The 72,089-nt window shown below is 39.3% G+C and overlaps 3 protein-coding genes across 3 annotated transcripts; 1 reads left to right on the top strand and 2 right to left on the bottom strand.

Moving 5' to 3' along the window:
- Window positions 1–4,564: 4,564 nt before the first annotated feature.
- Window positions 4,565–15,867, bottom strand: LOC120541707 (trypsin-2-like). Its single transcript, XM_039773588.1, has 5 exons — window positions 15,794–15,867; window positions 13,044–13,200; window positions 11,619–11,878; window positions 5,583–5,719; window positions 4,565–4,831 (listed from the first exon to the last, which is right to left on the bottom strand). The coding sequence occupies exons 1-5, from the start codon at window positions 15,831–15,833 to the stop codon at window positions 4,682–4,684; spliced, it is 744 nt and encodes a 247-aa protein (XP_039629522.1). The 5' UTR covers window positions 15,834–15,867; the 3' UTR covers window positions 4,565–4,681.
- A 1,527-nt stretch (window positions 15,868–17,394) lies between these two features.
- Window positions 17,395–29,939, top strand: LOC120541708 (trypsin-like). The gene is made up of 5 exons (XM_039773589.1): window positions 17,395–17,482; window positions 23,314–23,470; window positions 26,508–26,767; window positions 27,395–27,531; window positions 29,683–29,939. Exons 1-5 carry the CDS (start codon window positions 17,443–17,445, stop codon window positions 29,830–29,832), a joined length of 744 nt encoding a protein of 247 aa, XP_039629523.1. The 5' UTR covers window positions 17,395–17,442; the 3' UTR covers window positions 29,833–29,939.
- Window positions 29,940–39,562: 9,623 nt separating this feature from the next.
- On the bottom strand, window positions 39,563–43,364 carry LOC120541709 (trypsin-like). Its single transcript, XM_039773590.1, has 5 exons — window positions 43,191–43,364; window positions 42,148–42,310; window positions 41,515–41,774; window positions 40,998–41,134; window positions 39,563–40,023 (listed from the first exon to the last, which is right to left on the bottom strand). The coding sequence occupies exons 1-5, from the start codon at window positions 43,234–43,236 to the stop codon at window positions 39,874–39,876; spliced, it is 756 nt and encodes a 251-aa protein (XP_039629524.1). The 5' UTR covers window positions 43,237–43,364; the 3' UTR covers window positions 39,563–39,873.
- Between the last annotated feature and the right edge of the window lie 28,725 nt (window positions 43,365–72,089).

A 72,089-nucleotide genomic window follows, 5' to 3' on the forward strand; every position in this document is an offset into this window, starting at 1 on the left:
CTACGAAAATATTTCAGTGTTCCTTAAACGTTTTGAAGAATCGGCGCTCTAGGCTTACAGATGGCTTAACTTCTATTACAGAGCTGATTATGTGGTGATTGGGTATTTGTGGAAAGAAAAGCAAGGACTGCAGTGGCAGCTACACCAATATATATTGAATATTAAACAGAAAGAGAAAATAACAACACAGCTAAAAACGCAGCGACAAATTTCGGCAAAAGTTAAATGCTTGTGTCATGAGCACGAGGCAGCTATGCAGTGTCTGTAACGGACGTGGCCATCCACCATGCATAAGCTACCTTACTGACATTGGCGGGCGAAGGAGCCACCGATTCTTCCTCTGCCCAGTGCCACCACAAGCCTACAGCCGCCCTGACTACTACTGCAATAAATTATTTCATCGAAGGTCGCACACAATCACTGCGCCGTGAAACTCATGTTTAATAACGTGCTTTAACTCCTATCATCATTAAAAAATATCACGTATACATCTCAAAATTTTAGTTATTCAGAGAGCTGTAATATCATGAATCTAATGGATTCTGTGTCCAGTTGGAGGAAGAGAGCCGCTTTAAGAAGCAAATAGTGATTCACACACATAGAGAACATAGAAGATCAAATACAAAACAAAGCATTTAACGTGCTACTTTAATTACAATGTGATTTGAGAAACTGGTTAGTTAAACGATTTTAAGATGAAGTTTATGATGTCCTACTTTAATGACAAAATAAACTACGTGATTAAAGTGGAAATATCGAGATTGAAGTTGACATTTCGTGCTTTTTCCCCACTGTGTGCCTTTTTTTCTCTGTTCCCTAATAAGCTTTCATATGACACTCAGACAGTGGGCTACAACTCGCCTTTTCACAGTGACTTTGATATGTGACTTCTTTTTTATTTCCCGCACTGTGCGATTTTGTGAACGTGAGCTTTCAAGTTTCTCCAGCACGCTATGTCACTCGATCAGCTTCTTTTTGTTGATTATACCACGGTTTATTTGAAGAAATAAATATGTTTTTCCTTTGCCTCCACTTGGTATTCGCTGAAATTCTTATATTTTCCCCCGTGCTTTTCCCATTGTCTTTTCACAGAAGGCTGCGCTTAAGGGCGATTTATATTCATTTGCATATTCAAAGAGGCGTAATTCTGGGAGGAGTTGGGGCATTACATAAAGCGCGTGCACGAGCGTTACTTTTCATGCTGATCGGGATTTATGTAGCGGAAGAACGTGGAAGTTGGAGTATGCACAGATTCCTGCATCTGGATTTTTCTGTGCGTAAGCACATTTCGGCTTTTGTGCTTACGCCATGTTATAGTGTGAGTTCTACGCACAGCGTTATACATGAGGCCCCTGGTGACTTGGGATACTTTTTTCCTCCAGGCCACCATGGCAGATTTTCAAGATTCGATGATGATTGTGTTTTTTGACATTGATGAACTTGTGCATAAAAAGTTTATTCACTTTGGACAGACTACTAATGAGCAACATTACATTGAAATGCTGAGGTGTCCACAGGAAAGCATCAGGGAACAAACATTCGGAGAAGTGAGGCAGCCAAAACTGGACTTTGCACAATGACAATGCATCTGCAGACGCTGTGCTGTCAGCCACAGAGTTTTCATGAAACACAATGTGTTTGTGGCATCACACCCACAGTATTTTCCAGCTCTACCACCTGTGACTTCTTTTTGCTTCCAAAATAAAAATTAAGACTGAAGAGATGAAGACTTGCTACCATGGAAGAAAATCAAGAATAAATACAGGAGGCACGGTAACAAAAGACAAATACAGAAAATGGAAGGAACACAGGGATGAGTGTATTGTATCTCAAGGAGTATATCTTGAAGGTGACTGAAAGGAAATTACTTTACATTTTATAATAAAGTTTTTGTTTTTTTTTAATTCTGAGAATTTTTGTGTCCCTCCTCATATCTTTAATAAATATTTCTGCTATCTCTTTAACATTTTGTTTTAATTAAATCAACTTTAAATAACTTTATATGTTGAACAGCTCTTTTTGCTTGGATTTACTAATATTATATACAGTAATACCCTATTTTCTTCTGTGTTCATCAAGTAACACACATCCTGCGTCCTCCCTGCATGGATACATGTTCTCCATGTATCCGTGCGTGTTTTCCCCAAGTGCTCCAGTTTGCTCTGACAGTCCAAAGACATGCAAGTTAGGTGGATTGGCCCTTGGTGTGTGTGGCTGGGGAGGATGTGCATACATGTGTGCGTGTGTGTTTGCCCTACGATGGACTGGCATCCTCTCCAGGGTTTGTTCTTGCCTTGCACCCTGTGCTAGCTAGGATAGGCTCCAGCACCACCTGAGAACCTGCTCAGGACTAAGTGGGTTAAAAAATGACTGACTGACCGACTAAATGCATGGGTGTGAGTGTACTGTGTATTAGAATTATTTGGGTGAGTGCATCATGTGATACTCATATTATGGACACTTACTGTACACGTCTACCAAAACTCTCATGCTTTCTTTTGTTAATACTGCAATCTTGAACTGCTTGTCAGTTGTAAAAGGCGCTATATAGCGCCTGACCCGGCACAGACCACGCAGAGGCAACGTATACAAAAACACACAGGTTTTATTTTCTTCAGTCGTGGGCACACGCCTTCCCCGTGTCCCACAGGCCCAACACAGTCCCAAAGCACAAACTCACAATTCTCCACCACTCCTCCCAGGCAAGCTTCGTCTCATTCTTCCTCCCAACTCTGGCTCACCGAGTGGTGGTGGCTGGGCCCTTTTATAGCCCACCTGGAAGCGTTCCAGGTGATTAACCACCTGGTCCTGATTGCACTTCCAGGTGGGGCTGAAAGCTCGTCCAGCTGGGCTGTGGGAAGCAAGCAGCTCCCCCTAGCGGCCACGCCGGGCCCCAACCAAGCTGTGGAGGACTCCATCTCCAATGGAGCCCTGCAGGCGGTTGGGGAGTCACCGTCGGCCATGGAGGCTGCCACCAAGTGTCCCGGGGGAGGTATTGGACTGCCCATGGCGGCTCCCCCGGAACATAAGTAGCAGGGGCGTTCCTGCCGGGCATGGGACCTGGCTGTCCTTCACACAGTTTATTGTTGCACAGTAAAGAAGGCCTATTTGGATAGCATTTAACATGAGAAGCAGACTGCAGTACATTGTGATGTGTTGTCCTGCACACACCTTAAGGGTCATGCTGTGGTGTTTTCTTTAGTTCCCATTGTAATAGACCTTAAGGTGCTAACTCATGAATGACTCTGATTGTGGAACTCTCTAGCTTGCATTGCCTGCACTGGTTATATGGAGAGGCCAAGGCACCTTCTAGGGAGTTTGTCATTTCTGTACTTATTTATTTCAGAGGCACCATTTTAGAGTTCTGTCAAAGCTGTTATGCAATAAAACGGAGGCAAGATAACACCAAAGTTCTCAAATACTACAAAAGCCAGCAGCTGAAGTGGGGGATAATAATGTACAGAATGGGCTGACAAGTATACAGAGTTTGTTCCTTTATTTATAGATTCTTTATTAAGTATTATAGTAAATGGTGTAAAGTGCCTTAGGCAGCTTTTTTGAAAATGGAAGCCTTCAGTAATCAATATCAAGGCTTCAGGAGTTCTTACTGCTAGAAATCTCTCAAATAATCACAGTGCTGTTTATTGTATGGCACAGAACAACTAACAAAGGGCCAGGAGTCACAAAGTATTTTATAAAACAATCAAGAAGGGGGTTGAGTCAGACAGATATTAAATGATACAGTGTAAATGATCACAATCTAGGCTGACTGCTGTACAAAACTGCACTAATGCAGAGATTCCAGTGCAGCTCTTTAGGACATTATTACTTTCCATGTCATCTTTAAATGTCTTGCCTTATGCATCATTGATCCAGGGCCTTAATGCCCGAAATGCAATTAATAATAATAATAATAATAATAATATAGAGCTTCTTTCCCATGCTCAGGGTGCTTATAAATATAGAGTCTTTTAGACGGTGGTCACAGGTCTTAATTGTAAGTAATCCCCTGATCTCTTTTTGTATTTGTATTCCATTTTTTATCTCAGAGCAGTATACTTGATTTCATTCATTTTTTATACTTTATATATATGTAGTAGGTATCCTGGCAGTATCTGTCACAAGTTATCAAGCAATCCTGGTTGGAATTCAAATCCATCTCAGAACTCATGAATACACAAATGCACACTAACTGATCCAGGTAAATAATAATATTGTATCTTTAAATGTGTCTTCTTGGAGCTGCTGCCTGTCTGTTTAAATTCCATCCCTGTCTACACATTAATCTCCCATCTGCGTAGCTTTTCCCTCCAGTAATTCTGTCTTTCATTCCACATTCCAAAAATGTGCATGTGTGTTATCAAATCGTAACCTAAATCTTAACCTTTATGAGGACAGAGTGTCCATCTGGCAAGAGGTCGCCTTTCTGCTTCTGGCTCTCTATGGTTCTGTTTAAAATTCAGTGATGGATGGACGCATGTGTTTTCCTTGAAAGACAGTTTCAAAGTTTTAGATAAAAAAATTAAAGGAAATTAAAACAATCAATAGATCAGGACAAATATGGTGTCACAGAAGGCACATGTGAATTTTTAATTATACTTGATAATATGAACATTTAAACTGATGGAAATCTCCGGTCAGTTAACACAGTTTTTAAGTGGTTCTGCTGTGAATGCAGTTCCTAGTTGTAGGCTAAGATGTTTTCAATCCAAGGCAGAAGAGCGCACACCTTAGTGTACACACCAGGGTGGTTGACTTCGGCACAACCGTAACCCCAAGAGACAATCCCATGGAGTTTTCCATTGCAAACAAGAGGACCACCAGAGTCTCCCTGTAAGTATAAAAAGAAGGAAATATTAGAAAAGCTGTCTTCATGAGCTATTGCTTCTGGACTTTTGGGTTACTTCCCCTGCACCTAGAAGATGGTAGAGGCACCATCTGTGGAGGATATCTCAGGTGCATCTGTGTAGGACCCTGGAAGGGCATTCAGAAACTGAATAAGTTAGAGCAGCAGGCTCTGACCCAGGACGTTTGAATTTGTCATGCAATTCGATTAAATTAATTGTTATTAGTAAATCATGTGTTCTAGTATTTAGGTGTAAGTATTTTCAATAAGGAAATTAGATCTTTTCCTTTGCTCAAAAAATTTGAAACAAACTATTATGTAATAGGAATGATCTGGATGAGATACTGGGACAGCGAAAGTATTTCAAAAAAGATTTTCAACATTTTTGTCAGATTGAAGGTCTTAACAGATATTTGTCTTGGGATTCATTTTCATCGAGACAAAAAGTTTACAATAAAAATATTTTAGTGCCACTGTGCACATTTTTAAGACCCTGAGTGGCAGTCCTTTTCTGTTTACCCCTGCATACCCATCAACAGCTGTCTATATTATGCAGTTTCTGTTTCATGGCTGAAGATAATTAAGAAGCAAATGAGGTCAACAATACATATTTTGAAAATCATTTAAGATCTTTCAATCTACAAAGTGTGCAAAATTAAGCTACTAATTTTGAAAGGTTACTGCAGGTGCAATATATGGAATGGTTCATGAAACATTGAAAGTAACACATGATTACCTGACAGGCATCCTTGCCACCTTCCAGGTACCCAGCACAGACCATGGTGCTGGTGATCATTCCAGGGTAGGAGTTCTCACAGTCCTGCTGGCTCAGAATAGGCACATCCACACACTGCAGATTGAAGGGATTGAAGACTAGAATGGAAGGAATACGTTTATTACTCACAAAATATACTTAATTGTCCAATTTTGATTGTCTATTTGGTGTTCATCAGTTCCTGAGAACCAAAGAAAGGATCTGATAATAACAAACTAGTCAGTCTAAGTTAACTCAACAGTCTCTTTTCCTGGAGAATCAGGACAAGCCAAGGGTTGAGACAACCCTGATTTAGTGGCTGAAATGAAATCAGCAGGAACAAGATGGAATTCTCTTCAAGGAATTGCAGATGCCAGAAGAAGAAGAGGAGGCTGACCAAGGAAAATATGGTGGGATTAAGTTGTGAAGGATTCAAAAGAAAGAGACCAAGGCACCTTCTAGGGCGTTTGTCATTTCTGTACTTATTTATTTCAGAGGCACCATTATGGAGTCCTGTCAAAACTGTTATGCAATAAAACGGAGGCAAGATAACACCAAAGTTCTCAAATACTGCAAAAGCCAGCAGCAGTGGGGGATAATAATTTACAGAATGGGCTGACAAGTATACAGAGTTTGTTCCTTTATTTATAGATTCTTTATTAAGTATTATAATAAATGGTGTAAAGTGCCTTAGGCAGCTTTTGTGAAAATGGAAGCCTACAGTAATCAATATCAAGGCTTCAGGAGGATCTGAAAGAACTCAGGTACCCAGAATTGAAGAAGAACATATGGGACAGAAAAGAATGGACAGCTATAACAAGATAGGCCGAGTTTCTTCATGAGCTGTAGTGCTAAGCGGTAAGGTAAGGTTAGATGTCTTTTAGCCTAAATAATTAAAAAAATAATTTTAGTCGAGATTTGAAGGTCTGCAATTTATTAGTATGTACTGCATTGCCTGGCAGCTTTATCTACTGTATGTATCTATGGCTCTCTGAGTGAAGGAATACTTTCTGACATTTGTGTGAAAACTACCTTAACCATCTTCCATCTGTGCCCTCTGTTCTTGTTGGAGAGCTCATTTTGACTAACAACTGACTTCCACTGTACTAATTCCTTTATACATTTAAACACTTCTATCATGTCAACTCTTAATCTTCAAAGCTTTAACTAAAAGGATTCCACTCCTTCAATCCTTACTTGTTGCTTCTATTCCATGAACCTAGATTAGTTTAGTTTCTATTCTCTGCTCTTTCTCTAGTCCTGATATGCCTGTAACTGGAATATGCACACAATATGGGGCCTTGATTTGTACTCTTAACTTAGTGTTCTTTTAGTCTTCATCATTACCTTTGTATGCTGTGTTCTTATGTCTACTATGAATTCTAGTTCCTTTTCATAAAGTATTCTTTTATGCTACATAGGCCATTTGTGTATCCAAACATACCTTTTTATTTGTTATGTTAAAATTTTACCTCCAGTTGTATGAAACTTCATGTGTCACATATCTGTCTAATTTTGAATTGAATTCTATGATTTTGCTGATTGTAGGTCATGTGTAAATCTACCTTCTGGAAGTGGTATTGGTGAGGTCTGTATATGGATCGCAATGCCCAAGAGCAGTAATGGGGGCCCTGTGCTGTACAAATTGTCATTGCCTGTCAGATGACATCTGAAACCAAGGTCCTGAGACTGATTTTGGCATCTTTCAGAGAGAACAGCATGTTCCCCAGTGTCCTTTTAAACTGTTCATCATGGCCTCCCTAATCATCCCCTGTCTCTAACTGGGTTTCTCTCTCTCTCTCTCTCTCTCAATCCTTCACCACCTAACTACTAATGTGTGGTGAGCATACTGGTGCAAAATGACTGCTGTTTCATTAATCTATCTATCTATCTATCTATCTATCTATCTATCTATCTATCTATCTATCTATCTATCTATCTATCTATCTATCTATCTATCTATCTATCTATCTATCTATCCAGTAAAGTGTTATACTTAAAAAAATGAGAACTTAGAAGTAGATTTCGACAAAATTTTGTCTCAGTTAAAGTCAGAAAGGAAAGATCAGACAGGAGTAACAGTCATAGAAGTATGTATATGGATCATTTTGGATGCTTCTTTAATTTCATTTTTTGGCTTTGAAAAATTAACAAGACATAATATTCTATCCTGTTCAAATCTGCTTACAAGTCCAGACACCCTGATAGTATGAAAGACTTAATGAATCTGCAAACGCCCTCCTGATGCCCATTTATTATATTAATCTAATATTAATCTATTAATTCAATTCATCCTATTCATACAATGTAAAGCATCATTCATGTTTCATCTAGAAAGTTTAATCAGAAATGAAGAGTGAACAACAATTGTCTGTAGTTCTCTTGTTGTTATCATGTTAATAGCTCTGTAATGGAGGGCACAGGTATGGTCGGTGGTACTTTCCTAGGTGTAAAGAACAAAATAATGGAAGGACTACCTCTTAGAGACATACATTCCCTTGTACCCTGGATGGCAGCATCCTTAGGGCAGTGCTTCTCAGGGCTGCATGGGATATGTAGTCTTAACAGGCAGTTCTGTTTGGGTCTTTTAGAGTTGCTATAGGGGAAGGACACTTCTATTGTATTTTGGAGCATTGTCTGATCTAGAAGTACTTCTAAGCTGCACCATCTGATGTGCCAGAAGTACACCTGGTCTGACTTTAAAAGGAGTCTCCCCATCTCAGTCAGATGCATGATGGCCAGGAGTGTATCTGGGCTCACCTGGAGAGGAGAAGGAGGAAGAGGAGGAGAAGAAAGGAAGAATTTTATTGTGATTATTGTTCTGACATGGACTGTGGGGTGATTATTTTGTCTTGTTAAGATATTTTAATAGTTATAAAGTTTGAATTTTATATCTTAAAGCAATTAAGCACATTTACCATAGTTTACTATGTAATGTAAAAGTGTTTCCAAGTAATCTAGGGCAACGGGAAGCAGCCAATGATGATAAAAAACTTTGTATGATGTAAGTAATCTAATTTTGTAACTTTTACTTGTTTATAAAAAGACCTCAACTAGCAGAAAAGGAATGTGCATCTTGTTACAGAATGCTTTGAGTGTCTAGTCACAGTGTCCAGTAATAGCAGTTCTCCCTCTTCAAAAAGAATAAATGGTTTATGATTTAAACTTCCTTCTGCCTGTTTCCTCTTAGAGGTTTGGAGTCTCCCAGTGGGTGATGGTTATTACTACCACAACTGGATCCCTAATCAAAAATTGTGATGAACAGAAGAGTCTTTTTGGACCTAAAATTCATGTTTATAGCAGTTTTGTTCTGGGTTGGTAATTAAGGGAGTTTAAAAGACTTGTGATACAGATAAAAAAAGTATAAACCCTGTCTTGCTTCTCTATATGAAGAAAACAAAGATTGTACCAGTTGAGTTTACCAACAAAGTGTTCACAGATGATGAAAAACTAATTGGATATTGATGGGTAATTTGTTTTGTAAAATGCTCTGAAACTGGCTTTACTATTAATGGTACTATATAAAATCAGCACAGGTGGACTTATATAAATGCCATCTGGAAGGCCTGGTTACCACTATAGGCTTCAGCAGACCTGAATCTCAAGAGATTTTTAAGAATTAGTGGGTAAATGAATTACAGATGGAAAGATAAAGGTTAATTTTCTCTTATCTGCAAAATCCTGTAGAAATCCCTTTTATCACCATTACTGAAAATGGTAGATTTAAGCAAATCTGTAAAGAGTTGTGCATAGTGAAATGTTGACCACTAGCTTTTTAGCTAAGTGGCTTTTAAGGATGTTAGATGCACTGGCTATATAAATAATGAACATTTAATTGATTAGAAATCTCAACCACGTAGGTAGGAATTCACAACTTGGAAGAAGTGACAGCAGAGTGCCAATTCAGAGAACTTGTAATTAGGCAGGTAAACGTAAAAGCTGAAGTGAGCAAATTTACTGAAGCTGTAGCAGGACCTTTGAGAGCTGGTGGGATTAAGCATTGTGTAAATTTGCCTTTTATTTTTTCATAGAGCTGTTGAGTGGAAGTAACTCCTTACTTCTACTTCTCCAGCACTGGTGTGATAGGAAGTGTGCCCAGGAAAGTATTATGAGTTGGTTGTTAAGATTTAACCATCAGTCTTGTGCATTACCGCCGCCAGGATTTAATTCAGGGGGGTGCATAAAGAGATTTTTTTCTTTCTACGCTCCCCCCCGCAACAAAAACTTTTTTTGTATATGTATGTGCCCATTAAATACCTGCCAATACAGTCGCTATCTCTGAACAGTACAGAGCAGTCAGTTTTTGCATAGATAGATTAACCACTTAAGGCATGACCTAATTTTTAATTTTCTGACAAAAAATCATCGACTTTTTTTTGTTATCATATGATCACTGGAATATAGTTAAAAATGTTATTGATGTATTCAGTGGCATAGGTAGTGCTTTTTCCTTAAGTTTTAATGTAATTTTGTAAGCACTTACATACAGCTAGACCTCTTTTACGCGGTTAATAGTTCGATTTCTGGGAGAACAGTACACTTTAGAGAAAAATATTTCAAATAAAAATTGTAGACATTGATAAGTTCTACAACTTTTATGATAAATATTTTCTCTAAAGCATACTGTTCTCCCATAAATCGGAACTATACACCGGCGTAAAAAGAGATCTAGCTGTACACTATATACTTGTATGTTGGTAAAATAGATATAATTATTTTTCGGGGTTTTAAAGTATTAGTGGCGTAGAAAGAAGGGGTTGGGGGAATTATAAATTTTAAAAAAAGTTTACATTTTTTTTCGCATTTGCATAATTATTTTGAAAATACATTTTGTAGCTATACACCTATACATATAATAACAATACACAAATAATAGCACGCTCTGAATGCAAAATATTATTATTTACGTAATAATTACAAAATAATGAATGCAAATTACAAAAATATACCACTATCGAAGCTTCAAATTATAATTAGATACTACCTTTTGCTTAAGACACGCCCAGTTGTCTTAAGCAAGTTGAGATGCTCTTTTAGAAACAAAGTGAATGATTGTTTATGTATAGTTGTAAAATGTAAACGTCTAATTGTAATTTAAAAATTTAAAATAAAAACTATTTTGTCGCGTTTTTTCTTATTATTGAAAGATTTATTTTTTTTCTCCATTTCCTTTTTTTTCAAAAGCTAGGGGGGTGCACGTGCACCTACTTGCACCCCCTGCCGGCGCCCATGGTCTTGTGCATTACAGTCCTGTGCCTTAAGCCGATGCCACATTATGTGAATACTAGTCATGGGGTTTGTCAGATTAGCCAACTGCTGTTGCTGATCCTGTCGCTGGACCATGTACAATTTAAAAAACTGAAAATGGCTGTCCATGTCACATTTACCAATCATTTGTTGACTTTGTAGCATGCCTTCCCCTTTTTCTGACAGCCAATAGCACGTTGCCTGTAAGAGCCAGTGCTGTATGAAGGGCTAATAGCTGTGGTGAGTTCAGCAGCAATCTCAGTCCTTTATTTCTTTTATTCCATTCTGTTTTAGTATAAAAAACATGAGACATCAGACAGACAAGTCTCTTATCTGTTTGTGAGGTCCAAAACACCCTCTGTCTTTATTCCTCAAGGCTACATCCTATACATTAAATTTCCGGATGAGCATTCATTGGTTTGCTCTCATGCACATTGAGCCTACCTCTTCCACTAAATACAAATCGACCCTGTTTGATTTTATTGTAGCATGTCACGGACTAGTTGGAGTGAGTTGCTGGGAAACATTAGGTGATCAGCTTCATGGGAGCACAATGTCAACTGCCTCCGACTCACTAAGATTATGTAAATGAACACTTTGACTTGAAGAGTCTGAGAAAAGACTGTTATAAGAAGTAGTCAAGTCAAAGCATTGATGTTTAGCTTATTGTTATTATAGTCTGAATTAAAAACCAACAGGGATCAAGAGTTAAGCTTCTCATTGATGTCACAAATTTCCACAATGTGTTTTTTGCTATGTGGAGGTACTTACCACTATCAGTTCTGATGTTGCCCCATCCGGAAACAACGCACATCTCCCCAGGGGTCGGACAGCTTGTAGGCAAGGGGACAGGCTGCACGTACGCAGTGAATGTTACAGGGTGGGCTAACTTCATCAGCATTATGTCATGGTCCATGGTCTGGTAATCATAACTTTGGTGCCAGAAGATCTGATCCACAGCCATCAACTGCTCTGTTCCTTCATGCTGCCAGATGTGATGGTCTCCCAAAATCACTATCTGAGAATAGGGGCTGGGAAAAAGGGATATATTATGAAAATTTTGCCTTTCAAAATTAAAAGCAACTTCTGTGATTTAGTGGCGTGATGCATTAATAGCAACAAATACATGTTTGAAATCTAAGGTGGGTTAGCATTTTTGAGACCCCTGAACTTTTCTTAAAATGCCTTATTTTGAATTTTTGCTGAAAAGTACCCAAGAGTGTTAGCCAGAGAAAGTCCACCCAATAAGCTGACCTATAAAGATACTGTGTCATATTTTCATAGAGACCTATATAACCGCAGAGAAAGACAGCAGATTTCATTGTTAGCTGGAAAGGAGTAACAGCACAAGTTAATGCCATGATCAAGACCTATTGGTCACTTTTCATGTATTAGTAATTGTTCTCTACATCTGGGGTTCTCAAACTCGGTCCTGGGGGACCCCTGTGGCTGCAGGTTTTTGTTCCAACCAGCCTGGTGTTTTTAACTGGACTCCTGGGCTAATTAAGTGAACTGTTGTTCCCCAGATTACCTGTTTTGGGAACAATATACAAATTAGAAAACTAAGTTTGGTAAAGAAAAAAAGAAAAGTATTAAAATGTACTAAGCGGTTATATGTATTTTTTTGTTTTTAACAGTACAATATTTTCATCTTGATTGTCATTCTACTTTTCTAGGTGTTCTAATTGTTTAATTAATCCATTATTTACTACTTTGTGGGGCTGACGCTAAAGTAGGTGCAGCCTTATACGACTGAGTGTTGTTTGCTTGGATTTCTCCTCTGCTTGTTTTTAATTGTCATTATTAAGATTTAATGAATGGAGCAAACTGCACAGAGAAAGGGCAAAATATAATAAAAAGAGAGTTAAGTATTTAAATCCATAGCAAAAACAGAAATATTTCTAAGTTTCTTATACAGTAAATGTAAAAATCATGCTGCTGTGCTTTTCTGAATGTAGAATAAAAGATAAATAATACCAGCTAATTAAATGACATCAGTGCTATCAGGTGTTGTCACTGATTAGGAATCTGGTTGAAACAAAAACCTGCAGCCACAGGGGTCCCCCAGGACCGACTTTGAGAACCCCTGCTCTACATTGTACCAAATTAGTAGTAAGAGGCCTTGTTTTTCTAGACTATATTGTGTTCAAATCACGTACTATAAGCAAGCTGATTTGAAACTGTTCTCATACTCACTTGTACCAGCAGTGGGCAGCAGAGATCACCCACTGGTCGTTTATGAGGGAACCTCCACAGAAATGGTATCCGGCATTAAGTGAAACCTGCCAAGGCTGTGAATGAGGATAGCACTCGTATCCACCAATGATTCTGTCATCATTAATGGAGGCAGCAGCTAAAGCAGAAACAGGGTGGAATTAACATGTCAAGCTTGATTAGCAGTTGCTTGCATCTCCAGCTTTGGTTTCTCAAATCAAATGAAGGTCAAGCATGCCAACATACAATTCCCACATCTATACTTGATGGTGTAATTTCACCCCTTGTTAGACATCTCTTAAGTGTAAAAGAACTTGATTTCACTCGATGCCATTGTCACTGCCTTCTTGTTAACGCTCTGTCCCATTTTTCAGCACTAGGCCCCATTTTCTTCCTTGTGCTTTAGTCTCTTCCAGCTTGTGGCATCCCTGCACCATTTCTACTATGCCAGGCTGCCTGAGGCACTACATTGTTTCTCAGTTTGAATTTAAATATTAAAAGGATTAATGACTTTCAGCCAGCTTAAGACTCTTACTACATTTACCAAATTAGCGGTAACTGAATAGGCTATAGAGCACTGCATCTGCATTTATTAGCAGAAGCACACCCACCTATCACCACCCATGAGATGCTCAACTGCAAAACCAGCAGAATCCCTTAATCTCTGCCACTGTCTGAAACAAGTCCTCACTGTGGTTCATTGCTCAGCTTGCCATCACACTTCTGTTTTCACATCACCTCCTTCTATGGCCTAACATGTATTATGCTTATGTCCTCACACGTCTCTACTTTGTCAAACTCAGGTCTGTGTGCCTTCATAAAATATCCTTTATTTCCATCATTTTGCCTGTTTTACTGCTCTCTGTGCCCTGACACCATGGTCTGTATGGTGTTACATTTTTTTCTCCTCTATTGCCATATATATATATACTCATATGCCAGGATTATGTAAGCCATCACACTTAGTTGCCTTTGCTGCTCTGTGTACAGTCGTAGCTTTGGTACATCTATGCCCTCACCCTATATGTCTTCTATTTCTTTCCTATACCTTTATATTTTCTATTCTGTCTCAACATGGCCGTTTTGTCCTAACACTCACTACCCAGTTTGTCTTTGCAGTTAAGCATCTACCCCCTCTGCCCTTTCTTCCCTATCCTTTCTGTATCCTCAAGTCATTATCTGTATACTTTGATGTTCATTGCTCATTGCTTCCTCTCACTCAATGCCCTCTTATGTACTTACACTTTATTCATATGTATTCCATCCTGTCCATTCGTATATACCCTCAGCACTGACACCATGGTCTGTATGTTCTTCCATTCAATGGTCTCCATGCCCTCAAACTCAACACCTTGTATATAAACTTTCACAGTCAACTCTCGGTGTTCTCTTTATGTGTCCACATTCACTTATCTCACAATTTTTGGATTCTGTACTCTCTGAACTCTTATAATCAATTCCAAGTAGGCCCTCATGGTCTTGCCTCTAAGAACTTTTACACCATCCATTCATGCATACATCAACCTATCCATCCATTCATCCTTTTTTCTAAATTTGATTATCCAGAGGATGATTGGGAAGCTGGAGGCTATTCCAATTTAGCATTAACAATCCACTAAACCATCATAGTCAAATGCCCTGTATGCCCACTTTGTCTTCCCCTTGAGCTCTCATTCTCAATACCCTGAATTCTCTCAATGCCTTGCTCCCAAGTATTTAATCTCAATGCCCATATCCCTTTGCTACTTTGCCACTTAGCCCTCATACACAAAGCTTTCTATGCCCTCAATGACTGTCTCTCAATTCTAATACTCAGATATACTGTTTACCTGTGATACTTTACCTCTAGGTTTTCATAGTAAATGCTCTGTTTTCCCTCACCACCTTGTCTCTAAGCCCTCATATTCAATGCTCCATACATCCTCCATTTTTTGCCTCTAAGCTCCCATACCCATATTAACTGTCCTCCCTAATTTCATTGACTTTAAACCCTCATACTTAACACCTCTGTATGGCCACACATCCTTTCTTTCATCCATCTATTCATCCTTTTTGTAAACCTGCTTATCCAGAGCAGGGTCACAGGATAGCTGGAGCTTCTTCTTGCAAGCACTGAGCATAAGGCAGGAACAATCCCTGGACAAGATGCCAGACTATTAAATGGTGAACACACACACATCAACACAGAGCTGAGGGCCAGTTTAGCATCAAGAGTCTGCCTAACCAGCATGTCTCTTAGCCTTCATAATCAAATGCCCTGCATCCCTCACTGCCTTACCACTTAGCTCTCATGTTCAATGCCCTTTATGTCCTCACTTCCTTGCTTCTAAGCTCTTAATCTGAACCCGTTATTCATTTGTTGCTTTACCAGTGAGACTTCATATTTAACGCCTCCTACACCCTCAGTGGCTTTTCTCTCAACTCTCATCCTCTAATATCCTGGATGTCCTTAATGCCTTACCTCTATGCTTTAATATTTGATGGCCTGTTTGCCGTAATGTCCTTAACTCTAAGCTCTAACACTCACTGCTCTGTATGCCACCACTGAGTACCCTGTAAGCCCTCACACACTAATCCTGAATGCTATCACATCCTTGCCCTTACACTAAATACTCTCGATTCCTTCTTATTCTTGTTTCTGTGTGAACGATTACTTTCTAATTTCTATTTTTCTCATTTCATAAAGTCTTCTTTTATTTAGAACATGTTGGCCTCTATTCCCAATTAATTACCTGCCACGCCAAGCAGCAGAAGCAGAACAAATGCTTGCATGTTTCAGGTAGATGAGCTCACCCCAAGTCTGTCGTCCATGGCCCTAAAGAATTTTATACTCAAGTGGCATGTCTTATCAGTAACCCAATTTGAGGCCAAAATGACAAAAGTTAATCAGTAAGCGTAGTACAGAAGTTCAATCCAGAAATGTATGTTTGACATAGATATAGTTACTAGAAGAAGCAGGTGCTTGTGTCCCAACAATAGTCAGCCATGTGATGTCCTGGGTTTAATTCATGCTCTGTTTTAAGTGAAGCCTAACCTCTCCGGTGTCCCTACATAGCACAGCACAACATGACCTAAATAGCCACTCATAAAAAGTGACTCAAAGCAGTCTGATGACATCCCAGAAAAGGCAGTAGAGGGGATAGGGAAGGAGATGTTAGTTAATGGAAGGTGACCATAGCATGTTAGATTGATTGGAGGCTCTAAAGTGGCCTATGCAATTGACTGGAGTTTTACCCTATAATGGACAGTCATCTCTTCCAGGATTTGTTACTGTTCTGTGACAACTGCTGCCCAGATAAGACCATAATATCTCCAACTCTGTAAAAGAATAAACATTTTCAAAAAATGAATAGGTCAACAGATGGGAGGTATGTAAAAAAGAAAAAAAAACTGATACAGTAAAAAAGAAGGCATGGAAAAGAAAAATTGGCAGTGGTCTCCCCTAGAGTTTCTCATATACTCACATATGGGGATGGGTAATTGAGGAGTAAACCACAAGACAATGATTATATTTTTATATTATGTACATTAAAGAACCATCAACAACAAATCAAATCAAATTAATAATATATTGAACAATTATTATAAAAGTAAATTTGAATAAATCGGACTATGCAGCTGCATGAATAAAAGGTAAAGTACCACATACGGTTAGCAGAAATAGCCCAAAAGTTGATAGAAATCTGGTTTTTGTACCTAATACTTGTATACAAAATTTGGTTGACCTAAGTAAAAGCATACTCAGGTTATCATGTTTACATACACAGAGACAGGCACACTGACATAATACCAAAAATGGTATTCTCAGACTCAGGGAAGTCTGAAACATCAACATTCATCACAATTTCGAAATGGAATTTTTGGAGGATTTCAATACTTTCCCTATACTTCAAATACGAGAAAGTCAGGGAGGTCTAAAATGTTGAGATTCATCAAAATCTCAATATCAAAATATTGAATGGTTACAATATTTTCCCAATACTTCATATACGAGAAAGTAAAAAGTAATAGATGATAAGAAAAAAAAAACCCAGTGATTTTCAAAAGACCCTCAAATGAAAAGCACTTGATTTATAATCTTGTTTTCTTTCCCACATGGAATATTCATGGATTTTTTTTTTTATTTATAATGTTTGATTACACAGTTTAATTGTTTGAATTAGTTCAATGAAAGATAGGCTGTGTGATGGCACCATTTGGTGAAATTTACTTTAGATTGCTGTTTTGACCCAAAGTACAGCTTGAGGACAAGCTACCATGGCCAAAGAATTAAAGATTAACTTAAGGAGGAGCGGCTCTCCAAAAATCATGATGTGGGCGCTATAAAATTCTCAGGAGACCCTGCCATGTCCAAGGTGGGTGTCTGAGTTGATTAGAGAAGATGCAGCTGTTAGCAGCCGTGGTGCTCTTTGGAGCTGCAGGTATAGTAATCATTGAACACTGCTTTCTAATGGTGTGCACTATGAAAGGCACTATAGAAAATCATCTGGTGTTGATTGGTTGATTCAGTGAGTGTTTTGTGCACTGGGGAGCTCTTACTTGCCTATTTATGTTGTTATTTTTCTGCTCCATCATCTAGCAATCACATAAACTTCAGTAGAAATAGCACTCATATTCCATCAAGCTTAACAAGTTTTCTTGTGTTAATTTCTTCTTACATTTATTTATCTAAAAGTTAAGTTACCCTGCACAAAAGGAAATTTCACAAATGTTTTGCTGAAATTTTGCAAAACACACATTTACATTAGTGGGTTAATATTTAAAAGTTATGTGACATTGTTGGTTTACTTGGGGGCTGGCAAAGTTGAGATTTTTTTTAAATGCTGAACATATATAGCACACACATGGATAAATAAAGCAGGAATGCCCACATTCTTTTTATTAGGATCACTGAAACGATAGAGAAGACAAAAGGGTGAAGTTCTCACCCAAATGGAGAACCATCTGCTAAATGGCAAAACATTGATGGTTTTTGAGGTGCCTAGTTACGTGAAGTTGGGTCAAGGCTATAAGATGCATCTTCTAAACTCTCAAATTATATTACCTGGAAAGTTTCAAGAGGGTGAGCAGAGGTGTAGGAAGCGCATTAACACATAAAAGCTAAGTACATGATTAGTGCCCACTAAAAAAAGCAGACTTAGTCTTTTTAATCAGGTGGGATCTCCAATATGGTGATGTCTCCATGTATAGTCAGTGTTGTAAAGTTACAGGCAGTGGAAGGGACCTTGGATTGAGACACAAGTGCTGGAGGACTGACCTTATGTATGTAGGTTAAGTGACTGCACACTAAGATTAGACAAGCTGGTTTATTGGACATTGTCATGTAGGCTACATGTCCATAGATGTTGTCAAAGGTGACAAAGGAGCAGTTGCCTTGCTAATCCTAAAGCTGTGAGTCACATCCTGATGCTAGAGAAAAGTAGCACTGGTAAAAAAAGAGATGTAAAGTTTATACCGGCTGTGCTTGAATCTTTATATTAGTCCGGGCTATTAAGGCTACATTCAGAGTGCAAGTAAATGTGACTCCATTCTGATTTTTGGCTCATATTTAATTTATTATGTTTGACTGTTCAAATTAATTTTGCCAGCGATTCAAATCCAAAAAAATATATGATATTTATTCCGCTCTTGCAATATTAATAAAAAACTATGTAGATTATATTCAGCCAAATAGAAAACCAAAAATACCAGCAACATTCTAACTGCTGGCATGCTGGCATGAGATTGTTTATGGTGCAGGATGTCAGTGAATTCACTAGCTCACAATCGCAAATGATCAAGAAGATGCTTTGAGCGGAATCATCACTGCTGGATGTTCATGTAGAAACCTTTGGACACAAGAGAGGAGCCAGTGGAAGGGTCTGATACAAAACAGCAGTTTGACAATTTTACAATGATAGGAGGCATTCGATTATGGCAACTACTCTAGGTGTGACATTTCACAAAACACAAAATAACTGGGCTGCGTTGGAAGGCTTTCTTGTTTTTTGTGTCCTGTGCCACAGGAATAAATAAACCAATTACCCTTGAATGGCCCTATACACAAATTTTTTCAAGGGTACTGTCTATTTAACCTGTCTGACCTAACAGGTAGGGTGATGGAGACAGCACAATTATAATCTTAATATTCAGCTCCAGAAATCAAAAACATAAATTAAATTTTCTACCTTAAAATAAACGGATCAGTTAAATCAAAATATATTGGTTATTGTTAAACATTTACCCATGATTCCTGTATCCTCTCATAACATATTCATCGAAGAAAGCAAAATCACTATCTAATCAATGCACAATGTCAGGGAGTGTTTCAATACGACTATAGAGAACTTTTTAGCATGACAGAAGCGACCATGAACTGTGTAATTGATCAAGTCTTAAGTGGTGGTGAACAATGAAGGATGATAGTTTTAAATCAAGTTTTGTAAGACCATTTGATAGGTGCTTATATGTTGAATTACATCAGCCTTTAGTCAGTCAGTCACCCAAGAGTTGCGGTCTTGATGCTACGTTGATTGTCTTATTTTATTTTGAGACCTCTGTGTCTCCTGTGCTACACTAGTTTAAAAATTATTATTATTATTATCCCCGTGACCCTTTATTCGGATTCAGCGGGTTATAAAATGGATGGATGGATGGATATTATTATTATTATTATTATTGTTGTTGTCGTTGTTGTTGTCATTGCTATTGCTGGATTTTAACCTATATTGTAGCCTATGATTTTCTGAGTTGTTAAGTACAGTTCTTTTCCTCCACCTTTAATATACCACCTGTCTCTGACTAAGCTTAACTGGTAATATTGCTGGGTGACATAAAGTATTTAATTTGTAAAAGGGATGAGTAATAAAAGAAGTGAAAAGTGAGTCTGCCTGTGCTTGATCATTGTGCTTTTCAGTATTTGCCATGTTCATCCTATTTAATGTTTACAGATTAAGGCATTGAGGAATCTTTGAGGCTTTTGGAAGGTGAAGAAGTTCAGAAGTTTCCAAGGGTATCTGATTAATATAATTGCTGTTATAGCAGGTAGACTGTAGCAAAGCCAGTTCTCAGGAAGGTGACTCGGAAGAGGAGTTTCAGCAGGCCGGAAATCAGAAGTGACATCATAGGTAGAATGTCTGTAAATCATCCATTCTGCAGAGGGAGGAAGACAAAAAAGGCAATAAGTCAAAGTCCCACCCCCTGGCTTTGGAGTGCAGTTACCTGTAGATGAGCCCCAAGGTTGTCTCCCATACGTACAAGTGTGACGGTGTTTATAATGTAGTGATTTGCTGTTTCTGTTTCATGTCTATTGTCAGAATTGTCTCTCCTATTATATAAAGGCTTTTACTCTAATCTAATTAAAGTGTGCTTTATTCTTCTTCTAGCCTTAAGTTTTCTTGTTCCTTATTTTAGAATTATTTTTATTGTTGATTCAATTTCTCATATGGAATTTGAATTTTTGATATTGATTAGCTAATGAGTAAAGTGCTTTGAGGATTGGAAAGGTGTTATATACTTTAACCAAAATGTATTATTATTATTCATGATTAGTCACAAGTGTTTCTTAAAAAATTGATTTGCTTTATCTTATCAGTTATCTCTTGTTAATTAAAAATTATGCTTAGTAAATATAACTTAATTATCAAATATTCTCATTTAACCCTTGCATACATGGGACACTCAGAAAACACTACTACATACCTTAGGTCTTTAGTGACCTAACATATACTTATATACTATATATACAGTATATATAAATCAAGTCACAAATAACCATAATTGTGAAAACTTTTATTAAATAACTCTTCCCTGAACATTATCCATCCTTTTAAACTAATTCTTAATATTTTGATATTTCATACAAAACCTAAATAATAACATATTAAGCAGTCATAATGTATTACTTGGCACAATAATCATACACCAGAGATACATAACATGGCTCCTGGGACACACTGCAGCGGTCAACTGTTTTGCAGTTCAGTGACAATAAATATACCGTATGTGGCACCTTCTGTGCTTTTTGTCCATTTTTGCTTCTATAAGAAGCTGTTTCAGATGATGTGACCTGTGCTGTTTCACTGTGCAGCTGCTGCAACTGCTTTCCCTCCTTCTCCTTCATTCTCCCCCTTGTCTAAGCTCTGCCTCTCTGCAGTTTCCTGCCTAGAACATTCATGATCTGAGAGCATCAAAAGTTATCATTCTGCATGGCCTCATTTTGTGTTGTTCATCATTTGTCTCCTCGCTGCCTGCTTCTGACTCGTCATCTGTCATCAGTGATTGAACTCTTTCAAGGCTTGCCGTGTTGATAAGCATTGACGTATTTCTTTTTTTATTTCTTATCTCTCTAAATGTGTAAACGCCTAATTAATAAGCAACAAGACAGAAACACTGCTATAAAGAACATATATGTGTTCAAACTTTGATTATAAATGCAGCACTTGAAATGTGCAGGTAAAAATACTGACACTTTACCATATTTAGTATCAATAGTGACCCTATATATTTTAGGAAAATAAATGATCATGATAAAATAATTTTAAAATATTTTGCCAGATTTTGGGAAGTAAATTGTTTGTTTCATGTCTTTGGAACTGTGTCTGCACTGTATCATTTGATGAGAGCTGTAAACATGAGTTTGCGGGTCACTAGTGACCCAAGGTATGTATACAAGTGTTAAAACTAAGTTGTGGAATGAATTAAAACAAAGCTTAGACCTTCAGAATGAAAAAATCAAAAAAGATAGATAGATAGATAGATAGATAGATAGATAGATAGATAGATAGATAGATAGATAGATAGATAGATAGATAGATAGATAGATAGATAGATAGATAGATACTTTATTAATCCCAAGGGGAAATTCACATAATAAAGCATGAAGTATACTGATACAAAGAAACAATATTAAATTAAATAGTAATAAAAATGAAAAAAATTAAAATAAAATTAATGTTCGCATTTACTCCCCCGGGTGGAATTGAAGAGTCGCATAGTGTGGGGGAGGAACGATCTCCTCAGTCTGTCACTGAAGCTACTCCTCTGTCTGGAGATGACACTGTTAAGTGGATGCAGTGGATTCTCCATGATTGACAGGAGTTTGCTTAGTGCTCGTCGCTCTGCCACAGATGTTAAACTGTCCAACTTTACTCCTACCATAGAGCCTGCCTTCTTAACAAGTTTCTCCAGGCGTGAGGCATCTTTCATCTTTATGCTGCCACCCCAGCACACCACCGCGTAGAAGAGGGCACTCGCCACAACTGTCTGGTAGAACATCTGCAGCATCTTACTGCAGATGTTGAAGGATGCCAACCTTCTCAGAAAGTATAGTCTGCTTTGACTTTTCTTACACAGAGCATCAGTATTGGCAGTCCAGTCCAATTTGTCATCCAGCTGCACTCCCAGATATTTAAAGGTCTGCACCCTCTGCACACAGTCACCTCTGATGATCACAGGGTCCATGAGGGGCCTAGGCCTCCTAAAATCCACCACCAGCTCCTTGGTGTAAAAAGAGATTTCCTTAATATCATTTTCATTTCCACTTGATCAGTGATTCCCAAACTCTGTCCTGGGGACCCCTGTGGCTTCATTTTTTTGTTCTAAAACAGATTCACAATCAGTGATAATAACTGAAAACAACTGATCTCATTTGATTAGCAGCTCTTTTTTCTTTTCTCTTATTCTGCATTCAGAAAAGCACAGTGGTGTGCTTTTTACATTTATAAGACATTTAGAGATATTTCTATATTTTCTAAAACATTAAATGCTTAACTTTCCTGTTGTTTTCCTATTATTTTCCCATTTATCTGTGTAGTTTGCTCACTTCATTTAACTCTAATAGTAACTTAGTAACAAGCAGACCTGACACCCAGAATGATGAAACCTACAACTACTTCAGAGTCAGACCCACTAATTGGTAAATGATGAATTAAATAATCAGAACACCTGGAAAAGCAGACATCACAAAATATAACATGTTTTACAAACCAGAATCTCAAGTTTGACTACTTCTACTTTAGTTGTATTTAATGTCTCTTTTTTGTCTAAAGTTACAGTATTTCTCCTAAGGAATTATAGGAGAAATATCTGTGACAAACTTAATTTTTAAATGAAACATAAATGAGAACCTCTTTTAAGTGTCATGAGTCATCAAAGATCAACATTTAATCAGTAACATTTTCCTAAGTGAGGTGTCTGTCATGGTGTCTGTTTCTAAACTGCTCGACCTTTCTGGGTTTGCTGCTTGAATATGATGTTCATGTCTTTCCCGCAGTGGCCAGTGTATGTGGAGATGACAAAATCATTGGAGGACGCGAGTGCAGGAGGAACTCTCAACCCTGGCAAGCTTCCCTCAATTACGGCTACCATTACTGTGGAGGGTCCCTCATCAATGATCAGTGGGTGGTCTCTGCTGCCCACTGTTGGTACAAGTGAGTCGAATATTTTTTTATTTTCAGTAATTCACAGATTCTTTATATTTAACATATGGATCAAAAAGTAACCATTGTAACCAATTAGAAATGTAAAAGATACATTCAAAACTCAACTTTTTGAGTGAACTGCAAGAGTCCTGACATGAACCTCCAACAGCGAGCACATCACAGCCATCCTGCTTCACCTTCACTGCTCACTGTGTCTTACCGGATTGAGTATCAAATTCTGTTATTGACCTGCCCACTAAGGTCTTCTCATTCTGTGCCCCACACTAACTTGCACTCTGTGGGTGACAGCAGGGCCTTCAGCTGTATAGCGCCCAGACTTTGGAATGACCTCCCAAAATTAATGACATTAGCTGACTCCATTCATTTTTTTTAACTCATTAGTTTAGGAAGACATTATGAGATTTTGCCCTTCTATCTGTCCAGGTACTCAGGGTTTGCATTTTTATCACAATTTATGTTGTTTGTTCAAGATTTTTTGTAGTATTATATGTTGTATTTTAGTCTGCATTATTGCCTTTTATTCTATTTGAATGTTTTAAAAAATCCTGTATTTATCTTAATTTAGTGAAAATATTATTTGTAGCCAATGTTATATAGGTCCTGTTGTTTTTTCTGAATTTTGGGCAGTGTGCTATACAAATATTAATATTCTTATTAGTATTATTATTATTAGTAGTAGTATTTTTTTTTTCTTTTGAATGCCCATCATTTTTAATAATAAGTGACAAAAACTAGAGCAGTTCTATATAAGGCAATTAGTATATAGCATAATTCAGTGTAGAATATGTATTGCCGTATTCTTTACATACATGTTTAAAAATATTAGATTGGCTTAAATGTTCATTCTAAATTGGTTTAGAATAATATTGCACACATGCATAGTACATTTTAAAAAACACAATCTCTTTTATTATTAACGTTTTACTAAATTCTAAACATTATAATTATATTGAATACTTTGTTTCATGAATTTAAACGAAAAACTGTTTTTAATTAACACAGATCTTGATGATTTTAATTTTGTCGACATGTTAAATGGCTCTCACAGACCCGAACACAACGTAAGTGTTAAAAATGTATTTCACAGAAACGATCCGTATTGTTTAGTTTGATGTATGACATGACATGATGGCAGAAACCCTATGAACTTCACAATGATACGTATTATTTGGTTTGATGTACTGTTTTCCTTCTCATTTTTATCGCTTAATTTCTGAACTGGTCCTTGGCCCGACGTTACTTTCCGGGCTTTGCCGAGACCTGCAGAAACCTTTCAAAAGTAATTTTACGATATCTGTCCTGAAATGACGGAGACGTCAATTCCAGGTCTGTAACTGCAGGTCTACAACTGTGGTTACGTATGGTGCTGTGGCTCTGCAAGTGGATATTATTGGATGAAATCAGGATGAGGCAGGAGGAGTTGTGTGCAAGGCATTAAAAAGGAACAAAAGTCACTTAATGAAAATTACAAGCAAACACAATACCAAAGACAAATGGTGGACATTACATTCACATGTTAGTAACTTTGCTGCAGTAATTATTTGATTTATATCAGGTTCACATGCCATTTAAAGCTTAAGGCCAATATGGCAGGCATCTTTTGCAGGCTCATTTGCGATGTGTGATGTTAACTCAACTTCCGTAGTTTCATTCTAGATTACAAATTGTGTAGAAAAACAATGACCTGAGAGATATCACTGTCATGTTGCGTAAATAATATCAAATTTGCATTACTTTTCATTTCTGCTCACTATTTATTTGGAAATAATTTATCATTTTACAGTCATACTCTGATCTTTTGGTGTTGCATTTCTGTGACCTCAATGACTTATCTGATTTTTCAGTTGTCATTAGAGACAGGCTGATTGTTGTCAGATGGATGTGCTTTGTGTGCTTAGGTATGCAGGTTCACTTAGGCCACTCTATAAAAAGGCAAGAGCTACAAACAACAGTTATTCTGAACTTTGTTAAAGGAGAAGTTAATAGATAAATGCAAGGATTATAGAAATTTGATAACTACATATACATGTTGACATATAAGACAGGACGCAGACACACTGGACAGACAAACATATAACATGGAGAAGCTGGCTGTTTAGTGGTATTTACAGTTCTGCTTTATCTTGCCAGAGATTAATAGTTTTGTGATACCAGGTCTTTATGATGCGTGATGTTGTGTAGAATTGTTGTTTTGTTGTTGCACTGGGTTCAAGTGGAGGATTCTTCATGTGTTGAAGAGGACTCTTACTTTTTACTTCATGGTTCTTGCCAGTGCTGTGCTGCTGCTTGCCTTCTGCTGTCTTTTCATATTGACAGACATTCAATATTGGAGAGGCTTTGCTCATTCTGGCTCAAGTGTTTAGATGCTGATATTCCCTTCAAGGAATGGCTACTCTTAAGCAGTCAGCTTAGGTTAGCAGACTGGATCTCAGCTCTCAGGCTCACAAAGAGGAGCATTTGTCAGCGTTGGCTCTCCAAGCAAGAGCAGCTCATAGCTTTCTGGTTCAGAGATCAGGATTCAGATGTTTGCAGTCAGTTTGGAGAGTTCCCACTTTCTGAGAGAATGCCAGAGAGGATGCCCAGGGAATTCAGTGAATGTCCATTCTCTGGTATTTTTTGTTTCTTCTCACTTATTTTTAGAGATGAGGTTCATATGATTTTAAAGGAAGATTGAACCTTCTCCTGATTTAATTAAAGTAATTTACGATTACAAAACCAATGTTTTTAAATAGGCGAGATGTTCTGTTCACCTTAGTTGCCATCTCTTGAATTATAGGCAAGAAAGCCTAGCAGAACTGGCAGTGTCCACTTTGTCCTACACCATAAACCCAGGACATTGAGGTGTTAGCAGTGCTAATCAGTCCACCAGTGGATCAGTCCACTAATTGTATAATGCAATCATTTTTTGGTTCAAAATCAGGTAGTGCTATTCAAGTTATGTCCAGTGCTGGTTTTATATCTTGTACAGATTGATGATGAAGGTACAGCAGCTGCTTACTCACTCTTTTCCTGTTCTGTTGTTTAGCCCCTATAGCATGCAGGTGATTCTTGGAGACCATGACCTGCGTGTATTTGAATGGACAGAGCAACTGATGAAGACAGACACTATCATCTGGCACCCATACTATGACTACCAGACTCTTGACCATGATATCATGCTGATCAAACTATTCCACCCTGTTCAGGTCAATGAGTTTGTGCGGCCAGTCAGTCTGCCCACTGGCTGTCCTACAGCTGGGATGTCTTGTGTTGTGTCTGGCTGGGGTAATACCCTCACAGATGGAGGTACTTACATAATTTTACATAGACTTGGTTGAATTGGTGACATTCCAATAACTACATTATTATAGGTAAGCCAGTGTATGCATTGTGTACTGAAGGTTCTTGGAGGTCAAATGTCAATATTCATCATGAAGTAAATTAGGTGTTATGGCTGTCCAGAGTAGGGTCCAAAATGTAACAGATCTTGTCAGCTTAAAGACTTAACCTTCATCTGTCTTAGCTACTTACAGAATTTAAAGAATCATGTGTTGAACTAAAAGCTGAAAATCTGAAACACAAAACTGACTTTCATTCCAAAATGTAGATCTTCATCTGCTCTTAATCTGTACTTACTTAAGACCTTCTTCTGTTATAACAGAGTCTGTAGATCTGAAAACAAATGACACATAGGATCTTGAGCATGTGGTGTGCCAAATAATCACAGTAGAATATAGACCAATGCTAAAATCATATGTTATTATATTTCTTTGCTAAACTTTCAGTAAAAAACAGACCTGATCACATGAAGCCCTGTTTGTAGACCCCCAGTTCATTGTAAAGAGTGAAAAGCAAGATTTGACAGTGGGTCAGCAAGAATGTGCTCAAAGCCAGGATACATTTGGCCTTACTTTTTGGATCCTTTTTTTACAGTGAACATGCCAGACCGATTGCAATGTTTGGACCTACCCATTCTGAGTGATGTGGAATGTAATAATGCTTACCCAGGCATGATCACAAGCACCATGGTCTGTGCTGGTTATCTTGAAGGTGGCAAGGATTCATGCAACGTAAGTGTGTTTTGTTCCAAAATTGTCTGCAAACTTATATAATCTTGTAGGGATCAACCATAAAAAACACTATAGCCTATAGAATCGCCTACTAATCAAACTGATTCATAAACGTTAAAGAAGAAGAAACCTATTTGTTCATTTGGAATATGGCAGTAATTGGTTGGCCTCCTCATTTTTTCAAGCTAGGTTGGTATGCATGGTACAGTGGTGCTTGAAAGTTTGTGAACCCTTTAAAATTTTCTATATTTCTGCAAAAATATGACCTAAAACATCATCAGATTTTCACTCAAGTCCTAAAAGTAGATAAAGAGAAACCAGTTAAACAAATGAGACAAAAATATTATACTTGGTAATTTATTTATTAAGGAAAATGATCAAATGTTACATATTTGTGAGTGGCAAAAGTATGTGAACCTTTGCTTTCAGTATCTGATGTAACCCCCTTTGCAGCAATAACTGCAACTAAACGTTTCCAGTAACTTTTGATCATTCCTGCACACCGGCTTGGAGGAATTTTAGCCCATTCTTCTGGACAGAACAGCTTCAACTCTAGGATGTTGGTGGGTTTCCTCACATTAACTGCTCGCTTCAGGTCCTTCCACAACATTTCGATTGGATTAAGTTCAGGACTTTGACTTGGCCATTCCAAAACATTAACTTTATTCTTTTTTAACCATTCTTTGGTAGAACGACTTGTGTGCTTAGGGTTGTTGTCTTGCTGCATGACCCACCTTCTCTTGAGATTCAGTTCATGGACAGATGTCCTGACATTTTCCTTTTGAATTTTCTGATATAATTCAGAATTCATTGTTCCATCAATGAAGGCAAGCCGTCCTGGCCCAGATGCAGCAAAACAGGCCCAAACCATGATACTACCACCACCATGTTTCACAGATGAGATAAGGTTCTTATGCTGGAATGCACTGTTTTCCTTTCTCCAAACATAACGCTTTTTATTTAAACCAAAAAGTTTTATTTTGGTCTCATCCGTCCTCAAAACATTCTTCCAATAGCCTTCTGGTTTGTCCACGTGATCTTTAGCAAACTGCAGACGAGCAGCAATTTTATTTTGGAGAGCAGTGGCTTTCTCCTTGCAACCCTGCCATGCACACCATTGTTGTTCAGTGTTCTCCTGATGGTGGACTCATGAACATGAACATTAGCCAATGTGAGAGAGGCCTTCAGTTGCTTAGAAATTACCCTGGGGTCCTTTGTGACCTCGCCGACTATTACATACCTTGCTCTTGGAGTGATCTTTGTTGGTCGACCACTCCTGGGGAGGGTAACAATGGTCTTCAATTTCCTCCAATTGTACACAATCTGTCTGACTGTGGATTGGTGGAGTCCAAACTCTTTAGAGATGGTTTTGTAACCTTTTCCAGCCTGATGAGCATCAACAACTCTTTTTCTGAGGTCCTCAGCAATCTCCTTTGTTTGTGCCATGATACACTTCTACAAACATGTGTTGTGAAGAGCAGACTTTGATAGATCCCTGTTCTTTAAATAACACAGGGTGCCCACTCACACCTGATTGTCATCCCATTGATTGAAAACACCGGACTCGAATTTCACCTTCAAACTAACTGCTAATCCTAGAGGTTCACATACTTTTGCCACTCACAAATATGTAATATTCGATCATTTTCCTTAATAAATAAATGCCCAAGTATATTTTTGTCTCATTTGTTTAACTTGCTTCTCTTTATCTACTTTTAGGACTTGAGTGAAAATCTGATGATGTTTTAGGTCATGTTTATGCAGAAATATAGAAAATTCTAAAGGGTTCACAAACTTTCAAGCACCACTGTATATTATAAACTTTGTGCCTGAAAGTGTGCACCATTTAAACTAAGATGACACAATAGTGATGTCTTACACTAAGTTAGTAGAAAACATTGTACCCATCTTTCATACAGTGACCAACAGGTCCCTTCACTCTTACATTCAAACACTTATCTAAATTTCACTACATCACTTCTGCTTATTCCTACAGGTATCTATCTATCTATCTATCTACTGTATCTATCAGCTTCCAATAAATGTAGATATTATGCATGCAAGCCCACTCAATGAGAAGTTTAGATTAGATTAAGAGCTGAAATTGGAGTATGCACATGCTGAAAACTATTATTTTTTTATTATTTTCAGGGAGATTCTGGTGGTCCCCTTGTGTGTAATGGGGAGCTCCAAGGCATTGTTTCATGGGGATATGGCTGTGCTGAGAGATACTACCCAGGTGTGTACACTAAGGTGTGTGTCCTGATGTCCTGGATCCAGAGCACTATAGCTTCAAACTGAGTTACTCAAGATTGCCTCTTCTGAATCACTTCCAGCATATTGGCCTCTACAAGGAGGTGTGTCTCCAGAAGTCTTTTTAAATAAAGATCTTTCTGAACAACTTTTAAGTCATCAGTAGCATCAATAAATGGGTTACAAAAAAACTTCATCTCTCAACTTCTGCCTCTATGCATCTTCTCTCCACTCGTTGCACATGTCAGATTGCAGACTAATTAAGATCAAATCAATTTATTGCTACACTCTAGTGCACTGGTCAACACTGTTGTCCACCTCAAAGCAAGTAGCAAGAGGCTACATTTTTTATCTTTTATTGAATTTATTAAAGCATGTTCATTCCATACAATCAAGTCAAAACTTAATAAAACTAAATTCAAATCAACCCCACCCATGAGAAAGAGAGGAAGGCCAACAGCTGCAATAAAACAATTGAGAGTAGTAAAGAGAGAAAGGAGTTTTTTCTCCCCAATATAAATGCTTATTCCAAAATGTTATTGATTAGGTCCTGCCAGGTTTTAAAAAAGGTTTGAAGAGATCCTCTGAGAGTTTGATTTTTTACATTTTTAAATAGTATATAACCCACTGTTACCCACTGACTTAAAAGAGGAGAGTTTGGATTCTTCCAGTTGAGCAAGATAAGTCTATGTGCCAGTAGTGAAGTAAAGGCAATTACAGTTTGTTTGTCCTCCTCCACTTTAAGCCCACCAAACACAACTGTTAATGGATTAGGAGGGATTGTGACAACAAGACTGTCTAACAGGCATTTAAAAATGTTCATCCAGAATGATGTTAATTTGGTACAGGCCCAAAACATGTGGCCCAGTGAAGCTGGAGCTCGATTGCAACGTTCGTAGGTTGGATCTTGTCCTGGAAATATTTTGGACAATTTTAAGTGAGGTAGATGTGCTTGATAAAAGATTTTAAGTTGAACAATTAAATGTTTTGCCCATATGGAGCTACAGTGAATTCTGTGCATTGCTACCTTCCACTCTGTTTCTGAAATGTTGTGTAAGAGATCCTTTTCCCACTGTACTCTGGGATCTTTAAAAGGAAGGGACTTTAAAATGTTTTATATATTATAGAAATACTGTCTGATTCCCAAAGACTGATCAATATCTCTTCTGGGATAGAAATAGGTAGGAGGTAGGGAAAATTGGGCAGCTTTCGCTTAGCAAACTTTCTAATTTGGAGAGAGTGGAAAAATTGTGTTGATGTGAAACTAAATTTGGAGTGTAATTGTTTATAGGATGCAAAGTTATTATTTTTATACAAATCTCTAAATGACTTAATCCCATATGTTTTCCAAACATTAAAAACTGCAAATTTGAGAGAGTGGAAAAAGATGGTTATCATGTAGAGGTGCTACAGATAAATTATTCTCTAACTTGAAGTGCTTCCTACATTGGTTCTGTATTCTGAGTGAAGGAAGGACAATTGGGTTGTTAGTATATTGGCAATAAGTTGGTTTTACTGGTGTACAAAGCAAAGAATATAAAGAAGTACTGCAGGATTTCATTTCTATTGCAGACCAGGCCTGTGTATGTTCAACTATTTGTATCAATGTCCAAGTTTTTATAGCTTGTATGTTTGCCGCCCAGTAATAAAACTGAAAATTAGGTAGAGCCATGGCGCCTTCTGATTTAGGTTGTTGTAGGGTCGCCTTTTGAATGCGGGGGTTTTTCAAATTCCAAATAAATGAGGTTATGATTGAATCTAATCTCTTAAAAAATTATTATTACTGTATATGGGGATGTTTTAAAATAAGAACAGAAGCTTAGGGAGGATAGATAGTCATCTTGATAATGTTAATTCTCCATGATAAAGTAACATGGAGTGTAGACCATCTATGCATGTCTTATTTAATTTTGTCCAGGCAAACAGCAAAACTTTGTTGGAAAAGAGCTTTATATTTATTTGTGATGTTGACCCCTAGGTATTTAAACTGCTCTGCAATGATAAAAGGAATGTGTCCAATCTAGTGTTGTTTGCTAGAGAATTCAGTAGAAAAAGCACACCTTTGTTCAAATTAATTTTAAGTCCCAATATCTTTTGAAATTCTGTTAGTACATTTACAGCTGAAGGCACAGAATTATATCATCATTATCACAGAACAATAATATCTAGCACAACAGAATCAAGAACACATTGTGTGTGAGTTGGTGGTCTATTGATAGTCTCCATTTAGGTGAACTGGTAGTAGTAATACTTGTAGTAGTCATAAATAGTGCCACTGTTGTCACATTTACATGAAAACAGTGAAATTCTTATTTGCATGTTCTACGGAAATAATCATCCAAATGCTGTGTGAAATTTTATTAAGAGTAATCAACTTTTAAACACAGAGATAGCTCGAAAGATAGCCTAATAAATGATTTAGTTGCTCCAGATGTATTTTTTCTCTCTGTTCCTCTGTCTAACCAGAACATTCAAGGAAGTCTTGGTTATGTAAAAGATCTTCTGCTTGACCTTCAGCTCCATCTTGTTTTTTAGCTGGTCTCTGTACGTTTAGATGTAAATAATCCTTGTAGTTTCTGCACATTTACCTAATACAAGCTAGATTATTATGTGTGAGTATAAATGGAAGCTAAACCTATATGTAAATATATGCAGTTAGGTCCATAAATATTTGGACAGAGACAACTTTTTTCTAATTTTGGTTCTGTACATTACCACAATGAGCCCCTGAAATGAAGGGATGTGTTAAAAAAATGCTTTAGTTGCCTCACATTTTTATGCAATCTTTTTGTTCAACCCACTGAATTAAAGCTGAAAGTCTGCACTTCAACAGCATCTGAGTTGTTTCATTTAAAATTCATTGTGGTAATGTACAGAACCAAAATTAGAAAAAAGTTGTCTCATGAAAGAAAGAACTGCATGAATAGTGTCCATTAAAGCAGCTAATATTGATTTGAGTCCATGACCCTGAAAGAGAAATCCTAAAAGAAAGCAATTAAGCCAAAAAAATATAAATAAATAAATAAGTGCAAAATTAGACACACAAATTTAAAAACACAAGAAATAGACAAAGACCAAAATGTGCAGGCAAAAAATTTCAAAAAGATAAAAATCATTTTTTTAAAAAAAAAAAAAAATCAAAAGCGCAAGCTTTATTTGACACATGATATTTTAAGTTAGCTGACAAATCTTCAATAACCCGCACAACTGCGTTTCTGGAAAAGCGAACGTTGTTGAATTCCTGCATTTTCTCTGGGCACATTATTCCTACGACTTTAGTGAGGCACTGTTTTATGAAGTCACCATCTGAGAAAGGTTTCCCATGATGTAGAGTAAGTTGCACAGATGCCTCCATTCCTTGTGCATCCGCACACTGCTGTGACTGAAGCTCTACTGGCTTTTAAGATAAAAATCTTAAAGGAAAACCTTAGGGTATTAGTGCACTTGTGATGAGAACAGGGCACTCGGCCCAGCTCGTTCATCCATCCTATCCATCTAAAGTCTTCAGGTTAAGATTTGAAGGTTCATAAAGTTCTGCTCTTGGTCATTTTATTCCATGTGTCTATGGTTCTTTCCTTAAGAACAACTTCCTAACAATTTTGTAAAATCTACACCTAATAGGTCACCAACCATGTTTCCTTGTTCTTCACAATAAATTTGTTTTAAAGTAACATCTGGGATTTGCAGTACTAATCCATTTCAAAATTGTAATCACTTTCATCATGCCATGTCTTTATCTCTGTTTGATTAAACTGAAAAGGTTCTACTCCATCGGTCATTTCCTCATAGCTCATACCTCTTCTCTGGATTTTCTCTAGCCTTGATATGCCCTTTTTGTAATATGGAGACCAAAACTTTATGCGATCGAGGCCTCACTGTGTTAGATATAGTAACTTAAACATAACCTCCCTTGACTTACACTTACTTAAAACATAATATCCTATTACAAAACCACACATAAGGCAACAAAGAAATCATTTTTTTCCACCATATCATATAAACCTGAGGATTACTCTACCTGTCTAGGAAAGCAGCAGTCAAAAGGAGCAGCAAGTTCATGGTGCCAGATGGAAATGTATGCCATCAATGCCACTGTTCTGTATGTGTGTGTTTTCTTATCAGCTGTTATTTTCTCATTCCTCTATATTATATGATAAAATTAGATAACGTCTTCCTATGATGGTATGTGTTTCCCCTTCACTTTCCCTTAACACTGAGCAAACACATATTAATAATTTGGCTAACCTGTGTGCCTTTTCTCAGTTTAGTTGATCATTTTATGTCTTTGTTTTAATGAGAAGAATGAGAAAAGTATAAATGATAAAAAATTCTTTGTACAAGATAAGGTAATCTAAGCTTCAAATCTTGGATGAATAGTCTTCTATGTAAGTAAGTAATTCTGATGTGTTCTCATCCTAAGTTTTCTTGAGTTGAGGACTCTGAAGGAAGTGTCTGCTTCATGACATCCCTGCTCACACTTTAGGTTTAAGTCCTGCTGGGGTTGCCTTATATGTGAATTTGCATGTTCTCCATGTTTCTCTCATTGACCTAGCAGTGTCTTCTGGGATGGGAAATAACATTGATGATGGCCAACTAAGAGCTATGTTGCATTTGTATATTGCAAGTCCCACTTAAATGTGTGTCCATTCAAAGTTAAATATGTATAAATCAGAGACCATGGGTCCTTTCTTCTGACTACATTGTGAAGTTCCTGTATATGTGTGGTGAGTGCTTTAGATGTTTGTCCAATGTATAGAGCTGGACATGTTTCACATGGCATGCTGTAACTGTGCTCTTTGTCTCTTCTGCCAATTTCTTACCTTTAGCATTAAAACGGAGTGTGCAGAGTGTATGTAGGCTTGTGCACTCTTTTGATTACTGATCTGGATTTGCACACAAATAAGTTTGACTGGACAAATATGTAAATTGGTCTCAGTGCAAAGTACAATTCAAGGCTAATACTAAGAGTGCCAGAGAACTGGCTGAAATGTGGCTATCCATTTAAAACTACATTAACAAACATTTGGGCATGAACCCAGCATATGCAAGCTTGAAATGAAGAACAGGCATCATTAATAAATAAGACTTAATGGCCAACAGCCTCAGAATCCGACCTCATCAGTCCCCCATCAACATCCATCCAACCCTCACCTCCTTATTTGCTATATATTGGCTTTGGATTCCTGTAAGTCTAATCATTTTCCTCTGATGAAGATTCCTGATAGGAGTCGAAAGCTTAGAAATACAAAAAAAAAAAACAACTGTAAGATATATGATTCATTTTCTCTCTTTGTGGATTTCCAGCTATAAATCTACTAACTACAGCAGCTACTAAATAGTATTAACTGAGTTTCCGTCACTTTATCAGTTTCTAAAAGTCCAAATTGAGAAAGAATTCTAAACAGATCTGTATCTGTATGTAGACGCAAGAAGTTAAAGATCAAAGACAATATACTGTATATACTAAAAAGGCTTCTGGAGCAATCACACTTATACTGTATACACAATATACAGTTATCTACTGTATAATGCAGTGATTCTCAACCTGTGGGGCAGGGAAGTAGTAACAAAAGGCTAAGATGTGAAAAAGAAAACAAGAATCGAAAATATGAAAAAAATCTGTTGAAACCAAAACAAATTAACTAAAACTACATTCTGATACTAGAACAATAAATACAGAGTTAGATAAATGTCGATAAAAGCTAAGTAGGTATAATAAAATATGCATCTACATTTAAAAAAAAATGTTAGGGGGGGGCGCGATTAAAACTGTTATGAAAACTCGGGTCACAAATACTTAAAGGTTGAGAAAACGCTGGTATAATGGACTCAAAGCAGCATTTTAGACATACATTATGCACACATTTAAAATACATTCTCTTCAGGAATGGAGCAAAACTTAAAGAGCTATTGCTCTGCTAATCCCCTAGAAGGCACTCAAAAGTCACTGCAATGGGGAAACCCAAGTTCTGGCAAGGGTCAAAGAGGCAAAGAAATTAAAGGTAATACCATAACGAGCCCCACATTAACTTGTGTACAGTTTTCTGTTTTCGTATCATTGTCACCTATTTAGACATCCATGTATTAGACGGTTTACAATCACACCTGTTTAAAATGTATGAAAACAAACAGTCAAATTCTTGTGAAACTGTGAGAGGTGCACATTTCAGATTGGCATGTCTGCAACTTAGTGCTAGTTTTACTTTGAAAAATGGGAACTTAGAGTGTCCAGGAGCCGGTAAATATGAAAAGGATCTGCCTTCCATTTGACAGAAACCAGAGCAAAGCAACTAATGAGGTGTGCAACTGTTTTGTCTGTCACTGAAGCTACTCCTCTGCATGGAAATGACTCTGTTCAGTGAATGCAGTGGATTCTTCATGATTGACAGGAGTTTGCTTAATGCTCGTCACTCTGCCACAGATGTTAAACTGTCCAGCTTTATTCCTACAATAGAGCCTGCCTTCTTAACAAGTTTGTCCAGGCGTGAGGCGTCTTTCATCTTTATGCTGCCACCCCAGCACACCACCGTGTAGAAGAGGGCACTCGCCACAACCGTCTGGTGGAACATCTGCAGCATCTTACTGCAGATGTTGAAGGATGCCAACCTCCTCAGAAAGTATAGTCTGCTCTGACCTTTCTTACATAGAGCATCAGTATTGGCAGTCCAGTCCAATTTGTCATCCAGCTGCACTCCCAGATATTTAAAGGTCTGCACCCTCTGCACACAGTCACCTCTGATGATCACAGGGTCCATGAGGGGCCTGGGCCTCCTAAAATCCACCACCAGTTCCTTGGTCTTGCTGGTGTTCAGATGTAAATGGTTTGAGTCGCACCATTTAACAAAGTCTTTGATTAGCTTCCTGTACTCCTCCTCCTGCCCACTCCTGATGCAGCCCACCATAGCAGTGTCATCAGCGAACTTTTGCACGTGGCAGGACTCCGAGTCATATTGGAAGTCTGATGTATATAGATTGAACAGGACTGGAGAAAGTACAGTCCCCTGCAGCGCCCCTGTATTGCTGCACACAATGTCAGACCTGCAGTTCCCAAGACGCACATACTGAGGTCTGTCTGTAAGATAGTCCACAATCCATGCCAGCAGGTGGGAGTCTACTCCCATCTCAGACAGCTTGTCTCTAAGGAGCAGAGGTTGGATGGTTTATTTACTTTAGATGAGAATGGAGAAAACAAAATTCCTAAGTTACATGCTTTTTCTATGGGAGAGAAAAATATGAAATTAAACTAAACAAACACTTATGTTTGCGATATTTGTTAATGTCTTTTGTCTGTTTACACTTGCATATATGCATTATCTATTATCCTTGTGTTATAAATTAATTGCATTGCACTGCTAAGAAAAAGTTTGTGAACTATTTCTTTAGCACATTTTCTTACCCATGATGAAGCTCAAAGTGCTTGAGAAGATGTCAAAGAAGTAGTTACATGCAAAAAAACACCAAATTAAAATTAGATAAATATAATAATAAATATATAGTATACAAAAATAAATAATGCATACTTACATAACATTTGAACAAAAAGGATGTTAAGATGAAAGAAAAAAAATCACTTTGCTGATTAGAACAGATTAAAACCTCCTTTCGGGAGTACCATAAATGTAAAATATTGAACTGACATAATATCCATGGCAGAACACGAAGGAGGAAGGTGCTGCCCCCTCCAAAAAAAAATTCCTGAAGTTTGCCAAAGACCACCTTGACACTCCATAATGCTATTTGGAAAATCGTTTCTGGACAAATTAAATTGAATTGTACAGGAAGAATATGCAGTAGTAAATATAGTGTAAAATAAGCACCACATACCAAAATGAAAACTTCAGGCCAGTGATGAAGTATGGTGGAAGGAACAATATGATTTGGGCTGCTTTGCTGCCTCAGGGTACGGACAGCTTCCCGTCATCAAGGGGCAAATGAAGTTTGTCAACGTATCCTGTCAGGGTGGCTGTCTACCAAGTGAAATGCAAGAGAAGTTGGATGATGCAGCAGGACAATGGCCCTAAACAGAGAAGTAAACCTACTACAGAGTGGCTTCAAAATAGTAAAACGTGGCCCAGTGAGAGAGACAAACTTTAACCCAATGGAGATGCTGTGGAATGAGCATACCAGAAATCCTAAGGATATGACTGAGCCGCAACATTCTGTAAGGAGGAATGGTCCAAAATTCATCCTGAACGTTGTTCAGGTCTGATCGGCAGCTACTGGAACTTCTTGTTAAGAAGTTACTGTTACCAAAGGAGGTTCCACCAGTTATTAAATCCAAGGGTTCACTTTTCTTTATCCGCGGCACACTGCAAATGTTTTTTAGGCGTATTCAATAAAGATTTGAAATGTTATTAGCGTAAGCATATTGTGTTCTTCTATAACTGAGACTTCGAGAGGGAGCTCTAGATAGTGTAAAGCAACCGCTTAGCACCTCCAAAGATTTGTAATATTGCCATGTAACATTGTACTGTATCTATGTAATCGTTTTGAAAGGTAAATTAGTGAATTATTTGTAATAAAAAACAGACCCTCATGAAATGTTTTCATTATCAATACTAAATAATGATAGGATCTCATGAGAGGATTTCTTTTGCTGGATGAAACCCCTTATTTGAAAACTGGTAAGAGCATATATCTGCTCAGCATGAGGATCTTCAGATGCACAGAGCAGAGCTAAACCCCCTAATGACATTGGTAACATAAACCAACATCGACCACTTGAAGTTGAGCTGCAAAACTGAGACGAGGAACTGATTCAGTGCCTTAGGAACAAACAAAGTCGCTGGTCACGCTGTGTGCTCTAGTAAGAGATGCTCAACTTCAACAAATCCGGCGTGGACCCCGTGGGGTGGCTGAGTGGTGAACATCTTTGCAAAGCCACCGCTCTCCCTCTTGAGAAGGGTGGGGTAAACACTTTAGCAATGGCAACTCATCCCTCCGGAGGAGGAGTGAATGTGAGGATAATTTTGCAAATCCAGCTTAGCCTCTCTGAAGAGGTTGAGGGTTAAACACTTTTGTAGCTGCAGCTCTTCCACACAGGCACCTGTCCGGCAGACACCAGCTGAAGGACCTCTGTGTCTTCTTAAAACTTACTCTGCATGAGAAATTGGCCTGCAGGCGTGTCTTCTTAATTGCAAATGTTATGAAGACTACCTGCACTTCTGTTAAGGACTGCGTGTTTTGTTTTGTTTGCCGATACTTTTTACACACAGGTGTTATTGAGCATGCAGTGACTGCTTTTACACAGATGAATGGTGAGAACTGGAGGAACACAGCAGTCTCATTTAAAAAAAACACCATGCTAGTGCAGGACACAAGTATTCAATGAATGGATTAGCCAAATTTAACCTTTGAAAAGAAGAGGATTCTAAAATGTGCAATGTTCTGAGTGAAGGACATTCAAAAACTGGTCAAGGACTGTAAAAAGGACTACTGGAGACACAGCAAGCGAGCCAGAGTCGGGATGAGGTAGACAACGCTTGCTGGGAGGTATGGAGGAGAGAATCATATTGTGTTTGTGCTTGATTTATTGCTTATTTACCTGTGTTATTGGGGCTGTGGTACATAAGGCACTGTCACTAAGAAGACAAAGGATTAAAATACTTCTGGGTACTTTTATACAGTGTCCAGAGCGTTAGTCTGTTGGAGTTAACAGGGCAAAAGCGACCCCTAGTGTTTACAGTTCATAATAAGAGTGAGAGTTAGGTGTGGATTTGGAGCAATTTTTAAGGTATATATAATATCTATTGAAGACACACAGGCGTTGATAGTGATTCTTAATATAGTATTTTAATAACTGTAAAAACTGTGTCAGTTTCTCATTAGGTTCTCTCAGTACAAAGAAAAAGACCAGGATGCCTTTTTTTGGGAACTTCCTTTTTCCTTCTAAAATCCCACCCACTAACATTCTACAGGAAGTTACCAACAACAGGAATATCAATCAACATCAATATAAATTGAACTTGTTACTGAACATACAACAGTATACACTTTTGATGGAAACATTTATCTAAGTCAAAAAAGAAAAAGAAAGCCTTAATTGCTTTTCAAATTTTTATTACCAACTTATAACTCTACTGGATACGTTTAGTTTTTTGCAATTATTTCTGCCACCCAGGTGTTATAGTTGCATACTTTGGCATACACCCCAGGTGCATTCTTAGCAGCACAGCCATCTCCCCATGAAACAATGCCTTGCAGCACCCCATCACAGACTAAAGGACCACCAGAGTCACCCTGTTAAAAGAAAAAAAAAAGAAACTGGGTTGACCACCTTTAATTCCGGACTGAATGATTTTTTGATGCAGAAAACTTGCCGCCTCCGCAATCTACACAAACAATGAATCGTTTAAGGTACTTCTTTTAACTCTCCCCTAAGATTAATTTCTTATGTTTAACTCTGCCTCAAATCAAATGCTGCAGAAGTTACTTTGTAGTAGGTGTTAATTTTGTGGAGAATTTTGCACTACATTGATCTTAAAATTCGGCACCACCTTCACACAGATGGACAGACCATTTTACTCTCTTCAATACTGATATCAAGGTTTACAGTAAGCAGTGAAATTTAAACAGGATTAACAAATACGATAGGCACACAGTGGAGTTCTGGTTAGCAAGGCTGAACTGCAGCTCCTTATGTGACTGGGTAGATTTTCTCAAACATTCCAAAAAAGTGCATTTTAGGTTGACTGCCATCATACATTGACCCATCAGCAACAGGGACATAACAGAATCAATCCATCCATCTGTGTATAGGAAACCAGTGCATTGTAGGGCACACTAAAGTGCACAGCAGCTTTCATACATATAGGCTATTTTAGAGCAATTATTCCATTTTACAACATGTTCCTCCATAGGAAAAAAAAAACTGTATTGTTTGGTTAGGAGACTATGCCAAATCCAGAAAATACACTCCAGGGGAGAATCAATCCAGAGCCTAAACCTGGACAGGATGGAGAAACATCAGCCTGAAGCAGACTCTTTGATAAATATTGTAGCACAGTTGGTGGTTCCTAAAGAAGTTCACAAGCGAATCACAGGAAAAACATCCCACACATATTAGAAAGATGTATATTAATGTGAAATCTTCAAAAAAATATAAATGTGACATATATTTTGCATTTATTTACTATGTGTAGTATGTTATATATTTCAATGCAGGGAAAATCTCATCAATACAAAGTGGGAGATCAAAGGTGTCCAGATCTTACCTGACAAGAGTCCTTGCCACCTTCCATAAAGCCAGCACAGAACATGTTGTCTGTGACCCTGTTTCCATAAGCTTTGCGACATGTTGTGTCAGAGAGGATGGGGACATCAAGGCATTGAAGACTTTCAGGGTATTGAACTGAAACACAAATAAGTAGACAGAAAAAAATATGAGAAGTGCACTCTCTCTCTACTACCTATCCAAGATGGGTTGAAATTTAAGCAATCAAACTAGAACTCAGTGTTAACATTTGCAGTACACCATGATAGTAAACTGGTCCTGTACCCATAGGTGTGAAAATATGCATGAGGGTTTCCAAATTATGTCACACAGAGAAAGTCACCCATGACTTGTAAATTCATACATTTACACAGAAATACTTAGAGTTGCTTTTTGGCCTAACCCTCAGATTTCTGTATCCTAGTTCACAGCGGTGGGAGCTTATAAGCATTCAGATGTATGGACATTTGTGGAAGGATCTTCAGATGGTGCAGTCTGGTTAAAAAAAATAAGCTCACCTCCAGATGTTCTTAGGTTTCCCCATCCAGACACCAGGCACTGACTGCCTGCAGGGGCACAGTTGTTTGCCAGTTGGATTGGTTGGATGTACTCATTGAACTGGACTGGACTCTGTAGTTTGATCAGCATGATGTCATTATCAATTGTCCAGGAGCTGTAGCCGGGATGGTTGAAGACTTTAGAGACTTTGATGCGCTGCTCAGTCCCCTCCACTTGAACGAGGTTATGTTCTCCCAGATGTACAATTAAGCTGCTAGCACTGAAATCGAGCAGAATTAGACATCTTAGAATGGCAGGGGCATTCGGAGTAGGTATGAAGTTTAGGCAAAATCTAGCTGGACTCAAGCTGGACTGGAGAATATTGTATCAAAGTCAAAGATAAACTGATGTGGGTCAAAGTCAAAGGTAATTGAACCAGGGCAAACTAAGGGGTACCAAAAATACCCAAGAGACATTATTATTAGGTAGTTGAATCAGTGGCAGAGATGAACAGAATAATCCCTGATGAAAATTGGCAGAAAATTAAAACCAGCACCATAGACAAGATTTGCTCAGTAAAAGGTAAAGCAGATAACTTTGCATTTAGAACTTTCTCACCATAAATCAGGGCAAATTTAGCAAACAGTGCTTACGGTTTATAACAATGGGCAGCAGACACCAGCCACCACTCGTTGATGAGAACGGCTCCGCACCAGCGTTTGTTGTCTGTGGTCAGAAAGGCTTGCCAAGGCTGTGAATGAGCAGGACACTCATAGCCATTGATTATCTTATCATCATCTTCAAGCGGGAATGCCACTAAAAAGGAAGTTTGAGAAAGATCTGCTTTATTGCTGGACAATACTAAGTTGTGCAAAGAACATTTCAAAGTCCACAGGGCATTCTGCGAAACAGCTAACCCAGAGCTGAGCTTAATTTCACTGAACTAGTCCCACCACCCATGTGAGCTCAGGTTTTATGTCATGCAGGAAGCAGTAACACAGGACATTACCTTCCTTTCGAGAAAGAAAGAAAGAAAGATAACGCCATTGCCCTAGTCCCACTACCCATTTGAGCTCAAATTATAGGTTGCGCAGATTTTATTGCTTTAGTTTGCAATGGAGCTCAATTAATTATAAATTTGATAATATGTAATACTGTAAAAGAAAACATAAAAGACAGCCTGCTTGTCCAGACTCTAACCTTACATAAATTTATGATTAAGTAAATTAAGGGTTTTATAGGCTGTTGGATATTTATAAAACTAGTTACTGTTTGTAGCTCGTTAGACACCATGCCATATATTACAGTATTTATCATTAAATTAAATATTGACTCATTTGGATACTTAATTATTCCCCGATTACTATTAATGGCTAACTGGAAATATTAAAAGGCATTTTTATGGTTTCTTTGGCTAATACAGATAGTCCATAATATAAAAAGCAACAGACTGTAGTCTTGCTCTAGCCCAAGATAGTACATTCAGTACATTCAACAAACATGTCTAGGGCCTATAGAAGGAAAATTAAACCTGGTTTAGTAGGAAATGTGGACACAGGAAAAGCAAACATATAAGGGCCCCATACCAGTACTTGAACTTGACACCTACTTTTAAAGTTCACAGCTCAAGACAACTCCAAAAGAAAGAAAGAAAGAAAGTTTACACACATATTAAAAAACTTGTGGTTTACTGTACCTGAAGAGACTATCAAAGCAGCAGTCACAAGAAGTAGTGTGTTCATGGCGCCTGTTGTAAACCGTGTGCTATTAAAGCGGTGGTTCTGTATTTATGTATTCTTCTTATCAGCTATCATTTTCCTATTCCTCACTATTCAATGTTAAAATGAGCTCATTTCTTCCAACTACTGTAGATATTTCCACTGCACTTTCCATTGAAATCGAGCAACTAGGGCTAAAAGATTAAGCTGTCCTGCTCACCATCTCTTACTTTAATTGTAATGTAAGCAATTTTTTTTTTATAGAATTAACAGATAAACTGAATGCTAAAACTATTTAAACTCTTTGAAACGATAGTTTGTTTTCTGAGTTTATTTTGTTCTTAGTTTTATGAATGTTTTCAATAATTTGTATAATAAATGTTAACTTTAAAGGAAACCACAGAACAGCCTAATACATTTCATTAATGAAAAATACTTACTGGTTTATTTGTTAAGTACAACAAAGTAACCAAGGTCCCTGCTTATATAACCAATAAGAATACTGTAATATGATTACATATACCCTATTTACTTTGATTGGAAACTTTAAATCTTTAAACTGAGATTAATTTGAATGCGTGTGATGATAGGGTAGGCTCCATGCTCCCTGGTTGCTTCTTGGGAACAAATGAGGAAAGATACACACACAGTCAGCAAGGGTTTGGTGCAAAGTGTTCAGTGCTCTTTATTAAAAACAAGAGAAAAGTGCTCAAAAACAAGTGCAGTGTGATAAATCTTCTTCAATAAATAAATAATCCATAAAATCAAAATGTGAAATGGAAGTTAAAATATTCCTTAAATATATTCCATAAAACAAGGTTAAAGTCAAGGGCATGCAATACTCTTAAAACCATGAGCCTCAGTGCTTCTCTCTAAAATCTGATGTCTCCTTGGCTTACCCTTTACAGATTCCTCTGCACAAGGTGACTTCCACCAGCAGGCACAGACAACCCTTTAATCCAGCTTGGTCATGTTACCAGTCTGTTAGACTTTCGAGTGCGCGGTACTGAGCTTTGCTCCATGTTTTCATCATGCTGCAGTCCATCTGGCTTCTAAGGGAGCCTTCTGGAGAATTTGGTTGCTCCTGCTCCAAAAACGCTCAGTAGGAGCAACCCATCTGCCCCCTTCTTGATCGTCTGGACAGATGCTCTTCTCACAGGGCTTACTAAATTTGTCTGCCTGCTTCCTCTCTCATATTACACCGACCTCCATCCTGTTTCTGCCCTTCTCTTCATTCCTTTACTTTCTTTAACCCCCATGTTTCCATTTTTCCTTTTCTCTTTTTTTTTTTCATTGTTTCCTCTATGCCATGCAGGATCTTTATATAGCCCTGATTGGGTGCAGGTACTCTCCTCCGCCCACTCCGAGGTGTGCATGAGGCACCTGACTGACCCGCTCTCATTCGCACGTGAATGCGCAATCAGCCAAGCAACCCAATCAACCCTGGAGTGGCGCCCGAATGCACAAACTTGCACCCATTCAGAGACTGCATGCACTGGGACTCGATTAATAATTTAGAAATCATTCTTCACCACAGACCTCTTATGACAATGCTAGATAATAGTGCCATAATATGAAGAGCTAAAATGTGACCAAGGTGAACATATACCAAATGCTGCATTAACTGTTGTCTTGTGTGTTCTCTAAACCTCCTTTTAGCTCAGTACTCAAATTCAGCAGTCCAGGGCTGTTTCCTGAATTGTTAGGACAGGCCTCTCACAATCCTATATATATATATATATTATAATAAACATGCTTTAGAATGTTATGTTAGATGTAAAACTATGTTAAATGTGCAATAATGGATTCAGAAAATATTCTGAAATTCCCCATGGGATTAATAAAGTTTATCTAATCTATTCATGGCCCTTCACTTTATGCACACTTTATTGAGTTGTACATGGATAAATTTGCCATTTTTTGCTCATAAATCTACACTAAAACCTAGCCCTTTAATTCATTACTTTGAAGAAGTTCCTTTGGGAGCAATTACAGCTTTGAGTATGCTTGGATAAGTCTCAACAAGCTTTTTACACCAAGATTTGGGAAGTTTATTCCATTCTTCCTGGCAAAACCTGTCAAGACCTGTTAGACTGGATGAGAAGTGTCTGTAACCTGTTGTCTTCAGGTATTTCCACAGATGCTCTATGGGGTTTAAGTCTGAGTCACTCAAGGACACTCAGAGATGTGTCCCAAAGCCATTCCTGCATTATCTTGGCTGTATGCTTCTGGTCATTGTCACGCTGAAACATAAACTATCACCCCAGTATGATGTTCATTCACTCTGGAGCAGATTTTCTTCAAGGACTTAGAATTTAGCAGCACACATGCTTTAGTCAATTTTGATTAGTCTTACTGTGCCTGCCGCTAACAAACATTCTTTAGCTTGATACTGCCGCCAATATGATACAACGTAAGGATGATATTAGGCAGCTGATGAGCAGTTCCTGGTTTTCACCAGTTAGTGTTCGGAGTCCTACCTAAAGAGTTCATTTTTTGTCTCACCAAACCAGAGCATCTTTTCCAACGTGCTTGCAAACTCCAAGAAGGCCATCACATGCCTTTAACACAAGAGTCGCTTCAGTCTAGCCACCCTACAACAAACACCTGATTGATTGGAGTGCTGCTGAAATGGTCATCCTTCTAATAGGTTCTCCCATCTTGGAAGAGGACTTCTGAAACTGTGTTAGAGAGACCATTGGGTTTTTGGTCACAAAAAACAAAGACCTTCTTTCCTGTTTACTTGGGATGGTCAGATGTCCAACTCTAGGAAGAGTGCTGGTGCCTCCAAACTTCTTCAGTTTCACACTTATTGAGGTCACTTTGCTCCTGGGAATACTCAAAGGTTTAGAAATGCTTTTATACCCTTGCCCTGGTCTATGCCACACCACAATTTAATCACAAAGGTCTACAGAGAGTTCCTTGGACTTCACGTTGAGTGCTTAACCGATAGATTAATTGATTTATTCAGTGCACACTATAGAAGACACAGTGCCCAAAGATACAATTGTACCATTCCCCTCAAAACAGATATATGACTGACAATCTTTCAAACATTTCTGTCTTTTTCACCCATGTTGACAGAAAAATTCCTAAACTTCTGTTTTTGAGGGCAGAACCTCCTATAGTGGAACACTAATGTAGATGTGAAGAAGATTGGTTGTTGCTAAGGGTGAGTTGTTGGAGTTGAAAAGGTTGGTGATCAACTACACAACCAGTGAAGATTGTTGCACAAGAGAAGACAGTGAACAGTATTCGATTTACTTACATCTTATTCTGTGACACCCACTCTGTATGACCTCTCTCACCACATCCATAAACCTTCTCATAGGCCTTCCTCTTTTCCTCTTGCCTGGCAGCTCCATCTTTAGCATCCTTTTCCCAATATATATCCAGCATCTCTCCTCAACATGTCCAACCCAACGCAAACTTACCTCGCTGACTGTCTCCAAACCATCCAAGCTGAGATGATTATGTACTCATTTCTAATCCTGTCCATCCTCACCCCACCCAATGCAAATCTTAACATCTTTAACTCTGCCACTTCCAGCTCTGTCTCCTGTTTGTTGGTCAATGCGACCATCTCCTACCCATAAAACACAGCTGGTCTCATTACTATCCTGTATATCTTCCCTTTCACACTTGCCGATACCCGTCTGTCACAAATCACTCCTGACACTCTTCTCCATCCATTCCACCCTGCCAGCAATGTCTTTTTCACCTCTCTTTCACAATCCCTATTACTCTGTATTGTTGATCCCAAGTATAAACTCATTCACCTTCGCCAGCTCTTCTCCCTGCATCCTCACCATTCCACTGATGTCCCCCTCATTCACACACATGTATTCTGTCTTGTTCCTAATGATTTTCATTCCTCTCCTCTTTAGACCATATCTCCACAGAATCCATTACATTCATGATATTACAGTTCTCTGATACATTTAAATACTGAGATGTATACTTGATATTTCAGTATTCATGTCATATCAATTGAAGCATGTTATTAAATATGGGAACACGATGGCGCAGTGATAGTGATGAACTGGCGCCCCATCCAGAGATTGTTCCTGTCTCCCGCAAGTTGCTTGCTGCTCCATGCGTGACCTTCTATGAAATAAATTTATTGCAGCAGTACTTTCTCTTTCAAACATACTAAGCCCCAATTCCTATCCTTACTTTTCTTTCTCCAAGCACCCAATCGCCACACAATCAGCTCTGTAATAGACGTTAAGCCATCTGTAAGCTTAGAACTCTGATTCTTCAAAACTTTTAAGGAACATTGAAATATCTTCATAGTACATGTTCAATTATTCTATCCATCTATCCTTCCAGCGTTGCGTCAGCCCCAGCAAGAATAGAACGCGAGGCAGGAACAATCCCTGAATGAGCTGCCAGCTTGTTGCTAGCGCTATGACACTGTGTCCTCACATGTTTAATTATTAAAAATATAGATTTAAATGTTAACATTTTATCTGTTTAATGTAATAAACATATTTTGCTGCATTTCATCTTAAAAATGATATCGTCATCATATGTAAAATGAGTTTCCTCCGCAGGGTGTCTGGGCTTTCCCTTAAAGATAGGGTGAGAAGCTCAGTCATCCAGGAGGGGCTCAGAGTAGAGCCTCTGCTCCTCCACATCGAGAGGAGTCAGATGAGGTGGCTCGGGCATCTGATCAGGATGCCTCCTGGACGCCTCCCTGGTGAGGTGTTCCAGGCACGTCCAAACGGGAGGAGGCCCGGGAAGACCCAGGACACGCTGGAGGGACTATGTCTCCGGCTGGCCTGGGAACGCCTTAGGATTCTCCCGGAAGAGCTGGAAGAAGTGGCCGGGGAGAAGGAAGTCTGGGCCTCTCTGCTTAAGCTGCTGCCCCCGTGACCCGACCTCGGATAAGCTGAAGACGATGGATGGATGGATGGATGTAAATACGTGCTTTATAAAGTGGCGCAGGTTGCGCAATATTAGAACTGTATTGCAAGATTACATTGAGGTAATTGTACTTATAAGCACAAACAGTTCTAAGGAGCACTTGATGGACTGATTGAGTGCATTGATAGTTCTTGAGATGAAACTGCTTCTGAACCGCGAGGTCAGTACAGGAAAGGCTCTGAAGCATTTGCCGTATGGGAGCAGTTCAAACGGGCAACATGGCTGAGGCAGGTTGTGCTTGATGCTGTATACTGATAATTCTCTTTCCGATTAGCTGCTATAAAGCTGTGATTCCACACTCAGATGCAGTGGGATAAATACTCCGAGTGGTGCAGTGTGAGTAATATGGAAAAAGATGATCCGCTGTGGCAACCCCTAATGGGAGTAGCTGAAAGAGGAAGAAGAAGGCGCAGTGAGAGTAAGAACGTTAATGCAGCTATGGTACAATCAGATGCCTTAAACTAATAAACAACATGTGGTTAATTTCAGTGTATATGATAAAGCCGCATCAGGGATGTGGATCTAAAAATGAATGGGAAACTATACTGGAACAAAAGCAATGCTTTGACGCTGGGTGCCACCAGTTTCCAAAGTTGAGCAAAGAACTTGCGTACGCCAGGGTTAGTGCTAACATGAAAATGTGTGTGGCTTTACGCCAAGTTTAGGTTTTATACATCGCGCTTTGAGCGTGGAAACGGGAGTAAGCAACATTTTTGCACCGTTTATACATGAGGCCCCATGAGTGGTGGTGCAGAAGGCAGAAGTCCATAGCAGACCATTGACGTAGTACATTATGGCTTCAACTAAACACTGGTAAAAATAAGACTTAATACACTGAATGAAAGAATAAACATCTGGCAGAAAATCATCAAGACAAGTGCATGACCAGACTTATCAGCTTTTAAGAGTGTTTCAATTTTACTAGAAGACCCTCAGAAAATTTTGTATTTTTAATATCTTACTAAAAAAAAAAGCATTAATAAAGCAGAGGACTAATAATTAATTATGGAGGTGTGCCTTGAACAAGGCCCTTAACCTGCAATTGCGCCGTCCTGGGTATAACGTTAATCTGCATCCATCCTTGCATGTAGGCCTTCTAACCTGCAGGGAAAACCTGGGGGTTTATGGCAGAATTGGCACTCCGGCCACCATAAAAAAAAACCTCACACTGTTCTATATTCCATCTGAACATGTGTGGTGCTGAGATGTCACCTGTTGCATGGCTGCACTTGGGTCCTAATCTGGATCCCGAGTTGGTTTGTTGTGTGGTGGGTGTGGCAATGGGCTGTATCAGTGTGTGCAAGTGAACCTGCTTAGCACGCTACTCTTTATTAGGATACAATACACATCCTCATATTATGTGGACATGTCCTACCTCAGAAATGATTATCATGTCCAGTACAGATAGTGGAATACTGTTGTATGATTGTTATTTTTATTTTGCTTTATGTAACAGTATAGTGTAGTTTGTGAAGGAAAAGTTGAAAAATGTACTGAAATGAGTGCATTTAAAAAGCAAACATCGCCCTTCTACATCAAAAATTGAATTGCTTTTACTTTCATAAAATGAACTTCAGAGTTCACTGTTTTTTATTTTATTGCGTTTACACAAGAAAACATTAAAACGTGCCTTCTCAGTTGATCACAATAACATAAAAAAAAATATATAGAACAAATACAGACAAGGGAGGTTAAACGTTGGACAACAATATGAAAATATTTACAAATGGTGCCCATCTGATTGCTGCGAGGCATTGCGAGTTCATACATCTATCTGTCTCACAGCCAACATTAAGTTTGACAAAGTTTACCCAAGACAAGGTTCATTGGATCCACAAGGGTCAAGCCAAAATGTTCCTGATCCCTCCCTCAGCCCTCATGTTCTTCAGTCAACCAACTAGGAATTTGTCTATAGCAGTACAGAAACCTCTACTCAAAGGATCCTTTGACTCAATGTGGCACTTGGATTTGGAGAAGGCTGTCATTGCAGCATGGTTCCAAAGAATCACATCCATGATTGACAGGCACCACAAACTGCAGCATAGGAAATTTTGCATTTAAACCAAATCTAAACCTGTTCCATTACTGTGCAACATATTCAGCATTTTACAGGCCTTTTCCTTGTGGTGGTGGTAAAGTCTTCATTGACCCCAATTAGAATGACACCAACTCCATACCATTGTTCCATTTCTTCATCTTAAGGGGCTTCCTGTTCAAGTAACAGGACTTATGTTTTCTGCAGATGTCCGAAACCATAACATATGCATCATGCCAAATGCGGAATCAAAATACTTCCCAGGACAACATCCACACTTAACATGCTGATTTTCAGTAAGACTCCATTACTACACACTTTGCTATCTATTTTATTTTCTATTGAACTCTTCTGTTGGTGTTATTATACTTTATAACCATATTGCTTTTACAGTTCTAAGGTTTGTCATTATAGCTCGAGTAATTAAAGAAATAAAGCAATTATTCAGGCACAGCAGAGATCGCCATTTGCTCAACCCTGCAGGGTTATCAAGGCCGAAAGGTCACACCCCCATAGGCAGGACGTGTGTAGTAGAAGTGAGACATCATTGGTTGCTATGAGGCATATAAGACAAAAGTGTTAGTGCGGGAGATATCGAGTTGCTGTGTGGTGTACTGAGGAGTGATAGGCATTGTTATACATACTTATGTGGACAAGACCCTATGTGGAATACTAGCGAGACAGGAGGTAGAGCATCACTCACTCATAACTGTGTGATAAGATTATCACCGAGACACATGCACAGATCTTAACATGCAAGTGTAGACCAATAGAACTAACCTGTTAAGTCTCACTCATCAGTCAATAACACAAATTTAAGCATACTAATACACCTTCGAGCACATATGGAACATACTAGAGCAGAGAAAACCTCATCCTGTACATCAGTACAAAAACTGTAAGGACACAGGCACCAAACATGACACAATGGAAATCTGCAAAGAGAAAAAAGGATATTTTAAAAAGTAAATAAAAGCAAAAATGAACGACTTCTCTGTATATGACATGCAGGATTCCTAGGCTAGTAAAAAGCAGATGAGATGTTGGCTTAAAATTCAGCTATCAAGGCACTTCACTGTATCAAGGATAAGGTTGCTCTGATCAAGTTTTGATACCAATCACCGATTTCATGTTACTTGATCAGCTGATATTTTTTTATCCCTAAAAAAACATTTTACTCTAGTCTCCTGCATAACCAGACAAAAATAAGTGTTGTTATATATTAAAGTTAATTGTTATAATTAAAATTACAGACAACAGATGTTAACTGTTCATTTATTAAGAAAATGAAATTTGGTAGACTTATTGCTCAGTCACCATAAAACACCAAAATAAAATTTCCTTAAAATTACAGGGAGAGCCAAAATGAAGTACCACATTTCAAACATTTATTCTACACAAACACTACAAGATAAAATAAATTTCATTAGGACACAAGAAAGGTGGCACGGTGGTGCAGTGGTAGCATTGCTGCCTCTCAGTAAGGACACCCGGGTCATCCCTGCGTGGAGTTTGCATGTTCTCCCCGTGTCTGCGTGGGTTTCCTCCCACAGTCCAAAGACATGCAGGTTAGGTGCATTGGCGATCCTCAATTGTCCCTAGTGTGTGCTGGGTGTACGAGTGTGTGTGTGCCCTGCACAGGGTTTTTTTTCCTGCCTTGCGCTCTATGTTGGCTGGGATTGGCTCCAGCAGACCCCTGTGACCCTGTAGTTCAGATATAGCGGGTTGGATAATGGATGGAAACAAAAAGCACAATGACCAAAGACAAACACACAGATACAATTAAAACTAAATACAGAAGCTAAAACAGTACAAATTATGCACGCTATGAAAACACAACTATTTGAAAACCATGAAAAACTCAGACAGACGCATACTGACCACCACAACAGTGGGACACCAGAACAGGAAACCTTCCACAGTCCTGGTGTGCCCTCTGCTCTCATGAGGTTCAGTAGCTTGGATCGAGGAGGAGCAACATAACAGCACCAGTTTAGCGCCAAGGCACTTCACCCAATCCACCTGAACAGATTTCACAGGAATAATGAGAACACAAAGCTGTAAGGCTCTGGTGTGGGTGGAGGTTGGAAGTTGTGGTTTAAGTGGTTCACCACTTGCAGAGAAATGGATGGACAGTACACACAACCCATAAGCCACACCAGGTATTAGTCGTCTTAACATTTTTTTTTTCTGGGATAAAAATAAAGAGTCAACAGCTTTGAAGTTTGCAAAAAAACATTTCTATTGCCCATTTTCATACAAATAATGCATTCAAATTACTCTACATGTTAAAAGAATTAAAGAAAAACAAATTAAAATTAGATAAGCATAGCAATGCATAAATAGTAAAGAAGACATTTATAATGCAAACTTATAGTACATAGATCTTTATAAGAAAGAGTCCTTAAATTTAGATTTATTTAAGATTCTAAATGATGGCTCGATGACAAGTTCAGAATAAGAATAAAAGTTAAGGTGGAGGGGAAAAAAAAAAAGGGGTTCAAGTGTTGGGTGTGCAAATGACCACCTAGCTCTAACTAGCCATTCTATCAAATACTGTATAAATCTTCTCAAGTTGTTCCTTATTGGTTTTTAGGCTTCATCTTCAAGGATTCAATGATGATCTCATGAGCTAGATCACCCTCGGGAGAAACGTGCCACGTGGCTGTAGTGCTGTAACTGATGCTCACTCACAATGCAGATAATGTGCCTCATTCGGGACTCCGTGAGCAACCGCTCATTCGACATGAACTCAAACCAATGGTACCCAAAGATTTTCTGGAGAGACACAGTACCAAAGGGGTCCAGTCTTCATCTCAAGTCACTGGATAGCATCCATGCCTCGCAGCCATATAGCAAGATAGGAAGCACCAGGACTCTAAAGACTTCGACCTACGTCATTTTGCATAGATATGGGAGTGACACACTCCCCTTTCCAGTGACCTCATGAATCCCCATACTCTCCTAATCTGTCTACTGACATCATAAGTGTCACCAAATACATGAATGTCACTGCCAAGGTAAGCAGACCTCTTAACAAGCTCGACACTTTCGCCTCTCCGCAAACAGACACACTGCTGATGGCCGTGCCTAAGAGGTCATTATAGGCCTGGATTTTGGGTTTTTATCCAGGACACTTGCAAGCCCAGACACTTGGATTCCTCACTCAGTCTCTCGAGTGCCCTGATCAGAGCCTCCATCGACTCTGCGAAGACCACAGCATTGTCAGCAAAGTCAAGATCCGTGACTCTTTCTTCACCAACTGATCCCCCCCCAGCCTTGCCCAACACCCAGTCCGTACAAGCATTTAACAGAGTAGGAGCAAGAAAACACCCTTGATGAACCCCAGAATCAACTGAGAAAAATGTAGCGGTTTTGCCTCCACTCTGCACAGCACTCACAGTACCAGTGTACAGGCCGGCCATGAGAACCCTTAGTGCCAGGATGCAGTTGATGGTAGACTTATTAGGCATAAAAGCAGACTGTTCCGGTCACTGGTAGGCGAGACGCCAACATTCAGACCGCACAATCACAGCCATCAACACGCATACCATACCAGTCCTTGCATACTCTTTCAGAATCCTACATTGGTCACAAACAGACATATAACAGCACCAAAAGGAAAATACCAACAGCAGCCCACCAAAGCAGCCATAGAGCTGAGGCGGAGAGGGGGGTCTCAGATATCACTAATTTACACACAACTTAAGAGACTTCTTTCCCCACAAAACAGCAGACAAAGACTACACACAGCACAAGTTTCAGCAGACACAAGCTCCACTTGAGGACCACAGGGTCCACTTAAATTAAAAAAAAAAAAAACCTTCTTCAGGAAACATAAAATATCTCCAATATTTCTCATTAATAAACCCTGACAATTACAACCAAATCACCAGTTCCTTAATGGAACAAAAGAAACATCAGCTGTGAATTTAATGCACACAGAAAGCCACATGAACGAGGTTTGAGGGCTCCTGAGCTATGTACATTTTTAGGGAGCCACCTACCCAAAACACTTGAGTGCTCCACACATCAAGGTCTCAGAATCACACCAAGTAAAGTCAATGACAATGACTACAAAGGCTTAGCTTTAAATTTAATGGCAGAAATCTATAAAATAAAGCACTTCCTCTCCAAAATGAGAATCTGTGCTCCAAAGTGGAGATCTTCATTAGCCATTGCTGCACAGATGACCATTATAAACCAAAGTTTGAAGAGCCCACTACTGTACAGACCCAACTGCAAATGCCTACAAAACGTGGGGATGGCAAATACTGTATAGGAATACAAGGCTTGCTTTACTCAATTGCAGCATTGTACCAGCTGGGATAAACTCCACCATTACCCCCAACACAACCATCATCTCCCCGACCCTAGTCTGGATTAAGCAGGTTAGAAAATTGACAAAGTCCTCGACCAGTCCACAGGTTCAAAAGCAATGACATATCTGTTTGTGGTTTTGGGGCGGTTGTTGGCCATTGTTATAACAATCTATCCCAGAATACTATACCCAGAAATACTCAACATGCGTCACACTAGCATCACAAACCATCAGGAGCAAAGGAGTACAAAGAATGTGTGCCTAAGATGACTGAATGGTGAATTTTCAGGAAATAACTCTGTGAAAAATGTTGCCACCAAACCCACCAGGTTTGCTGCGGGGCTGGCTTAACAGCATTATAGGCCCCAGGGCAAAGCAGAGCACTGGGACTCCTACCTACACAACCACTCAGCAAGTCACAACAAACAGAGTAATATGGTGGCCCTATGCTGCAAAAACTGTTTTGGGGGCTCCCAACTGACCAGGTCCCTATGCTACTGCCCCAGTATGCCCATGTTAAACAATAAGCATAAAGCCATCCCACGTTTTAGTCAAGTCAGCCCAATCCACCCCCAAATAAAAAACAGACATGCCTTGTTTAGTGAAAGCTTCGACTCTCCATGGAATCTTGCGGTCTGTCTTTGCAAGTTCTCCTTCATGACTGACACGCTGGCTACGAGTTCCTCGCTTTACAATGCCAGTAAAAATTGTCCATAAAACATTCCTGTCAGCATATCCAACAATTTTGAATCCATAAGGGAGCGATTTCAAGCCTGTCTGTTCCCTGTGCTCCACAGTTCTATGAAGTCCGCTCCCAAAAGAAAACGGAGGCTGTCGTTTGTCGGACTTTTGACGCCTCAGTTCGCCTTTCACTTCACTGGCCTTCCTCGTTTGTGTCCTCTGATGCTGAATTTTTAAAAGCTCAACTCGTCATTATTTGTATGGCTAACATAATAGATTAAGAGACGGAGAAGCAGTGGCAGGTTACCCGGCCATCCTTAAACACAGAAAAAACACAACCGCATTCAAGTATCTCATTTATGCCGTTAATTAGGCATCAAAGAGCGCAGATAACGGAGCCCGCTGGTCAATTTGGCCGCGTCATGTCACATCGCTCTTTGTCTCGTGATGTTTTACCATCACATGATTAGCAGTTCTGATCCCCTGCCTTCACGTCCATATTTATGCTCATCCGATTCTTTCCAAATACTTCACTAACAGAAGTAACGACTACTGACAGGTGTCAAAGAGCCATGTTAGACGGCGACCTGCCCACCTCGTGGATAATTAAGAGTGCATCAAATCAAACAAACCGCAACTGAAAACACGAAGTGCTGCACTTTAAAACTAAGGTCCTGGAGAGATCGCAAACATGCTTCTCGTCCGAAATGTCTAATTAAGAAATCGGGCTGACCTGAAATCCCGTCGGCTTTGGAGTCGAACATCTTCAGCGGCGTCTGCTTGCACATTTCAAACCCCGACCCGACAATGTGCTGGCAAGCGTGCAAAAACAATACACTTTTAGAAGAGGAATAAAACTATTATGAATATGTCCGCATAAATATAACACATAACGATTTCCTCAACATCAAGGACACTGTTATGTCACGGAACGCAGAAAGATCTTCTTTCTTCAGAGGTGACTCAGTAGACCTAAAGGATAATAAGGTTTTGACTGCATTCACAAGGAAAACACTGAAAAACCTGACATGCCAAAAAGGGACTCTGCTCTGTTGGGCCCTTGAGCAAGGCCCTTAACCTACAATTGCTGAGCGCTTTGAGTAGTGAGAAAAGAGCTATATAAATGCAAAGAATAATAATAATACTAATAATAATAATACTTATTATTATTATTATTATTATTATTTTAGGCTCTGTGACTTCACTGGTTTGTGCCTGCAAGTTGCTTTGGTCCTCTGTGCCATGCACTGAGGCCCTGTTATGCAGATGGTGTGCCACCTTTTCCCTTTTGTATTTTTGAAGTAATTGCAGTTTTGAAACATTCTATGAAATGGCAATTTATTCTTCCATAATGCCTATTCAGCAACTAATAATATAAAGATATATAGGCAACACTTTTTTTATAGGACTCTCTATATGTGAAAGTAAGGAAAGCAGAATAATTATCACTACTCACATTTTTAGTTCAGCATGTCCCTATTGGGTCGGCAGTGGTGTCGATCAGTAGTGTATTGTTTAGCGCTCAAGCTCCTCAGTGCCAGAGTTAAAGGGTAAAATGCGATCTGGGTGGAGTTTCCATATTCTCCTTGTTCTTGCATGAGTTTTCTTCCATAATCCAAAGACATTAATGCTAGGTGACATGTAGAGGCAACACTGGATGTGTATGTCACCGAGTGTCTCTCTGTTTATGTGTACCCTGTGATGAAGTTGGCACCTTTTCTAGGGGCTCTCCTGCCCAGCACCCTATGATGCCAGAGATTACTAAATTACTGTGACCCTGAGATAAATGCTTTGGAAATGTGTGTATGTGTACACATCACTGTTTTCAACAAATCAGGCTTAGCATAATTTATATCGTTTCACTTTCTTTTGTAGAAAATAGGAAAACAATATGAATGCAAAAAATACATCAGTTAGTAAACATATAGGGGAAAGAATACACCACATACAGATAAGTTTGTAAACTTACATTTTCCACCTGGACAACACCACATTAAGTGAAATTTGTTAATTTAAACTTGGAGAGTTGACAATAAGAGTCTTTATTGCTTTTGCTGTTCTTTGCTCTACTTAAACAAAGCTTACTATTCTTAGACTGCACTCCACTTGAAATCTTTACAGCCCACAAATGCATCAAGGGCTGCAGATGTTTTTGGACCACTCTTCCAGATAGCTGGATGACATGCATCCCATGGCAGGCTTTGGAACTTTTTTCTGGATTGATTCCCAGAAGAGAATTATGTGCAAAAGTCAGAAAACTATGAAATTAAATAAATACACATAACTGTTGTCTCTAATTGTTAAAATACAAACAAAATGCGTTTTCATTATGATTTCTCAAACAATTACATTTCATGTAACCCAACATACCATTATGAACAAGTCTTTTAATAAGAAAAAGTAGTTCCATAAGAATAACACAGAATATGATGAACCCAACAAAGAGCAAAAAAGGAAGAAGACTGAACCATTTGGCACCCCTTAAAAGAGCAAAAATATTTACATGAAAATTATATTCTTTTGTATCTTTGTAGAAATTCAAGGGTTAATGAGGCTTCTTCTTGGTATGCAAAATTAAAAATGTAGAAACTTGAAAAGACGTCTGCAGTTGCACTCACATTGATGTGGCAGAGTTTCGCTCATTACATACCACATGCTTCTCAAGGCTCAGCATCCACTGTTGTGCACTCATGAGTGTGTCACCTGAAACAGATAATACACATACTGTATATTTTTTTCTATTTTACATCAGGCTTCATAATTAGATAACATTCTACCATACCAATAATAAATGACTGAAAAAATGTAAAACATTCTTCAACTTTTCATCACAGAGAGTTTAATTTTTTTTTTAATTTCAGACAATATTAGGATTCTTCCCATTATGGGAAGGCAGTCTTCATGTGAGTAGTGTGTGAGATATTGCAGTAGACGTGTCCTCAGTACTTCTTCTTGTCTGCTGTTGAGGGACCACCAAGGACATTCAATTAATGGGTTTGGCTCTTACATACACATTCACAGTAAATCAGTTCATGTGCATGGGTTGCACATCCATGTATTCAACAAACCACAGATCGAAAAAAATAAAAGGCCAGAAATTCCAAAAAGCAAAAGGGCTTGGACACACACAGAGACTGTCTGTAGCTGACCAGTACACTGATAATAAAGTTTCAACCTGAGAAACTGTTATTATTGATCGGGACACACACGGACACAACAGCAGGGGCTGCCAGGCATGTCTCTAAACAAAAGCTGTTCAAGCTCTAACTGTAAAGTACTGTAAGGTCCATCACATCACATTGTGTGCACCCTTTGTTTCTGTGAAAAAAATCATCAACACAACCACTGGAAAGCTAAGAGGGAGCGTGACGTTCCTTCTCACAATGAGAAAATACATGTCTTAGGTCTTTTGCAAAGTGATAATAATAATTTATTTTTTTGTATAGCCCAAAATCACAAAAGGAATGCCACAATGGCCTTTAACAGACCCTGTTTTTTGACAGCACCCCAGCCTTGACTCCCTAAGAAGACAAGAACAACTCCCAAAAAACCCTTGTAGGGAGAAAAATGGAGGAAATCTTGGGAAAGGCAACTTAGTGAGAAACCCCTTTGGGCATGTAATTTGTGTCAAAAAATGAGGTAAATTTAATGCAATACAAAGAACAGAACACAAGCAATCCTCTTCACAGATATAGATGGCCATGATATAGATGATCTATCATTGCCACTTCAGAAATACAATACAATAGTACAATAGTAATAGTACAAGTACAAAGCAAATTACAAGAGCAGATTATATCATATACCTGTATGAGGACTCATTTTTGTTCAGAGTCCTGTAGATATCGGCCAATAAGCTACCTGCCCCCTCCCTCTCCTTGGCCATTCCTTAGCTGAGTCAGTGCCGGGTCAGCCAATTTGATGAAAGAACCTTTCTACCTAATGATTCTAGTGCTCCTCTATCAGAGATGACTTTTCCATAGGCAGGCAAACAACCTGGCAGTAGGGCTAGTGGCACCAATTGCCATATTTGAGTACAGAGAAGAGAAACAGAATAAGTGAGCGTTAGTAACAAATTATAAATATCATATTACTTATATTTTAGTGCTAATGACTAACAACAGAGATGCACAGTTAATCAGTAGCTCTAGTCAGGGTATGATAAACTGAAGTAGTTAGTCTTCAGCAGGGATTTGAAAACTGAAACTGAAGGGCATCTCTTATAGTAGCAGGCAGACTATTTCACAATTTAGGGGGCCTGTAACTAAAAGCTCAACCTCTCATTGTTACTTTTTTAATCATGGGAATCAAAAGCAGACAGGTATCTTAAGATCTAAATGTGTGCTCTGGGTTGTAAGTACTGATGTGCTCACATCAGGAAACCAGACCCTGGCCATTTAAGGCTTTCCATGTTAAAAGTAGGATTTTTGAAATCTACCATAAAGTTAAACGGGAGACAGTGTAAGGACTTAAGAACTGGAGTAACGTGTTCATATTTTCTTATTCTTATAATAATTCTTGCTGCAGCATTTTGAATTAACTAAAAGCTGTAGTCCTGGAGGTGGGGCTCGATGGCGAGCTCCTGGTGGCTGGGCCTGCACCCATGGGGCTTGGCCGGGCACAGCCCGAAGAGGCAACATGGGTCCCCCTTCCCATGGGCTCACCACCTATGGGAGGGGCCAAGGAGGTCGGGTGCAGTGTGAGTTGGGTGGTCCGATCCTCGGCTACAGAAACTGGCTCTTGGGACGTGGAATGTCACCTCTCTGAAGGGGAAGGAGCCTGAACTAGTGCGTGAGGTCAAGAGGTTCCGACGAGATATAGTCGGACTCACCTCAACGCACGGCTTGGACTCTGGAACCAATCTCCTTGAGAGGGGCTGGACTCTCTACCACTCAGGAGTTGCCACTGGTGAGAGATGCCAAGCAGGTGTGAGCATACTTATTGCCCCCCAACTTGGAGCCTATAAATTGGGGTTTACTCCAGTGGACAAGAGGGTAGCCTCCATCCGCCTTCGGGTGGGGGGACAGGTCCTAACTGTTGTTTGTGTGTGTGCGCCAAACAGCAGTTTGGAGTACCCACCCTTTTTGGAGTCCCTGGAGGGGTTGCTAAAGGGCATACCTTCTGGGGACTCCCTCGTACCGCTAGGAGACTTCAATGCTCACGTGGGCAATGACAGTGAGACCTGGAAGGGCGTGATAGGGAGGAATGGCTACCCCGATTGACCCTGAGTGGTGTTTTGTTATTCGACTTCTGTGCTCGTCACGGATTGTCCATAACGAACACCATGTTCAAGCATAGGGGTATTCATATGTGCACTTGGCACCAGGACACCCTAGGCCTCAGTTTGATGATCGACTTTGTGGTTGTGTCATCGGACTTACGGCCACGTGTCTTGGACACTCGGGTGAAGAGAGGGGTGGAGCTGTCAACTGATCACCACCTGGTGGTGAGTTGGCTTCGATGGTGGGGGAGGATGCCAGTGAGGCCTGGTAGACTCAAACGTGTTGTGAGGGTCTGCTGGGAAAGTCTGGCAGAGTCCCCAGTCAGAAGTAGCTTCAACTCCCACCTTCAGCAGAACTTTGACCATGTCCCGTGTATTGTTGAGGCGGCTGACCGGAACTGTGGCCGTAAGGTGGTCGGTGCCTGTCGTGGCGGCAATCCCTAAACCTGTTGGTGGACACGGTGAGGGATGCTGTCAAGCTGAAGAAGGAGTCCTACCGGACCGTTTTGTCTAGTGGGACTCTGGAGGCAGTTAATAGGTATAGACAGGCCAAGCAGAATGCGGCTTTAGTGGTTGCTGAGGCAAAAACTCGGGCATGACAGGAGTTTGGGGAGATTCTGGCCCACTGTCCGGCGTCTCAGGAGGGGGAAGCTTAGCAGTGTCAACACGGTATATGGCGGGGATGGTGCACTGCTGACCTCGACTCGGGACATTGTGGGTCGGTGGGGGGAGTACTTCGCAGACCTCCTCAATCCCACTAACATGCCTTCCAATGAGGAAGCAGAGCCTGGGGACTCAGAGGTGGGCTCCCCCATCTTTGGGGCTGAGGTCACTGAGGTGGTCAAAAAACTCCTTGGTGGCAGGGCCCCGGGTGCAGATGAGATATGCCTGGAGTTCCTCAAGGGTCTGGATGTTGTAGGACTGTCTTGGTTGACACGTCTCTGCAACATCGCATGAACATCAGGGATAGTGCCTCTGGATTGGGTGGATTTAAAAAGAGGAACTGGAGGGTGTGTTCCAAGAGAGATCACACTCCTCAGCCTCCCTGGAAAAGTCTATTCGGGGATTCTGGAGAGGAGGGTCCGTCGGATAGTCAAACCTCAGATTCAGGAGGAACAATGTGGTTTTCATCCTGGTCGTGGAACAGTGGACCAGCTCTACACCCTTAGCAGAATCCTGGAAGGTGCATGGGAGTTTGCCCAACCAGTCTACATGTATTTTGTGGACTTGGAAAAGGGGTTCAACCATGTCCCTCGGGGAATCCTGTGGGGGGTGCTCCAGGAGTATGGGGTACCAAACCCCCTGATAAGAGCTGTTCGGTCCCTGTACAATTGGTGTCAGAGCTTGGTCAGCATTGCCAGAAGTAAGTCAAGCCCATTTCCAGTGAGAGTTGGACTCCACCAGGGCTGCCCTTTATCACCGATTCTGTTCAGCACTTTATATGGACAGAATTTCTAGGTGCAGCCATGGTTTTGAGAGGGTCCAGTTTGGTGGACTCAGGATTGGGTCACTGCTTTTTGCAGATGATGTTGTCCTGTTTGCTTCATCAGGCTATGATCTTCAGCTCTCTCTGAATCGTTTCGCAGCTGAGTGTGAAGTGGCTGGGATGGGAATCAGCACCTCCAAATCTGAGACCATGGTCCTCAAACGGAAAAGGGTGGAGTGCCCTCTCAGGGTTGGGAGAGAGATCCTGCCCCAAGTGGAGGAGTTCAAGTATCTCTGGGTCTTGTTCATGAGTGAGGGAAGAATGGAGAGTGAGATCGACAGGCGGATCGGTGTGGCGTCCGCAATGATGTGGGCTCTGCATCGGTCTGTCGTGGTGAAAAAGGAGCTGAGCCATAAGGCAAAGCTCTCAATTTACCAGTCGATCTACGTTCCTACCCTCACCTATGGTCATGAGCTATGGGTAGTGACCGAAAGAATGAGAATGAGATACAAGCGGCTGAAATGAGTTTCCTCCGCAGGGTGTCTGAGCTTTCCCTTAAAGATAGGGTGAGAAGCTCCGTCATCCGGGAGGGGCTCAGAGTAGAGCCGCTGCTCCTCCGCATCGAGAGGAGTCAGATGAGGTGGCTCGGGCATCTGATCAGGATGCCTCCTGGACGCCTCTCTGGTGAGGTGTTCCGGGCACGTCAAACTGGGAGGATGCCCCAAGGAAGACCCAGGACACGCTGGAGGGACTATGTCTCCTGGCTGGCCTGGGAATGCCCGGGATTCTCCCGGAAGAGCTAGAAGAAGTGGTCGGGGAGAGGGAAGTCTGGGCCTCTCTGCTCAAGCTGCTGCCCCCGCGACCCGACCTCGGATAAGTGGAAGAGGATGGATGGATGGATGGATGAAGCTGTAGTACTTGGGTGTTGTACCATGTTAACCATTATGGATGTGATAAGAAGTTAAACAAAATGACACATTTTATTTGCTAACTAGAAAGATTACAATATGCAAGCTTAAGGTAAGATGTAATCAGGCAATGATTACATCTTGCCTGAAAGCTGTGTAAAGAACAATTTTAACATCCAGTGAACACTGCATTGCAGTGGTCAATCCTACTAAAAATAAATTCACTAATTAATTTCTCAGTATCCTGAATATTTAGGAAACACCTTAATTTTCCAAACTTTTAAAGATGGAAGAAACATGTCTTGGACAGTTTTGTAATGTGAGCTTTAAATGATATTTTGGAGTCAAAGATAATGCCTAGATTGTGGGCTGATTCAGTAAAACTAATAGTGATTCCAACCAATTTAAATAATGACAAAATATTGTTGCATTCAGCATTATTTCCTCCAATAATAAACATCTCTGTTTTATCTGTGTTTAAAGACAAGTATTTCTCATCCATCCACTCCTTTAATTAACTAACACATCTAATTAAAGACAACATCGGAGAAAAGTAATTTGGCCTAAAGGTATAACTGGGTGTTATCTGCATATGATTGAAAATTAACATTATGTTTTCTAATGATAGATCCCAGTGGAGGCATGAAAAGTGAAAGCAGTAAAGACCCCAGTACTGAGCTTTGCGGGACTCCATTTTGAACTTCGATGTATAATGATGGACTACTGTCAGTGCATTTCTGTATGTACTGGAATTGATTTGATAAATAAGAACTAAACAAGGCAAGGACATTAACTGTAAGCCCAATTTCATTTTCCAGCCCGTGCAGCAAAATAGAATGGTGAGTTGTGTCAAATGCTGCACTCAAGTCTAACAAAATAATTACAGTGGAATTTTCTACATCAGAGGATAGCAGAATATCGTTTACAACACGCATTAGAGCAGTTTCTGTAGTATAACTAGTACGTAACCCAGACTGGAATTTCTCAAATAAATTGTGATGCATAAGTGTGGGACTAAAGCCGACTGTCAACTACTTTTCAAGTATTTTAGAGAGATAGGGTAAATTTTATATTGGTCTTGTTGAAAGACAGCCCCCGGGCACAGACAGACAAACAAAAATGTCCAAAACACATGTTTATTGCTGTACTCTGTACAGCACCACAGAATGCTCTATTAGCCAAACTCAGTCCCTTCTTTCTCTCTCTGTCCTTGAATCCTTCTGCCTTCTCTACTCCTCTCCCCACAAGCTCCATCTTCCTCCTCCTGACTCCGGCTGATGAATGGATGGAGGTAGCCTCTTTTATCCCCACCCGGATGTGCTCCAGGTGCCCTCTGATGAACTCCCTGCGGTACTTCCGGGAGTGGTAGAAGTTTCGTATGAATACCCGGAAGCACTCCGGGTGTCCCTGGTATTCCTTCCGCTAGCAGCTCTGGGTGTGGTGGAAGTGCTGACATCCAGGGCTCCACAATCGTCTGGGCGCCCCCTTCCATGCGCAATTCCCATGGCCCCCATATAAACCAGGGCAACTGCCCTCTTGTGGTCCGGGGGAGGCATAGTCCATCTCCCAGTCCTTTCAGGTGTCCCGGCTAGGCACAGCCCCCAGCCACCCACCACAGTCTCTAATAATTAAGTATATGTTGGTGAAGGTCTGACTTTTTAAGTAAAGGTTTGATAACTGACACCTTGAGTGCATCAGGTACCGTACAATGCAATAATTAGCTATTGATAATGCTAAGAATTGGTGTTGCATAAACACCCATTGTGAATTTTACTAGTTTTGTTAGCACTGGATCTAGAAAACAAGTAGCAGGTTTCATTTTGGAAATTAAAAGTAAGGCTTTCTGTTCTGTTACAGGATTAAAATTTCTAAAGTGTTGAATACCAGGCTAGACAGGGTCTGCCAAGCTAGTATGAGGTTTGCACTGCGATGTTCAGATCTGGGATCTTATATTTTTAATTTTCTCATTAAAGAAGTTTATAAAGTCTGTATTGCTAATGTCTGTTGGTATGTTGAACTGTAGTTCTGAATTCACATTTGTTAAATTAGCCATTGTTCTAAATAGTACACAAGGATTATTATTATTGTTATGTATTATTTTAGAATAGTAGCTTGAGCAAGCTTTAAAGAGAGCTTTTTTATAATTTTAATCATTCTCTTTCCATACAATTTGAGTGACCTGCAGCTTTGTTGTTCTTCATCTATGCTCCAGATAGACAACAGCCTATGACTTAAGATCACAAGACTGCGGCCTGGATGGTGGTCTAATCAGTCAGCCACACAGTTTTACTGCCATATTTTGGGATGATAGAAAAGATCCCCTCCAGTTAGGATGAAGAGCATCTCTCTTGCAAAATTAAGGCCTTTCCCAAAAATCATCCCAGTTGTTCACAAAGGCTATGCTTTTATTTGCATGCCAGGTTTCTAGCTAAGAGTGAAGGGGATGCAATTTGCTATAAATCACATCCCCTCTATATAATCTTGGTAAGGTGCCAGATACAATTCAATTCCGACATTTTCTTTCTGCTATGGTGCATAGGGAGATGCAGTTTCCCTTTAATACCTCATATTGCTGTAAATAAATATCATTAGTGCCAACTTGTAGCAATAGGGTAGATACTTCATCATGAGCCAGAGGATCCAATTTAGCCTGAATGTCAGATATCTTCACCCCTATAAGGCATTTAACATTAACTTCTGGTTTAACAATTATGACCCCTTTATTCTTTTCACGATCCACAGGCGTGCTGCAGAGTGTCCAGAATAGTGCTTCCAAATTGGTTACCTGAGTGCCGAGGAACTAAATTTTGGCTTCTTAGACTGCCAGCTCACTGTTCTGTTACTCACCCTGCAGCTGAATTGGTGCTGTTGATTTCGGTCTCATACTGACTACAATGAGACCTGGAAAATCATTAGTAGCCAAATTATATAAACACATTGAGTCAATTCAGTTTTCAGTTTGCCTAATTGCTATTAAATTTCTAACATGGTCCTTCAATTTGTGTATTTTCCTGCCCAATTCTAAATAAACTAAGCATTTTTGGTAGATGAAGCTGTCTGCACTATCGGCCAGAAAGCCTGAATTGTATGTGAAGCAGGACACACAACATATAAACACGCCCTCAACAGGCAGAGAGCAGATGCAATTTGTCTTTATCCCTTTCTGTTCCATTTTTTCTTTCTGCATTCAGCTGAATCATTAGGAGACCATTAGCTTTAAACTTTCACCACCCCAACTTCATGCTGTTGGTTACTTTTTCTTGTCGGATGTCGGCATTACTCTAACTGAACTTTACTGACTAATTTGATTAGTTATCGGCTATTCTTTACAGACACTGTAACACTCTATGTATGTGTGTGAGATGCCACTTTTATTCTTCTGCTCGCTGCTCAACCCCACCAGATGTTGTGTAAAATAAGGAATAAGATCATTATTAAAATGTTTCTAACACCCCTAAGCTGTCTTCCTGGACATTTGTTTTTTACAAATATCTATCATAGGTTCAATTTAATAAATTATCTAGAATAATTTTGCTCTTTGTGGTTTTGAAAATTGTCTTCATGCCACATGCTGCCAGCCTGTTTCTGGTTGCGGCGTGGAGTATTTGGCCCTGAAGTGTTTTCTATATCCTTGGCTGATTGTACTTTCAAGTTGCTGAGCAGCACAAGCAAAAATATTTTGGACCGGGAAATGAATCAAAGTCAAAACACCAACAAAAGGTTCATTACCAAACAATCAAGAAGCTAAGCACCAAAAACAAGAATATTAAGCAAGTTTGGAAACAGAAGGGGCAAACATGGGCGCCGGCAGGGGGGTGCAAGTAGGTGCACGTGCACCCCCCTAGCTTTTGAAAAAAAAGGAAATGGAGAAAAAAAATAAATCTTTCAATAATAAGAAAAAACGCGAAAAAATAGTTTTTATTTTAAATTTTTAAATTACAATTAGACGTTTACATTTTACAACTATACATAAACAATCATTCACTTTGTTTCTAAAAGAGCATCTCAAGCCTTCTTTTTTGTTGTCCAAACTTGTCTACAACTTTGTCGATAAATTTTGGACAATTATTTATTCTTTTTTTGTGTACACTAAGCATACATAATCCACTTAATCTATCGTCACTCATTGTAGATCGGTTCCAAGTTTTGACGCGCCGTAATGTGCTAAAAGATCTTTCAATACTGCAGGTTGTTGCAGGAAGTGTCATGCCAATCTTGAGTGCCTCGGAAACAGCCGGATAAAACTTCGTAGCCTCTTCAATTAAACTCATGCAATCGGTAATTTCGTTTGCAATGTTTTTATTTTCCACATCTCATACCATGTGGTAGCATCAGATATAAAGTTTGGAAGAATATCACCATACAGACTGTTAATGTCTTCCAGAACTATTAAAAACGATGATTTATCCAATTTACTCATTTCTTTTGGGTGAAGTTGTAAAAGTGAAAATGCTTTCTCTTGTGTAAAAGAATACCGAATTTGTAGAGAAGATATTATAGAATCCAAATAAGGGATGAAAATGGACCTCCTAAAATATTCTTCTGCGTTTTCAGAAAGTAAATTCGATCTGTGAACTTGCCTTTTATTTACCCGTGGCTGTTTTAATTCAATGTCTAATTCTTCACAAATCGATTGTGCTTTTTTGAAAATCAATGAAAACTCTTCAGAAACATTGTCTCGATGGGATTGCAGCACATCTATTAATTGAATTATATGAGCAGTTACATCTTTAATGTTCATATTTACTTGCTGCAACTGATTGCACACAGGTTCGAGTTTAGCCGAATAAGTAGCAATTACTAAAAGCGTCAAAATGTAAGTTGGAGTTGTAATAGCAGTGAACAGCAAATGAGCCTTAACCTTTGTGTTTTTGTTCGCACTGTCCTCTGTAAGCTTTTCTAGCGCTTGGACAATTACCAAAAGTTCTTAGAAAATATTCTGATACTTTTATACTTTGCCGACCAACGTGTTTCACAAAACAGAGGAATATTAGGAATCAAAGATCGTCGTAAAGTGCTCTCTCTAAACAGAACAGTACGCTTTAGAGAAAAATATTTATCATAAAAGTTGTAGAACTTATCAATGTCTACAATTTTTATTTGAAATATTTTCTCTAAAGTGTACTGTTCTCCCAGAAATCGGAACTATTAACCGGCGTAAAAAGAGGTCTAGCTGTATGTAAGTGCTTACAAAATTACATTAAAAACTTAAGGAAAAAAGCACTACCTATGCCACTGAATACATCAATAACATTTTTAACTATATTCCAGTGATCATATGATAACAAAAAAAAGTCGATGATTTTTGTCAGAAAATTAAAAATTAGGTCATGCCTTAAGTGGTTAATCTATCTATGCAAAAACTGACTGCTCTGTACTGTTCAGAGATAGCGACTGTATTGGCAGGTATTTAATGGGCACATACATATACAAAAAAAGTTTTTGTTGCGGGGGGGAGCGTAGAAAGAAAAAAATCTCTTTATGCACCCCCCTGAATTCAATCCTGGCGGCGGTAATGGGGGCAAAGCTTCAAAATCAGAACCAGATCAGAAACACATAAACTAAGGGTTTTGTTTGAAGTGTTTATTCAAATCATGGATATTGAGTAGAGTATTGTGTCTTTATTTAAACCAGCACTTTGAGAGTCAAGGCGCCCACAAGAAACAAAATGGTAAGAAGATGACAATTAACCAAATAATGATAAAATTTAAGTGATCATTAATAAATAATATTTATTGAAAATACATTTTAGGCAAGTATGAATTGTATTACCCATTTGAAAACAGCTGAAGGAAACTTATATGATAGGATGATTGTCTTATAAATATTTTAATGGGTTCTCTGATGATCATCATGGGAATTGCAGGCACTTTTCTAGGTACAGGGTATCTTCGGTCTATCAAATTACACTTCAAATTATGTCATTTTTATTCTTGTCACCATTTTGTTTGATCTCACACTTGTCGGTTTTTTTGTGTAAGATTTTTTTTTAAATCCAACTACCCTTTGTGTTACTGTATATAGTTTTTTTTCTTTAATTTTGACTACCATTTTAGTTTGTTACTGCTGTGTCGTCAGATGTTGTGACAATGCTATAGGTTTAAAGGGTGACTGAAAGTTCACTTTTCTATATGAACTGTGAATTCAAAACCCAAACAAACTTATTCTAAAATTTACCATTGCCTCAAATCTTCACTCACTGGTGCCTCAGGCACTGTCTGCGCACTCTTTGCATGTTCTCCTCATGTTCATATCCAAGTTCCCTTCAGCTTCTTCTCAAAGTCCTTCAGCTCCAGTCTGACCCCTGACCAGTGAGTGATATACCACTGTGATGGGTTGCCATCTGGGTTTATATTTTCCTACCCTGAGCACACTGCTGCTGGTAGAGACTGCAATATCTTGAAAATCTGAAATTTGTAAAAGAAGGTCCAGAAAATGGATGGATAAGTAAGAAGAAAATTAAAATAAATAAAAATGTATAAAGAGTTAGGAAATTAATAGATGGGTAGAGACATGAGTCAATACAATAAACCGACTTAAATTAAAACTCTAAGGGCAACAGGTCTGCTCTAGGTGGTTGACTGCTGACATTCTCAGATTAGTTGATCTCCATTCACTCTATTGAGTGTTAAACAGCCATCACAACACATCAATCACATGTGTTATCAGAAAAGGAGCTTCTTGTCCAGAATGGAGAATTTAAACACTTTGACATACAAATCAGTGGCGTGAATACGAAGAAACAGTGAGGATTTGATCCTGTGTCATTTGTCAATCAAGTGGTGATATCTGACTTATTCAGTTAGATGAGATTTAGTCAGTCAGTCAGTCAGTCATTAACCAGCCCGTTATATCCTAACACAGGGTCACGGTGGTCCATTGGAGCCAATCCCAGCCAGCATAGGGCACAAGACAGGAACAAATCCCGGGCAGGGCACCAGCCCACCGCAGGACACACACACCCACACACCAAGTACACACTAGGGACAATTTAGGATCTCCAGTTCACCTAACCTGTGTGTCTTTGGACTGTGGGTGGAAACCAGAGCACCCGGAGGAAACCCACGCAGACATGGGGAGAACATGCAAACTCAATGCAGGGAGGATCCGGGAAGCAAATGCAGGTCTCCTTACTGCAAGGCAGCAGCGCTACCACTGAGCCACCGTACTGAGATGAGATTTATGAACTGATGATATTAAACAGAGCAAAAATGTAAAGAAAATATTGCAGAGTTAATGGAGAATAAAAATTCCATTACAGGGAAAGATTTCCTGTGTTATACAGTGCCTTTTGCGTTGACAATGCAATCTACAGTTACTAATGGAAACTCACGCTGTAGTTTCTCAAGCAGGTGTGATTCTCTCAGGGTCAAACAGCACGTTCGACATTGAAAATTAACCTGCGTTCTTGTGGCAGAGCAATAAGGTGACGGCAAGTTAACTTTGAGTGAAGAAGGAACCCAATGTTTGCTTAAAAACCTCGTAAAGAAAACTAAAGTGAACATTCAGATAATCCCCTCCGAGTGTCACTGTGTATCAGGAGTCACTTCACTGCGGGAAGCTCAGGGCTCAGGGCTTCAGCTCGGGTCATCACACTGGACATCATCACACATCACACTGGACATCGTCTCAGAACCTGCAGGCAGTAGCCATCCAGCACACAGTGGTCACCCACATCTGCACTGACATCTACAATTTTATTTCTATCTAAACATATTTAAACAAATAGTTTAAGAAAAAGAAAAGTGAATATGCAAATGAAAACCTCTAACACTGGATATGTGTAAATGCTGCCCTCTTGTGGTCTGATAGGCAATTTAAATAAAAACTTTTCTTACATTTTGTAATGCTTTTCCAGTCTTTTTAAACATTAAGGCTGTGTTGAAACCTTGGCACGACTAATTTCAGGCCAATCGTAGCCGCTGCTGTTTGCATTTCCATGTGCTGATTTTCTCTAAAAGAGCTTTACTGGGTTTTCTCTTGAAGAGACTGGCTGGCGAGAGGGCCACCAGGGTGGTATGGGACATGAGAAGGACCTGTCATGAGGCGTGAAGAGATCGGTGGTAACATACGTTGCAATGAGAAATTATTGTCATACAACAGTCTTAACAGTTAGTGACCACTAGGGGGCATTAGATCTGGTTTATTCTGTAAAGCACCACAGAGGAGTCCATGTTCTGTTAGTTATTTTCAGGAAGGTATACCCAAAGTTTAAGAAGAAGATATATGTATTATTATGGGATTTCATTATAATGTATTGCTTTTTATTAACTTGGGGTTCCATTTAGTATGTAATATCAATTGGTTACAGAGAACTGAGGGCATGTTAATTTAATTTCTAAGTATATCAGAATTCTGAAAACAAAACCTGCAAAGATTATCCCAATATGAGCAATTTATACAATTCAAATACAGCTTAGTTTATTTATGAGTGGGTGCTGAGCCGTCACCTATGGCCATGAACTGTGTGTATTGACCGAAGCACTAGATCGCAGATACAAGCGGTGAAAATGAGTTTCAGGGTGTCTAGGCTCAGACTTCGAGAAGGGTTGAGGAGCGCAGACGAGATGTTTCTGATAGGGTGCCTTCTGGACGCAAGCCTGAAGAGATGTTTCAGCCATGTCCAACCGGGAAGGGACCTCGGGGAAGACCAAGGCTGGGTGGAAATGAGTCTGTGTTCCCCTGGGGGATTTGTAGCAGGTGGCTGGAATTCTGGGTGTCTTTGCTTAGTCTGCTACCACCAATGACCCAGAACAGATTCGCTGCAGAAAATCAAAGAGTGGGTGGATAACTTTACCACGGAAAAAGTGAAGGATTTTCTCAGTGATCAGATGTAGGCTAAGTAGTGTAGTAACCACTGACATACGACATGTATTGCTGTGCTCTGAAAGCTAACAAACACACACTGGAGCTAACGCAGAGTCGGCAGTTCACCTAACTAGTATGTCTTTGGACATTGGGAGGAAACCGGAGCAAACACATGCAAGCACGGGAAGAACAAATTCCTTAGTGTGAGGAAGCAGCGAAACCACTGCGCCAGTGTGCTGTCTTGTCAGCCCGGATGTCACATTTTAAAATGCTGATATCAGAATCAGGTAACTTAATATCAATTTTTAATACACCGATATCTTGTCATTATCAAATTTCAAAGGCATACAATATCAGAAATTTGAATTTTGATATCAAGAAAGGCGATTCAATTCTGAAAAGGCTTCCCATATGCGAATCCCATTCTCCACCTCCTCTAAATCCTATTGGATAGTCTTAGCAGCCTATCGGGTTCAAGTACTGGGCGGTGTAGTCCCGCCCCCTCTTTGTCCATTGGGTGCAGTCAGGCTATGTGGAAAATCAGTGGA

This window comes from Polypterus senegalus, chromosome 12, assembly GCF_016835505.1.
Source record: "Polypterus senegalus isolate Bchr_013 chromosome 12, ASM1683550v1, whole genome shotgun sequence".
Classification (NCBI taxonomy): domain Eukaryota; kingdom Metazoa; phylum Chordata; class Cladistia; order Polypteriformes; family Polypteridae; genus Polypterus; species Polypterus senegalus.

Bases quoted from the DNA above. Each gene is read 5' to 3' on its own strand.
- LOC120541709 (XM_039773590.1), bottom strand. From the start codon at position 43,236: ATGAACACACTACTTCTTGTGACTGCTGCTTTGATAGTCTCTTCAG. The intron at 42,311-43,190 runs GTACAGTAAACC...CTTCCTTTTTAG, and splicing joins TGCTTTGATAGTCTCTTCAG to TGGCATTCCCGCTTGAAGAT. The intron at 41,775-42,147 runs GTAAGCACTGTT...GCTCGATTTCAG, and splicing joins GCTGCCCATTGTTATAAACC to TGCTAGCAGCTTAATTGTAC.
- LOC120541707 (XM_039773588.1), bottom strand. From the start codon at position 15,833: ATGCAAGCATTTGTTCTGCTTCTGCTGCTTGGCGTGGCAG. The intron at 13,201-15,793 runs GTAATTAATTGG...TTTCTGCTTTAG, and splicing joins TCTGCTGCTTGGCGTGGCAG to CTGCTGCCTCCATTAATGAT. The intron at 5,720-11,618 runs GTAAGTACCTCC...CTTCCATTCTAG, and splicing joins CAACATCAGAACTGATAGTG to TCTTCAATCCCTTCAATCTG.
- LOC120541708 (XM_039773589.1), top strand. From the start codon at position 17,443: ATGCAGCTGTTAGCAGCCGTGGTGCTCTTTGGAGCTGCAG. The intron at 17,483-23,313 runs GTATAGTAATCA...TCTTTCCCGCAG, and splicing joins GGTGCTCTTTGGAGCTGCAG to TGGCCAGTGTATGTGGAGAT. The intron at 27,532-29,682 runs GTAAGTGTGTTT...TATTATTTTCAG, and splicing joins GTGGCAAGGATTCATGCAAC to GGAGATTCTGGTGGTCCCCT.